General features: G+C 38.2%; 1 protein-coding gene across 2 annotated transcripts; it reads right to left on the reverse strand.

Moving 5' to 3' along the window:
• Positions 1-15,225: 15,225 nt before the first annotated feature.
• On the reverse strand, positions 15,226-44,747 carry ZMAT3 (zinc finger matrin-type 3). 2 transcript variants are annotated; one of them, XM_054580713.1, is made up of 6 exons: positions 44,543-44,747; positions 40,749-41,072; positions 27,299-27,418; positions 24,872-25,038; positions 24,650-24,750; positions 15,226-22,609 (listed from the first exon to the last, which is right to left on the reverse strand). In XM_054580713.1, exons 2-6 carry the CDS (start codon positions 41,016-41,018, stop codon positions 22,401-22,403), a joined length of 867 nt encoding a protein of 288 aa, XP_054436688.1. In that variant the 5' UTR covers positions 41,019-41,072; positions 44,543-44,747; the 3' UTR covers positions 15,226-22,400. The 2 variants fall into 2 exon arrangements, with proteins under 2 accessions (XP_054436688.1, XP_054436687.1); XM_054580712.1 differs by having other exon boundaries at positions 15,226-22,612.
• Between the last annotated feature and the right edge of the window lie 16,201 nt (positions 44,748-60,948).

Raw genomic sequence — 60,948 nt, forward strand, 5'->3', positions numbered from 1 at the left:
ACTGGACAGTTAGTATCAGAACTGAATTAAACTGTAGGACAGCCAGTTGGTGTTTGCAGAGAATTGGAGAGACTCACACATTTGGTGTCAGAATTGTTGGTAGCAAAAACAGATAACAGCAGAAACACTTAGGCATTTCTACACAAAGCCACAGCATGTCACCTGCCAGGGGGGGAAAAAAAGATTCCTCTATCAGGTAACATGCATACTTTCTTTCACTTGGAAGTATCAATTCCTTTTTGAAAATGCTGGCTGAACATAGACTCTGTCCTCTCCCATAATCTGGTCTTCTGATAAATGCTAACAATATCAACTTACAAAACGTAACTTCCTTCTCTCACCATACCCTTAGCCCTATCTTCTAGGACCCCTAGAAAGAGAACCATGGGGCCCATTGTTATCAATCAGTTCTCTATGAAATACACTACATTACACACACAGAGTGTGAGGGTACATTTACACCATCCCGACCTTGGACTTGCTGGTAAGCTTCATGGACGGAGATGGAACAGATAAGAGATTCACTAAATTCATAGCAGTCAGTCAAATAGTCCAAGGGTAATCCCAGACACCTGAATTCAGACATTTTACTCAAAACAACAAATTCAAAATCACCTCAGCAAAGTGAAAGAGTAGGCAGAAATAACTGCAGACATTTTTCAAACTAGAGAGGTGAAAGGTATGTGTGATTACAAAGGGGCTTCGTTGCCAGGAATGCTTTTCAGCCCAGCAGGGCCGTCATAAGTAACAGACTGCATCAGTAACCCTGTGGCACCTGGAACCTTCTCGGCGTCAGCTCTGGGTACACTGCTGTGGTCTAGAAGGAGGCTCATTATACTAAGTGGGATTTAGGAAACATCTGAAAAAAGCACTTCAAAACAGAATGCAGTTAATACACTGGTTACCACGGTTTACACGGAGAAATGTAAAATCTGAAGATTTTGGGAACACATACGATCTTCTAAAAACAGAGAGCTAATTAAGTGACATAAGATCAGCGATTTTCAGAAAATGTTTTAGAGATATAGACCTTTATTTTGTTCAACAAGTTCTTGTGGCCTTAGACTGAACATGTCCAGTACCCAGAAAGTAAAGGACAGTTTTACATTTTTAAATGTTAATTTAAAAGAATTTTTTTTTCTTTTAATACTGGGCTGAAATCTGTCACCATATAACCCACCTTTACTGACCATGGGTCTTCTGGACAGGCCTTGAAAAATGAAGACGGTCATCAGTTGCTCTTCACACCTGCTCTTCTCCAAACCAAACACAGTTGACCTTTGAAGAACACAGGTTTGAATTGTATAAGTCCACTTATAAGCAGATTTTTTTCAATGACAACGGTAAGCTATTCCTTATCTGTGGGTTTCCCATTAGGCAGAGTCAACCAACCTTGGGCTAAAAACAGTATTTTCTCACTGAAACCACAGTTTCTCAACTGTGGATACCCAACCCCACATTGAAAATACCACTTTCCATCCCATGTTGGTTGAATCCACTGAGATGAAGGATCAACTATAGTTAAGTTTTGGGGAAGTCAAAACTTATAGGAGGATTTCTGACTGTGGGACGGGTCCCCTGTCCCTTGAGTTGTTGGGGCGTCAACTGTAATCACAGCTCCCTTTGAAACTCATGGCTGGGTTTCTAGATCTGTCGTCTAGACAGCCCCTGGGGGCTGTGTTTTGGCATCAAACTTCAGTATGCCTAGGAACCACCCGGAATGTTTGATAAAGATGAAGACGGCCAGCCCCGCCCCCACCCCTGCACTCTGATGTAGTCAGAATAGCCGGGATGGGCCCTGAATCAGAGTGTAGAGGTCTCTCTTTGTAGGGGGAAGAAAAACCAAAAACCAGAAAGCCCGATGCTATTAACCAGCTCTGCTCTCGCTTCTGTAAATTTGCTTAACCGCCGCCAGCTGCGCTAAGCCCGCAGCCAAAGGGCTGACCGTTCCAATCTACTTCCACGCTCCCTCCCAGCCCGGGGCGTTCCGATCCTTTTCCCACCTGACACTAAGGCTTATACACCCCGCCCAACCCCAGTTCGGGGCTCAGAATTTGGAGACTGCCTCTTCTGAGCCCGCGCGCGCGCGTGAATAAAAGCTTACTCTGTTCCCTGAATCGTGTCTGAGTCTGTTTTCCCGCAACACCTTCGTGAAGCAGGTAGCCTAAGACCATTCTTGATAAATTGTATGAGTATATTCTTGCTGCATTAAAGTGTGATGTTACTAACTGGACACAGCTCTCCAGATTCCCTCCTACTAGTTCAGGGTCCAATGAGACTATTACCTTCTCTGATTTGGACACACGTGCCTCTTCCAAAACCTCATCTCTTTTGAATAAAATACTTGGTCACATCTGTCCTTTAGGAATATAACTATAAGGCACAGTAACTTTGATGTCTAACTGAGCATGTTTTATGTATGATCCATATCAAAACTGTGAAAGTTGTATTTGGATTATTACGATGAGAGAAAATACAACTCAAAAATGACATTTCAAGTGCTGACCCTGGGCCTGCCTGACAGAAAAGGTCCTAAAGTCCTAGGAATATTCTTACAAGCTGGCCTCTTTTTAGTTGAAACTTTACTATTTACTAATTTCATTGAAACATTACTATTTACTATTTTACAATTTACTATTTACTATTAAAATTATTTACTATTATAAAAGTTAATCATTTTATATGCCCACTCTTACTTTTGATCAGAGACCACCCTGCCCGGATTCATCATAACTCGCCAATGCCACCGGTTCTGTAAACAATTACAAGATCCCCAAAGAACAGAACAGATCCCATTTTCACAGTGTCTTACTCAGCAGAACACTGAAGATCAGGAAACTCCAGGTTCCGGTATGAGTCAGGAACAAGGCATAAGGTACTGTTCTGGCCAGGTATCTGATGTGCCCAATAGGAGTGAGGTGCCCCATGAGCAAGGACAAGTGTCCGTGTCAGAGTCAGGTAGACAAGTGTCCAAAGACAGTTGAAAGAAAGAACCCTCAACCCAGGATCTTATACCCAGCAAAAAATAACCTTAAGGAAGGATGAGAAAAGTCAAGACATTCCCAGATGAAGGAAAATGAAGTGAATTTGTCACCAGCAGATCTACCCTGAAAGAGTAAAGGGTGTTCTTTAAATGAAAAGGAAATAATAAAAGTAGGAACCTTGGGACATCAGAAGGGAAGAAAAAACACAAACAAAAATATAGGTAAGTGCAATAGAATCCTTTGCTCTTCAGTTTGTTTGTTTGTTTTTCAATGAGGATTACAGCACAAATCATAACACTGCCTGATGTGATTCTAAATGTATGTGGAGGAAATAGTTAAGACAATCATAAATGGTGAGGGAGGGGGTAAAAGACTGTAAGGTGGGTAAAGTTGCTACACTTCACTTGAACTAGTAAAAGGGCAACAATAGTAAACTGTGATAAGTTCGGTATATATAATGCAATACGTAAAACAATTACTAAAAATGTTATACAAAGAGATACCACCAAAACACTATAGAGAAATCAAAATGAAATCTAAACAATGTTCCAATAACCCAGAGCGGGGGGGGGTAGGGAAAGGAAAACAGAGAAACCAAAAACAGAGAAAACAAACAGAAAACAAAAATATAAATACATAAAACAGCAGATTCAAACCCTAACATATAAATAATTACATAAAATGGAAATGGTCTAAATTAAACAATTAAAAGACATAGATTAGCCCTAGCCAGGTAGCTCAGTTGATTAGAGTATCGTCCCAATATGCCAAGGTTGCGAGTTCAATCACTAATCCAGGCACATAAATGAATCAATCAGTAGAACAACAGATTGATCCTCCCAATAAAAAAAATCAATAAATAAAAGACAGAGATAGGCCAACTAGATTCAAAATCATGACCTGACTATAAGTTGTTGAAAAGAAACCCATTTTAAATATAGCCACAAAGACAAAAAGAGACAGATCACCAATATCGAGGATAAAATGGGGATATCACTATAGATCCTGCCAACAGAAGTATAATAAGGATACATAAAACTAAAAAGTTTCAGCACAGCAAAGGGAAACATCAACAAAATGAAAAGACAACCCACTAAATGGAAGAATATGTTCACTGACACATCTGAAAAGGGATTAATATCCAAAACTTATAAAAAACTCAAAACTCAACACCAAAAAAGAAAACAATCCACTTAAAAAATGGGTTAAGGACCTGAAAAGACACTTCTCCAAAGAGGACATACAGATGGCCAATAGTCATATGAAAAGATGCTCAATATCATTAATTATCAGAGAAATGCAAATTAAAACCACAACGAGATATCACCTCACACCTGTCAGAATGGTTATCATCAATAAATAAGCAAACAACAAGCACTGGAGAGAAAGTGGAGAAAGGGGAACACTTTTGCACTGTTGGTGGGAATGCAGACTGGTGCAACCACTGTGGAAAGCAGTGTGGAGACACCTCGAAAAATTTAAAATAGATCTGCCTTGTGACTCAGCAATTCTACCCCTGGGAATTTATCCTAAGAAACCCAAAGCACTAATTTGAAAGAATATAAGCACCCCTATGTCACTGCAGTGTTATTTACAATCACCAAGATTTGGAAGCAGCCAAGTGTCCATCAGTAGATGAGTGGGTAAAGTAGCTATGGTACATTTACACAGTGGAACACTGCTTGGCCATAAAAAAAGAAGAAAATTTTACCCATTGCAACCACATGGATGGACCTGGAAAACATTGTGCTAAGTGAAATAAGCCAGTCAGAGAAAGACAAGCAGCATATGATTTCACTCATATGTGGAATCTAATGAACAAACTGAACTAAAAAGCAAAATAGAGACAGACTCATAGGTAGAGAGCAGACTGACAGCTAGGTGGGGTGGGGTGTGGAGGGATGGAGCAAAAAAGAGAGGGAGAGAAAAAGAACTCATGAACACAGACAACAATGTGGTGATTGTGGTGGAGAGAGGGGTGAGTGGAGGTGGAAGAGGGTATGGGGGATGAATGGTGATAGAAAAAAATAGAGTTAAATTAAAAAAAAAATAAGGAATACTATGACTAACTCCACACACACACATAACATTGACAACGTAGACAAACAGAACCATTTCCTCAAAAAACACCAACTACCACAACTCACCCAAATTATCAAGATTTTACCAGGCTACTCATTTTAAGAGTCCCCACAATAGATTAATTGAAGCATTAAAAAAAATACCTTCTTTTCATTTTATCTTTGAAAATGAAATGTAAACAGTCCCTCTAAACCAATGCAGACCCCCCTTATCCACTTTACGTGAGGTACTTGTTCAAATGAAAGATTCTGGACTCAAGCCCAGCTTTACTTAATCTGAACCAGTGAGGGTGGGGCTAAGCAAAGAGCATCTTGGGTCTTGCACTGCTCACTGAAGCTTGAGATCTACAGTCTCCATCTCAAGAAGCCGTGAAGCCTAAAGAGCCCTCTGTTTTCAGAATGTTACCTTTTATTCATCCTTATTCTATCTTTTGTTACCATCACCTGAGGGGAAGGTAATCGTCACAGCTGAATGGCTTTTAGGTCCAAAAGGCAAGAATGATACAAAACAATGTAAAGAAGTTTTTCACAAAATATGGAAAAAACCAGCCATTGTAGGAAAATAGGAAAATGCAATCTCCCTTTCCCACGGTTTTTTTCCCCATTATGTTACCCACATATGTATCCACACTTTTAGTTGGTGTTTGCTTCCATTTAGGTTCCTACTTACATTTGTTACATGTGATAAGCTTGAGTATTACATCCTTGAATCAGGCACATTATCCTTCCATTGCTCCAAGCAGCTTTATCTTTGCCCACATTGTGATAAATCAGTTGTGTGTGTGCCCACAGGATGGTTATGAGATGATGCAAAGACAAGCATATAGTTTCTTTCACGGAAGAGGAAAACTTCGAAGGTGTGTAAAGCAGGCAGTGACACAAACAGAAGCAAAACCTCCCGATTTCCCCCAACATTGCACAGAGAGGTGCACTGCTGTGGGTAAACCACCCTCCCAGAGATGCCAATTCACTGGGCATGAGACGCCTTTTCCATTCTTAATGGAGATCTGATGCCTGTCTGTTCTGGAAACCGCCAAGGTTATACCTGACTACAAAACACCCCAAATCCTCCCCAGACTGAGGTTTCTACAGTCCGAGGGCCATTCAGGTAACTGTCATTTCCTAAACATGTCAGAGCCTCGGGCCCTGTAGTTTCTGGAAATGCCACAAGGAACGATGCCATTTGGCAACAGCAGAAGTTTAGTTGCCAAGTACTTAACAATGTGCTAAGGGAGGAGCACAGTGTTTCTGATATTTTAGGAGCTTTTGAAAATCAAGGCCAAGACCAATTTACTCTCACTGCTTCTTTTTCTCACTCCCTACTCGAGTTCAAACAGGGCCACTGTCTCCTACAATCACACTGTCTGGCCTTGCCTCTTGCTTCACTGGGAAAATTTAGGCCAATGGACATAAAGCCTCTCAGCTTTTTTTCCATGTATGTGTTATGTTTCCTACCTTAGTTTCCCTTAAAAAGTAATAAGACAGAGTGGCCAAGAGCATGAGCTCTAAAACCAGACTACCTGACTGCCTACCAGCTGTGTGATCCTGGGCAGTTACCTAACCTCTCTGTGCCTCAATTTTCTAATCTGTAAAATGGGGATAATAATAATAATATGTATCCAAAAGAGTCCTTGTAAAAAGGAAAGGCTAACATTTACTAAATATTTTGAAAGCATTCAGAACAGTGCTTGGCATGTAAATAGGTATATATCAGCATTTGCTATCATTATTCTAATTTCAGAGAATAAAAACTCCTCCTTTAAAGGGAAGCTCCCGCGCCTGAGCCCATGATCCCATTCTCATCATCTCCAACAGGAGTTGGCCCCACCGGCGTATTCTCCCTCCATCGGCAACCTCTCTCTCTTCCCTAGTTCCCTCCCCTTAGCCTTGAAAGAAGCGCGAGTGTGGAGGATAAGGGAAGGCTCCACAGAGGAAGCTAAACTGAAGCTGTCCTTGAAGACAGTTGGAATGTGCTCAACAGCAGGAGGGCAGCATGGAAGCAGTGGGAAGATGCTGGGGGGTGAGGGTTCAAGCAAAGGAAACTGCCGTTGCAAAGAGCTTTGCTGCTTGAGGAGTTGCCCAGGCGGTCATGGTGCTGAAAGCCTAGAGTGCATTCCCACAGGTGAATCTCTAAGGCAGGTCACAACCTCCAATGCCTGGGGAACCAGGTAGGTAAACTGAATGAGTCAAGTAAACTGGTTAAGAAAATCAGGGACAGAGCCCTGGCTGGTGTGGCTCGGTGGATTGCGTGCCAGCCTGAGAACCAACGGGTCACTGGTTCAATTCCCAGTCAGGCCACATGCCTGGGTTGCAGGCCAGGTCCCCAGTAGGGGGCGCGCGATAGGCAACCACACATTGATGTTTCTCTTCTCTTTCTCCTTCCTTTCCCCTCTTTCTAAAACTAAATACATAAAATCTTGAAGAGAAAAAAAAAAAAGAAAGAAAATCAGGAATGGAGAAGGTCTTAGCCTTAATTCCCAACTAAAAGCAGACCTTGTAACAGGGGCTCAAGCACAGGCGGTTTGTTCCCAAGGAGTGTGGGTGGGGGACTGGAAAGAGTAAAAAACCAGGAGAGAAAGCCAATCCAAGGGTCACCGCTGTGGAAAACGGCAGCTCTTTTCCACCCGGGCATATTTATCTAAGCGTTCTTGATCCTCATTTCTCAGGGCTCCCCCTGTAGGGTAGGAACAATTTCACACTTAGATTTGCACCTGTAACAGTGGATTACTTCCTGCATCTCACACTGCAGAGAGGCTGTGGGGCAGAAAGCAAGGCTCACACGGTGACAGTAGCCTCTGGGGGTACAATACAGGGAGATTGCTGCAAAGTGGGGAGCGCCCGGGCCCCGTCCAAAAAGGGCAGCCACACTCATGTCACATAACTTATACAGAAATGCTGGCCAACGTGGCCAGAAATCCAAAATTGTATGTCAAATCGCTCAACCTTGTTCTCTTAGTAATTGATTCTGTTTTTCCTAAAACACTGTGGGGCCAGATAAAACACATCTGCCAGACAAATGCAGTCCTAGGCTTGTAGCCTCACCGTTCAGCAGCCTTTGATTTAATTCTATGACAATAGAATTTAAATTTTTGGCAATGGGAAACCAGTAAAGGCTTTTAAACAAAAGAATGTTATGGCCAGATTTGACTTGGAAATATGCCCCTTCTGCAAATGTTTGGCTTTTCCCCTTCCGTCCATCAGCCCATGAATTCCGAAGTGGCAACCACCTGTGACAGGGCAATTACGAGGCAGCATATGTATCTCTTGAAATCCAGCACAGGCCACAGTTTTTGTAACCAGTGGTGACTTTGCAAAGTCCTTGAGCCCAGAGATGAATGCCTGTTTTCCTTGCCAGCTACCAAGTGATAAAGTGGTGATCACATGCAAAGAAACATGAAGCTGCTCATTCTCTCTCCTCGGTCCACTAACAAACACCTGGCAGGAGGGCATGTTGATGAAATGTGTAAGAGCATTAGGCAACAGCCATCCTGAGGGTGCCCATCTGCAGAACACAGTGAACATTTCCTGAGGCCCTTGCTGATAACACAAACCCATTGGCTGGGTACTGTCCTGCCAACAACCAGAGAGAATTCCTAGGGAGCAAAACTGATCAGTCCCCCTACATGTAAGTGGAAGAAAGGAACAGGGAAGAATAGCATCACATTCAGCGAATGACAATCCCCTGGTCCTGGACTCTGCGAGCTACTGGCACCAAAGGGAGTTCTGATGAAAAACTGAGGCACAGTCTCCTCCCTAGGAAAGACTTTGTCCTTCCAGTTTTTTTTTTTTCTTTTTTTTTTCTTTTTATTTTTTTTTAAATGAATTTATTTACTTTTTAAATACATTTGTCTCTGCCTTCCCCCCACCTCTTTCCCTTGCCCCCTCCCACCTTCCCTCCCTCAGCTCTTCCCCTTTGGTTTTGTCCATGAGTCCTTGCTATATGTTCCTTGACTTTCCCCTTCCCTTCCCTTTCCCTGCCCCCCCGCCTTCCCTCTTGTCTCTGTTGATTTCTTTTCCTTTCAGTGTTGCTGGTCATATTTTCCTTGCTTCTTTGCATTGTTGGTTAGGTTCCGCTTATAGGTGAGATCATATGGTATTTGTCTTTCGCCCCCTGGCTTATTTCGCTTAGCATGATGCTCTCCAGTTCCATCCATGCTGTCGCAAAGTTTAGCAGCAGAAAGAAAAAAAGAAGTACTAAACTTTGTGTCCTTCCAGTTTTATCTGTCTGAAACAGGACATAAAAAAAGGCATCACTGCCTGCCTTTTAAAAAAATAATTCTGACAGAGCAGTGAACACTACAACTTCGGTCATTTATTTTAATTCTCTAGAGTGATTTTTTAAGCTGTATCCTGGGTGAAGTAATTCATAGTTAAGGTAACAAAAGAAGGAGTTGGGCAAATCTGGGAGAGAGATGAGGAAGTAGTTAAATAAGAAACACTATAATAGACATTAAAAGTACATGGTGGAGAAATTCTTCGCCAGAAAAGCATAAAAACAACATTTACAAATATATAGGAAAAGGTTTGGAAGGATACACATAACGCTAATAATACCATCTACCTCCTGGGAAGGGAAGAATGGGATTAGGGAAATGGGGAGGTTAAGTATTTCCCCATCTAATTTTATTTTTTTAAGATTTTATTCATTTATTTTTAGGGGGGGGGAAAGAAGAGAGGGAGAGAAACATCAAAGTGCAGTTGCCTCTCACATGCCCCCAACAGGGGACCCGGCCTGCAACCCAGGCATGTGCCCTGACTGGGGATCGAACCGGTGACATTTCATTCGAAGGCTGACACTCAAACCACTGAGCCACATCAGCCAAGGTTTATTTCCTTATTTTAAAAGTGTTTGAATATTTGACAGTGAAAATGTATGTAGGTCTAGTTATGTGACTGAACATAAATATAAGCAATGAAAAAATTCCTCTCTTTGAGGAAGTCCCTTGAGGTCACATAAATGTACTTTGAAATAGCTGATCCAGTTGTGATTTAAGTGCTCTGTTCCACAATTTACTTGCAAAAACACATAGTAACTGGATATAAGAATAATTTGTCCTGAGATGCCACTGGAAGATTAAGGATTTTCCCAGTTTTAACCACAATGACACTGTAGCATTGGGCAGAAAGGGCCACTTCACTAAATAAATGCAGTCCTGAGTTCTCTTCCTTGGGGAAGCAGTAGCTCTGTGCATGCACAGGCCATCCTTGCTGGGAGAGTGGCGGAGGGGAGGGCAGGAGCTTCGGCCAGGGAGAGTCCCAGACAGACGGCCACCGGCCACTGACGGTGGAGCTGCTGGGCCTGGCAGAGCACAGAGCAGGAACCTCACCATCCGACATCTCCTGTTCTTTCTTATTACCACGGATTCTTCCTTCTGATAAACTTGTTTCACTCAAAATCTCAAAGCTTTCTTAAGTGGAAAGTAAACTTTCCAACAAATAATATAATCAAGTGCTTTTTAAGAAGATTATCTGATATACACAGGGTTGGCAGAAGTTAACGCCTGCTTGAGTGTGGTTGGTAGGGTAATAATATGGGTGTAGTAATTTAGTTTTAATTTGAACATTTCACCTAAGATGTCATATGGTGTGCTTGAGTGTGATATTGTTATGTTACAGAATCACATTATGATTTTGTAATGAAATAGGGGCCTTTGTTGTGCCTGACCCTGTAGTTAGTGCCTTACGAGTATTTGTTTAGTAAATTAAACTCTATGGATGAAGAACTAGTTGTACTTAAAATAGGACAAAGTATTTGCTGAGGTGTTTGATAATTTACTGAATTAGGGGTTTCCACCCACAGTAGCTACCTGCGTGCTATAGCCCTTTGTGGGTTATATCTCTTCCAGAGACGCATCCCAGCAAAAGCCATACACAAGACACACAATGAAGCAACGACTGGGTCCCAGCAATCCTTCTAAATCTTAGCTATATATTAGAATCACCTAAGGAGCACAACCTAGAGCAATTAAATCAAAATCTCTGGGGCATGACCCAGGTGAAAGTTTGTTGTTGTTTTTAACTTCCCAGGTGCTACTAAGTTTGAGAACAGCTGCTCAAACTTTCATATGCTATGACTCACCCGGGGATCTGACATAAACACAGGTTCGGATTCAGTGGGTCTGCAGGAGAGCCTGGGATGCTGCATTTGTAATAAACTAGAAGGTGATGTAGCAAGCATCTAGCCTGGAGAGCCTGTGGAGGTATGTTTTAAAAATTCATTGGGGTACTGTTTTTAATAAGAAAATATTGAAAAACCACCTAAATGTCCATCAACAAAAGGATGAATTGTGCTACATTCAGACAGTGGAACACTATACAGTATTTAAAATGAATAAAATGTATCATCATACGTCTCAAGAACAATGTCGAGAAAAAATAGAAATATTTTTATATTACATGAGACATTCATGTTAATTTTGCAAGCATAAACAATACTGTTTATAGACACATATAGCATTAGTAATATACATGGTTATAATAAATACCAAATTTAAGATTGTCAGTTTATCTGTCAAGGGCTTAGATTGGAACTAGGGAGGGGTACACAGTGGGTTTCAGCTGAATTGATAATGTTTTATTTTCCTCTAAGACTATCAGAATAATATACAGCAAAATGTTAGGACTAGATAGTGCTGGGGAACTCAATGATTACACGTACATCTGTTTAATTATCCTCTATACTTTACATGTATTAAATATTTCATAATTTTTAGTTTTTTTACACCCACGTTCAGCATTTTTCACAATACCCCCCCCCACAGAGGTATTCGATAGGTAGATAAATAAAATGTAATATTCATCAATAGGTGGATAAATAAAATGCAATATATACATACAATGGAATATTAGCCTAAAATGAAATTCTGAAACATGGTACAAGATGTATGAAACTTGAGGACATTATTCTAAATGAAATAAGGCAGGCACAAAAGACAAGCACTGTTAATAAGATTCTACTTACGTGAGGTACCTAGAGTAGTAAGATTCAGAAATAGAAAGTAGAATGGTGGTTGCCAGGGGCTGGGAGGTAGGGAGGAATGGGGTATCATTGTTTAATGAGTTACAGGGTTTCTGTTTGGGAGGATGAATAGAGTTCTGGAAATGGAGGGTGGTCCTTGTTGCGCAATGTGAATGTACTTAGTACCACTGAAGTGTAGACCTAAAAATGGTAAAAATGATCAACTTTATGTATATATTTTACCACAATATTTTCAAGTTTTTAAAAGATTTTATTTTTTAGAGAGAGGGGAAGAGAGGTAGAAGAGAGGTAAAGAAACAGCGATATGCGAGAGAAACATCAGTTGGTTGTCTCTTGCACACGCCCAACCAGGGATGTAGCTCACAAGCCAGGCACGTGCCCCGACTAGCAACAAACCAGTGACATTTCAGTTCACAGGCCAGTGCTCAGTACACTGAGCCACATCAGCCAGGGCTTAAGTTTTTATTTTTAAAAGGTCACTATAATATATATATATATATATATATATATATATATATATATATATATATATTATATTATATAACTATATATAATGTGTGTGTGTGTGTGTATGTATGTGAAATCAATGGAGGACCAATGAAAGATATTTTGAATATCATACAAGGGGATACCACACAGTCAAAAAGAATGAGATAGATTCACATGTCCTGGAATAATTGCCAAGGCACAGTGCCCACCAAGTAAAAGGTTTCTAAGGAACGTCCCATTCACATTGCATAGAATATCTCTGGGAAACCACTAAGCAACTGGTAACTGCTCACCTTGAGGGAGGAAAATGGGATATGAGTTCAGGAGTGAACTCAGAACTTACTCATTCAAAAAGATTCAACCAATTTTTTAAAAAGACCAATTGTCTAAATTGTCCATACTACTGAAAGTGATAAAAAGAATAACTGGAATTCATACCTAATAAAATCCCAATTCTAAGTAACTGAATATCAGAGAGGTTAAGTGACATGCTCAGAGGTGACAGAACTGGGACCACTTATGATAGTATATACTTCTTCCATGTATTTGAAATATTTAATAAAATACTTAAAAATGCCTCATGTACTTCCAGCTTATTGAAGCAGAAATCATGTTCTTCCCTCAAATAAATCATGTCTGGGAAAACAATACTATTTTGTAGTTTAGTTTTTATATTATCAGCATGATTTGCACATGGCTGGTAACATTTGCCCCTGTATATAATATTATATATATATATATTTTTAAATGTTCAACAATCTTCTATGATGAAAGATCTTTTTGTTTGGGGCTTCCACTGACCATTATTTTATTTTAGTTTCTATGTTTGTTGTTCACATACCCAAACATGTGTGGGTAACAGATTTTTTTAAAGCTTTAAAACAGATGTTTTAAAGTTTTAAAACATCACCAAAAATCCTACACACACGCATTATATATATAGACACATATATATATACACACACACATATATACACACATACACACACATACATATGCCTCCTGATTCCCAAACCACCACTTTTCTCACTCTGTATACTTCAGCTGCTGAAACTGTAAACGAATAAACTCCTTAATACCCCCTAAAGACACATCTGCCCTTGCTTTATTTAAGAATGAAAACTCCTCTCCTCCACAAAGGTGGTTTTTAGCCAAAGATCCGCCTTTAAAGGTAGTGTACGGACCACATTCAAATTGCTATCTGTAAGATTTCGAGAGTCCACAGGGTGGCACTAGATACCTTCGGTCAAAGTCTGTAACCTAACTGGCTATTTGTAGAAAACGGGGATAAAGAAGAGCCTCTGGCATAAGCAAAGATTAAAAATTGAAGTTAGTATTAAAGACATCTTGTTCCTTTGTGGAGGGCGGCTGCCAGCCAAAACACATTTGAAGCTCTAATTACACTGAAAAACATCCAAAACCCCGAGCAGGACTTACAGCCAGCCTAGGGAGGCGCATATCCCCTCCCTCCAGTGGCAAATCGCTCCTTCGGACACGCTTCATCCCAAGTATTTGACATCTTAAACACGTTTACATATACTCCCTCCTAATACACCCACCTCAATCTATCTCATCTTCCTCTCACACACACATACACACACAGAATGTACTTTCAGGTGATTTTGTCGGGGGCGGGGGCGGGTAAGGATTCAGAATTACATCTAAGTCAGGTCTCAACTCAGATTATAAAAATCTTAAAACTCATCACAAAAAGATCTATTTCTGATCTCTCTACAATCTTACATCAATTTATAATAGATTGGGAAAGTTCATTGCTGGTCTTTTACAGAGAGGCAATTTTAAAGTATAATATCCAGTGCTTGACCGTGAATAGATTTTCGGCAAATGGACAAGCCTCAGAAATGTCTTGGGGGGGAAAAAAAAAAACGCTGAAAAGCTGTACTGGTTTAAGACTTTTACTTTGCGATGCCCATTATTACGGCTTTCTTTTAAGCTAAAAATCTCTCGGAGATGATAAAATAAAATGTACTAACTCCTTGCCTGTTTTTTTAGAACACACAATGTGATCTATTCAGTTCATTCAAAAACATTTTTTGTGTGTGCAGACAAGAATTTTTCCCACGACAGTAAGTGTATGTGTCTTGCATCCCGATTAAACAAACCGTAACAGCACCTTCCAGGTCTATAATCTACTCTTTAAAATGAGCATTTAAATTCAAAAGCACACTGCATATGGTAAACCAGAGTGCTTAATGACAATACCCCGACAATGTATATTTTAAACTAAGAATATTTTATATGTGAAATACCCAAAAGATTAATGAGTATATGCCTGTTAATGTTTATTTCTAAAAGCAGCAGTTATGATCATGCTATGCTCAACTTTTCTCAGAATTTGAAGAGAAGATAAATTTTAAAATTAAAAAAATTTTAAAATATATCAATAAAATTAAGAACTCACTGCAGTTCCGGGCTAACTCCAGTGATGTGGGGAGGGGGTAAGGTGGTGTGGGCAACTAGGTCACTTCTACTGCAAACCCAAGACCTGACAGTACTCCACATGTGCTCAAGAAGCCTGTGACAGATTATGTACAGAATGATGAACGGTGAACCCGCAGCCATTAGGCATCAGCATCAAAGTTAACTCCTCCGTGCTGACCAGGTTATGATCTCCAACTCATAACCGAACGATCTGCAGACAAGACTCAGAAACTGTTTTATTAAATTGAACACAAAATGCCCGTTATAACAATGTCAAGCTTTTATCAGAAATCAGTACATAGTGAGGATACACAGCCAAAATGAGCCATCAACATAAGCAGTATAAATTTTAAATAACTTTTTGATTTCTCTATTCAATATACAGAAGAAAATAAAACCAAAGGAGCAATTTCAATTTCACAATTCACAGTTGATTGGTTTAAATCCCACGACATTTTTTTGTCATTTCTGTAGCCCCAAAACAGAAAAATTTCCAAAGTAGTGACTGGCACGTAGCCCCAACAGCGTACACGGATGTCAAGCCCCTATAGGATATTTGGAAATAATCTTAGGAAACAACTCCAATTTCACACAGTTTTGGCTGGCATTTTTTACCTATATCCTTTACCAGAGACACTGTTCTAGTGAAATAGCAAAAAACTGTTTTAAAAGCTTGCCATGCCATTAAATGAAGGATTCTAAAGTCTCCATTGGTTTTCCATGGTTTTATTGTCTAATTTTAAAATAATAACCACTAAAATGCAGCCTTAACAGTGAAAGCAAAGTCATTTTTGCTTCTGGATCTAAGAGCATACATCCAAGAGAGGCAACTTATTGTCCTAGCAGATACATGGAATGCTTTAGAGCAGAGTCTGACATACTCTAGTAAGGCATTTCAAAGCAGACACACCATACCCAAATTAAATTACTGGAGGCAGCCAAGTAATACCACAAGGATACCACAAGGTGAACACCGATTAACACAGAATCAACACGAAATTCTTGTAAGATGACTCACAAATTTACAGAACCACAGAAAGGCTCAAGTAGCAAAAGAAGGCAAACAATGACCAACCACTCTGAAAGAGTTTTGTTCCTGTAAATGCCAGATTTGCAGAGTAGTTGCCCGATTTGCAGAGTAGAAATAAACTTTATATGTTCTTTGCCCTAGGATAGTAATCATTCATTCTGACACATGGGGTTACTTTTCCTTTAAAAAATAGATAATGTAGAGAATATACATATAATCAGTGATAGAGAACATTTATTTTCACTAGTGAGGGGGTCACTTAAGCACTTACATAGAAAGAGTTATGAATGAATCATGAAAGTCATTGAAATGCAAAAATAAATCTGATAAAACTTGCATTAGTTAGTATTCAACAGCGAAGTGTATTTTTAGCAATTTCATTGGCTTAATGAGGAAATATGACCATCAAAAGATCTTTAAGTTCAAAAAGTCATGGAATGCCTAAATATAAAGTCTAATTAGTAAAAATACATATTTTCATCTTAAGGGCCACAAAGGAAGTGTTATTTAGAAGCCATGAATCTTATCAAACTAGCACAAGAATATGAATCAAGAATATTGAAGTTTCAATTCCAACATATCCATTCCACCTTTATGCCCTAGAGCAAGTCACCTAAATTCTTTATCCACAAAAAATTGGCATAATAAAGGCATATGTCAAAAAAATTGTTTTCCAGGCAGTACTAGAGTAAAGCTAAAGATGGTTACTAAGGCTCACAATTTCAACAGCTCATTGTACAGTACAATCATTTTTGATCCTGCTAATTATGGCTAGAGGAAGCATGGGCAATTCCATTCTCAGGGAACTCAAAGGCTTTATATGAAATTCACGGTTTTAACTTTCTAAACTACTTAATCTGCTCTTCTAGAGTTTTTAAAACAGCTAATCGCCTATGGTTTTGATTCTATACTTTCTGGTAGAATGGGTGAAGGCAGTGAAGGAAACATGATACATGACAAAAGCAGCAGCAGACTGAAGTGAGGTATAATCTGATTTCATGAATCCCAATCAGTAACTCACAATTTTTTAAAGCTGCATAGTTCAGCAAAAATACATCATAACAATAGGGACAGGGAGAAATTCTTATCATGAAACTTTAAAATATATGACAACTAAGCATTTAAAATGTCCAGCACAAGAAAACCAGTTTGAAAAGAGTTGTCTTCCGTCATTCTAAGCACATACAAAAACAGAAACTGGAAGGCGGCGAAAGTCCACAGGAGAAAAAGTGTATGTTCATTGGCTCAGGTTATCAACTTCATGAGTTCAACAAACGTGTGATCTAAATTTATTACTGAGACACTGCTTTTAAAAAGATACTGATATTTACACAAATATAAAACTCGAGTCAATGACACCTATGCAAAAGTGTTTAAGGAGAATGTATTGTCTAAAATCTACATTGAAACATGTATTTAAAATAAACTGTGGATTTATTATATTGTGAAATATATATTAAAATAAACTGTGGATGGATGAATAGAGGGATGGACAGGTACGTAGCCATACAAGTACAGTAAAATGTTGACTACAGAATCCAGTGGAGTGTTACTGTAAAATTTTTTCACCTCTGATATGTTTGAAAATTTTCATAGTAAAATGTTAAATTTCTACAATTAATTTAGTAGTGTGTTTTAAAGTCTCAAAATACTCAGCAACTTGGAATTTTTTAAATTATTTGAAAAAGGGAAAATTTTGTTTTAAAAGGCTTCAGACCTGATTTATGAAGATGCTTTTTTTAATGTAGAGACAAAGTAAAACAATTAACATTTATTGTGCATGACAATCTCTTCCCACTTCATTTGCAATACATAATTCTCTCCTCTTTACAGAAGACACAGTTTGAAAAAGAACACTGGAAAGAAGTTTTTCCAAACATCAGTGTCAAGCTCTTCCCTATCCACCACACTACCATTCACTAAATGTAAGTGTAACACAGATAAAGATGAAAAATACTCTATGACTGTTGTCAGCCTAGGACAACTGAATTCATTTTCAGGTTGTACAGTTCCTGATCAATATGAGTAACAGTTTTACTCAATATCAAATTAAGCCTGCATTAAGGAAAAGAAAAATGTAGAACACAGAATTCACACAGACCTCTGCTATTCCAAGTTCCTGTGTTTAATGAACTATGAATAATGGCAATAATTCTATCATCTCTTCTCTCTGTGAAATGCTAAAACTTGCTAAAGGCACTCATATTCTGGGCTTAATAGAGACAGGGTCACATGGGACCATAAGCCAGTACTTTTTTTTTTTTGGTAGCTACCCAGAAAGGGAGTTTACAAATGATCTTCCCATTCCTAATGGGAAGAGAAAGTCGAAAGAGCTATCAGAGAAATGGGAAGCTATTTACACAACTATTTGTCCATCCAGTTAGACTGATAGTAATAAGTCACAATAGCAGGGATCCACTGCCAAAAAAAAAAAAAAATAACTAAGTAAAACCAACAACAAAACACTACTATATATGAAACTTCTGAATAGTGATTTGGCTGGGGGAAAAAAAAAAGGTTAAGGTAAAATACTTTTAAACACCTCTTCAATAGCCTGTATTAAACTTTTGCCTAAATCAACAAAACATCTCTCTCTTTATAAAGCAGCTCTATTGTCCTTACATGCCTCACCAAGTTCTTTACAGAGGACTTCAGCCTAAGTTCTGACATTGAGGAAACAAAATAGACTGGGTTCCAAATCCACCATTCCTGAGCCACTCTGCAGAGGATACCAAGAGGGATGATTACATGTCTCCCCTGGCATAAGCAAACTCATTTTACAGAGGTCACAGGACAGTCCTCAAACTGTCACTGCTCATCGTTCCAGCCAATTCAAGAGTGAAGGAATCATAAACCCCACAGTTAATCCTTAAAATCTGTCTACAGAGGAAGATTACATACACACACACACATACATACATATATTTTATCCTTGTTCAAAGTGTAGCTAGGTAGCTATAGCAAGTATTACCAGTGTCACAGAACAGCCCTGCAAAATAAATAGAAGATCTCATGCTTCCTTTAGGGGTCCAAGTCAGAGGGACATAAGGATAATCTCAGGCACGCCTCTCCACTCAACCTCAGGGTTTCTAAAACCTAAACAGTTTTCTAAGTGTACTAACACATTAAAAGGGAAAAGAGCAAGGAGTTGAAGAAGGAACTTTTTCAAAATGGATGGTATTTTAAAAAGTATTCACTTACAGAATTCAGTGCAGTTAAGAGACAGGCAGACAAATGTAGTAAACAACATGCACATATTTACAAGTTGCAGCACATGGTATACAAAGACCAACAAAGTATTTTCTGTTCGATGTGGAGTCAAAAGGATTACATGGCACACTCAGTTTTGCAGCTTAACTTTTTTTTGGGGGGAGAAAAACACTTCAAAGGCATATGCAATCCAGTCTTTTAATTGGAACATGGAATTTCTCCTTTACAACTTCTTGCCCTCAATATCTTAGTAGAGTTTCTAACTGTCATCTTCTAACATTGGCTTTGAAGGACACCTTACACAAAGATATTCACAGAGAAAAGAGACTTTGATGCCATAAGGTCTTCTTGCAGATGGTTACTGAAATCGGCTTAATTTAATTGACTACAGGTTTCCATTGTTTAGGCCTCGGTCCGTCCTTATATACAGCCTACAAAAGATCCTAACATGATTCTTGGGGAGCACAGTGTGCAAATTCTAAAGCACATTACAGAGCAGGACTGGACTTCACAAAATGAAATCAATGGAGATCACATATCACTGACTGCAGTAGTAGCAACAACCTTCTTTGACAGGGAAAAAACACTGTCTGTAAGGAATGCATGACTATAAGATACTGTAGCATGCAGAGATGTATTTTTAGGCATTTCCTTTCTGACAGCTTCTGTCACCCTTTGTTTCACCTGTGGAACAGAGAATATTACAAGGCAACAAGCCCAGAGCACAACCACTGTCACAGAGATCTGTAGGGACTTTTTAGGGGGGATGTGTATGTCACCTCCATAAATGATCACAGAAGTTATTCATCAACTTCCTAGAGTTTAGAAATTAAGGAGTAAACTGAATAGGCAATATGGTATCTAAAGTGTCATATAAAACAAACACTTAGCTCTTCTTTAGTGCAAAGAAATATAGCAAGTAAGAAATAACACTATAAATCTTTTTCCTTTAAAAGAAAATGCGTTTATGCATTCATAACATCCATTAAGGGCACTGGGAGACTGGAAACCTGAATACACAAGGCCAGGGAAAAACACCAAGGCCTTAAATCCACCCTCTTTGTATATATAATGAAATAAAGTGAGGAGAATGAAGGAACCCCTTCCTTTAATTTTATTTGCCATGGAAAAATTGAAAATGGATGAATATCACTTTTACAAAATGCAAATTCTTATCCACAATCATTTACTGTTATCTGAAATAAGAATTCAAAGAAATCTTCTCTATGATATCACATAAAAGCGTTTATCTATAGTTTTATATATATGAGTGTGTATGTATATAAATGCACATACAAAGAGAAGATGGGATTTTTAAATAATCACAAAACCAAGTGGCCAGCACTGTAATATTAAAATTTACCAAAAAATTACTTAGCAGCAAAATGAATAATCTTCTTACCAATAAAATAAGCTCTAAATTGCCCTAATCAACTCTATTTTATAGATAGCTGCACAAAGCATTATTATACTAAGAGTCATGGGTCTAGATAGAATCTCAAACAAAAGTTATTTCATTCTTCTGTTTCCGGAAGGAAAAAAATATTGAAAAATTTTACTTTTCAAAAGCCATCACTTCAACAGAAGAGTGACTTGATATTATACCAGGGGTTAATCATAAAACTGAACTTCAGATACAGGTCTAGATTGTTCAGAAACTGTTTAGAAGTATTAAAGGAAAGGAATGACGATTGTAATTTTCCTTCTCCCCATTTCGCTGCATAAAGAATTCTCAAGAAAAAAACAGGAGTTTGGTGTTTTTTTTTTAAATTGGTAATATAAGCAATCAAGTGTGAACTGACCATAGTGCAAAGATACTTCTCAATATAAACTTCTATGTAGCCTTTCAAAAGAAGTATGGATGAGCACCGGTCTTATCCATGTAAATATAAGTAGATAAAATACAGTTAATGAAAGTTCATCGAGGACTCCATTAGTTAATCTAGACATACACTAGAGCTTTATTTTAAAAACAAAATAAAAAACTAATAATACTGTTGTAATTATCAGATATCAAGTAATCTATAACATATTTCTGTATTTCTATTATCCTTAAGGAAGCTGAATTAAAAAGAATGAAATCAAAGTTCATGTACTTTTCTACTAGAAATGATACTGAAATTTGATTAACCTTTTAAAAATTCCTCTCTATCTATGAAACAGTAAGGTAGTGGTATTTTTCAGAACAGCCAGCAAACTAATAAGACAGAGATGAATGTGAGTTAAATGTAAGGATTGGTTTATCTACAAAGTCTGCCTAACTAAATATGTAGAGATCTAAACTTATGATTGAGACCATCATGTAAGTTATAAGTCATTATTATCAATGAAGTAACTCTAAATTGAAAAATTAAACACATCTTTACATTTTCTAAAACTAGCTGAAAAATATTTTTTTAAAAAATATCATATCTATCTTAAATTCATTGGATATTCAAATGTGAGGCTTGGAAATTCGCACAACATAGCTGGGGCATGAAAATGAGCATATTAGACAAACTAATTCATTTTTGGGGGTGGGGGGGAGGTGGTGTGGAGAGGGAAGAAGGTGGCTTTTAAATATGTGAAATCCATAACTGGAAATTAAGTTTCACTGTTTGGAAGTCCCCAAGTACATCAGAAGTGTCTGAGTCCAAGAAAATCTTCACCTCAATAATGGGAAGACATGATCAAGAGAAAAGCATCCTGGAAAAGACCCTAATGCAGCCTATAATAGGATACCTCGCCACCAAGACACTGAGCTGAGGTGGTGGTTCCAGACAAGCCTTGGGAAACTGCAATCTCCCCTTACTTGTTTTTACTGTGATCTGAAGAACTCGTAAAACCAATCACTTAAGAGCACACAAAACTAAAATTGCAAAAGAAGATGAGATTATTAAATAGTTAAAGCTCTACGTGGTCAGGTACGAACTGACCATAACAATCAAGACAAAAAATTACTTCTCATGGGGTAGAGTGGTCACATGGTCTAAGTAACTCAACACAACTGACCTGAAAATTATTATGACCTAAGAAGCACATTCTTGTCCTTCCCCAGTTTTAACATCTCACAGTACCACTGCAGGTTACATATATTAACATTAAGCAGAGGAATGTACTCATATCAAAAGGACCACAAAGCAGGGCATGTTGACAGAAGGCAAACAACAGGCAGGATGAGCTGTTCTATCTGAATACAACAATCACTATACATAGCCCAGATTCTCCATCTCATTCCTGTACCGCTGTTCAGACACCTTGCTTTTATGTTGCTTGCTCTCTAAATGATGTCGGAATTCCACCTCTTCGCCAGCCCCAACATTACACATTGAGCAGTAAAACTGGCCACTCGGAGTGACGCACATGGCCAGATCCCGCGGAATTCTCTGCCGAGAGCGACGATTGAAGTACGGACCTGCTAAAGCAAGACACAAAGGTAATGTGTTCACTTTGAAATATTCACTAAATGAATGACAACACTGATTAATTATAACTGTAATTTTGTTCCTAAGTTAAAATTATAAAATTCACAGATTCCTAGCTTTAAATGAATGTGAAGTTAATGTACTTTTTAAATTACAATTTTATACAGATTCAATCTAAAAGCTAGTATGATTCTTCCAACTATTGGCACAAAGATTACTGTAGAGCCAAACCCAAACTCTAAATGATAATGTCTCTAAAATGTAAATACTGTTTTAAAAATGATTTAATTTCCCGGCATTAAATGAAGTTTTACAATTATCCTAACTATCTAATCCAAAAATTCTATTTCTAAGAATTATCCTAAGAAAAATATTAAGAATATTTGCATGAAGATTTATCAACAAGGACATTTATTTCATCAATATTTATAAAGAGCTGGGGGTGGGGGGAGTACTAGGGAAAGGAGAGTTCCAAAAGTACACTTTGAAAAAATATGCTAAGGACTGCAATGGAAAACCATGCAGTCACTAAAAATAATAAAAACACTTTAATTACATGAAAATGTGATTATAATATGCTATTAAGTGAAACAAGAATATCACAAAATATAATCACAATTCTGTTTTAAAGAAGCAATATGAAGAGTGGAATGATATATATGAAAATGTTGGTGGAATTATTGATAATTTTATTTTCTTCTTTTTATATAATTGACTTCTTAAGTTAGACCATTAGCTTATTAATTTATGCTTTTCTACAATAAATGTTTCAGACTTTTCTGAAAATATTATTTTTACTACATCCTTCAAATTTACTATATTTTGATTACTGTTTGCTTCTAAGGGTTTTTAATATCCCATATAATTTCTTTGACCCATGAGTTATTTAGAAATCTTTTAAAATTTCCAAACAGCTTAAAATTTTGTGGGGTTTTTTTATATTTTTTAATTAATTTATTTTTCCAAATACATTTGTCTCTGCCTTCCCCCCACCACTTTGCCCTGTTTTTTTTATATTTTTTGTTATTGACATCTCATTTAATTGTTCTCTGGTCAGAAAACATAGCCTAGACAGCCTTCTGACCTAAAGTTTATTTTCTCTAATATTAATACAGCTATCTCAGCTTATTTTTTAATCTATTCTTAAAACCTCTGTCTTTTAATTGGGAATTCAGTAAATGTATATTTATTGTAATTACTGTAATTATATATGATCAGGCTTTTATTATATTTACATTATTGTTTCTATATGTCCCTATTTTTTATGCTTATCTTTCCAATTAACTTTTTTTCGTTTTTTGTTTGTTTTATTGTTCACATGAATGACTTGTTCACATGAATGACTTGTTCACATGAATGACTTGTGTTGGTATATGTATGCACTGGGGGCTGGAATAGAAGAATGAGGGACTACTCAGTCCTATGTTTCCTTCTGAAGATAATCAGGAAAGGCAGAAAACATCCCTATAAACTAGCTGTTCTGACCTGAAGGTATATTATCAGAATTACCAAGGAAGCATTTTCAAAACACATGCATGTCTGAGTTATACTCCAAATTTACTGACTGAAAATCTCTAAGTCCTGGTTCAGGTATGTGTATTTTATAAAAACTCCCCAGGTAATTCTAATTCACTGCCCTGGTTAAACACCACTGCTATGATGTTATTTTTTTCTCCAATAAAAAAGTATTTAGCATGGTGCAACTTCAAACCAAATAGCGCATTTTTATAATAAATTTCACATTTCTCAGCTGGCAAATACCAAAAGATATATAAAGGAACTGTGATAAAAGATCTTAAAATATAAAAACTCTAGTTCAAAACCAAAATAAATCATATACCAAATAGATAAATAAATAAATAAATGAGACCTGAAATAAACACCTGCTTAAAAAGCCTCTAGACCAATTCAAACAAAACAGTAGCTTACCCGGAATTCTCAGGGTTACTTACTATTACAATTAAAAGAAATAAAAATAAAGGAAACCATTTGTAGAATATAGCCACAGTACATGGAAATCCAGTGGGTACCTGAATTATTCTGTACTGTATACATATTTCTCCTATTAGGCATCATTTTATATTCGTTCCCTTCTTTCCGGGTCCGCCGTTGACCCACCTCTGAGGATTCCCTGGAGAAAAGAAATTTTAAAAGAGTGAGACTTCTAAACTAGGATCTATTTCAACTCTTTCTCTCTACAGTCAGTCAGCCTCACACAACACTTTGGCCTCAGAGAAAATGGCAATACCTACGAGAATGAGTTACTCTGAGCTTCCGCCAGCCGCAGCCTCTTGGCATGATTCTTCCCTTGATAGTGGGCCTGAGCCACTGCCGGAGAGCTGAAGGAGGCATCACAGAGCTTACAGTAATCATTCTCCGTGGCCAGGATCACTCTGCCTCCCGGCTTAAAGGAGCCCATCTGACATCAAAGACATAAGAAACAAGGTTTAAAAAAACAAATCTGGAGCTTATTCCCTTCTTTTCCTCAAAGTTCCTTTTAAGGCTAAGAGACGCTTAATCATGGTTTGGAGGACAATAACCAATGCACCAAAATAATGAATGCTTCATTGCTATCTCCAATGAAGAAATTTTTTTTTAATACACTTAAAAACCCAGCATGGGAGATACAGGGCAGGATAGGTAAGGCCTAAAATCACACTGTCAGAAAAAGTAAAGCCAGCCCAGAATCCATCAACAAGCATTTACAAGCATTTACTGAACACCTACTGTTTATAAGGCTTACAATCTAATGCAGAAGCTATATATAGACATATATTTTAAAAATGAGCCCCTGCTCAGAGTCCACAAACTAGCTACAGATATAATTGGGGGAAAATAACCAGCAGATCCAGACAATTGTATTCAGGTTAGGAAACAATGAGTTAAGGGAAACCTAACATTGTGCCTAAAAGATGGTATCCACTCAAATGTTTATTGGGTTAACAAAAAACAACAAACTAGATCTTGTCTGGAGGAGAATAAAATATACAAGAGTCAGGAAAGCATATCATATCAGGACCAGCTGAAAGAAATAGCACTGTTTCTTTCACCTGGAAGGGAAGGTTTTCTGGAGACAGGATAGCTATCTTCAAAAATCACAAAGGGCTCCGCTATGAAAGAAGGCTAAGGCTGTTTGCCCAGAAGGGTGGAGCTGGCTGAAAACAGTCCCCAACAGGGAGCAGCCACCCAGTTCCAGGGCAGCCTTTGGGAATTAGTACTGTGACAACTACACCGCCTGAAGATCGTCCCAGTAATTTTCCTGTCCTCTCATTCTGTGTTTAACAAATCTCACTTACCCCCATGAATTCTTGAGGACAGACCAATAGCTGGTTTTGCTATCCATACTTTAAGTACTGGAAACTGACATTTAGAAAAGTAAAATTTATACCACAGTGCTTATGAGTCAAGGTCTAAGATCAAAAAATTTCTTGCTCCACCACATGTAATGCCATGGACAAGTTACTGTATTTAGCTTACCTGAGCTTCTAATAAACTTCCGGGTGAGACTGATGTTGCTGGCCCACGGACTGCACTTTGAGTAATAAGGCCAATACTTCTAAGCTATTGCAAGCATTACAAGAAGTCAGGGCCCAGGTCTAGAATGAGGTAAGGCAAGCACTTGCCATGAACGTAAAATTTAAGGGAGCATCAAAAAAACCCAGCAGTCAAGAGAAATAATATTTTGATAAAATAGTTTTACAAATCAAACCTAATATAAAAAAAAATCAACGAGGAACAAAATATCAAAATTTTAAATAAAGACAGGATCAGTAACTGTACCACACCAAGCCATACTGCAGCCTGAGGCAAAGGGAAAATAATACTTATCCTGTCTTTAAGTTTTTGACCTTTTGTTGACCATTGAATTGTTTACATTAATTTTGAATATTTTAAATATTTACCTTGACTGAGATTTTTTTTCTTCCCCCTTAAATTGTGTGCCCAAGTAGAGTGCACCCCTCTCCTGACCCTCCGCCCAGCCCTGAATGAAATAATGGGTGAAAAGTGCCCAGCAGAGTACCTGGCATAGTAAGGACTCAGTTAAGAGTTATTATTTATGACCACTGCACTGCTGTAAGGACAAATAATACTTCAAAGGCAGGTTAAGGAGCAGAATCGATATGCCAAGGGCTATTAAAGTATAGGAAAATCTTACTTGAAATGCCTGCTCTATCTTTCAAAGAATGAAAGGAACTCTGCTTTCAACCAGGGTTTATACAGGTTCTCTGCACAGGAGTTAGAAAAAGAGGGAGAGGGGCTAGCAATCTCAAGAAACTGATCTTAATGGAAGACAAAATGTAAAATAAATGGAATTAACTGCAATAAAGAGATAAATGTTTAAAAATCTCTTGTTCTATTCAGGGTTAGTTGGGTTTTATTCTAGCTTAGCCTAGACACTGAGGGTTGTTTAAGTCAGAGTTTTGAGAAATGCATAGAGACTCATGAAGCAGTATTTTTTTCATCATTTCATGCATCACAAGCAAAACCAATGAGAAATCTCAAGATTTGTGGATTTTGGCATACATCAAATCCAGCCCTACAGTTCAAGGAGTTAAAAGCACCAAGTGGGGACCTTTTGGGCATATCTGCCTAACTGTACCTTGATGGACACATGGGTAACAAATTACATCCATAGCCATTTGTGCATCGGACAGCTTCCATACTGACACACATCTCACCTGCGGAGGGACTGGAACAGCTGGAGTGGCCACAGGTTCTACCGTGTTGCTCATTCTGGCAGGAGGAGGACAGCTGTTCGCTGCATAGTAATTTCTGAGTTTTTTACCATGATTTTTACCCTAGAAGTAAAATGAAATGGGTAATCACCATGGGAAAAATCTGTCAAGTTGAGTTAATATATTCACTTAAAAAAATAGAAAAAAAAAAGGAGAAAAAACACAAGCAACACGAACTCCATTTTGTCTTTTAGATATATGCAACATTGGGATAAACAGACCACTAGCTAGATTTGATTACTTGATCCTTTGGTTCTAAGAGGATGATTAAATTTATGTGGGAAAGATAAGAGAACAAAGCCAAAAGAAATTAATTTCCTATATATTTCTAGAAAAGTATCACATTTTCCAGCAATCTCTGTCCTCCCTAAAACTGCTGCCATTCATACCCCAATGCCTAAATATGAATTTCATGACACTATGATCTAATCTACTTTATAAGTCTGTAATAAAATGGATAATCCAATTATTTTTTACAAAGATAACTCTTACAGAGCTATTTTATTTTGTGCTTTAACACATTTGCTGCTCACAAAAATCCTGAAGGTGAATTTGTTAATATTACCCACAGATGACAGCTGAAAACTGGCAATGCAGAGCATGCGGGGCTTGCCACCCACACGTGCAGCAGGGCCAAGCAGTGGGGCCAGAGGTGGAGGCAGGCCTCCCCCACGGAATGTTCTCATCGCTCCCACCGCCACTAGCCATCCACATGGCAGTAAATGACACCCAGCTACTCAAGAAAAGCCAAGGAGTCCTTTTCTTGATTCCATCCCTCCTTAAAACCAACACATCTAATCCATCAGGTGGCCCTAGCAGCCTACCTTGAAACTATATCCTAAGTCATTCCACTTCTTTTTATGGACACTATAAATACCACGGTGAGCCAAGCTGCCAACACTTTCCACTTGCAGCAACAACTCCTACCTGGCCTCTGCTCTTGCTCTGTCCTTCTCCAGTTCCCCTCATATCCTCCAGAGTGATAATTCTAGATATAAATCAGATCTGTCACTCTCTCATGTAAAATCTCCACACGGTTTCCCACTACACCAAAAATCGACAAATCTTACCGATAAGGCCCTACATGATCCAACGCTGTCCATGGATCAGATTTTATTTATACAGCACCCCTTTCTACAGCTCACTATGTGCTTAACTCACTGGCCTTCTTTCTGTTCCTTACACATGACAAACTCATTCTAGCGCCAGGGCCTTTGTACTTGCTGTTGCTTCTGCCTAGGATGTTCTTCTTTCAGAATGCTGCATGGCTGGCACCTGCTCATCTTTCAGGTCTCAACTCAAACAGCACCTCACTCAATCTGAAGTCCTGCCCATCCCCACCTTCTCTTCCCCTCCCCCACATACTCTCCACTCCATTACCACAGTATCTGTCTAAAATGATCTTGTTTGTTTCATTCTTTTCTCTCTTTCCAACCCTCTGGACTGCAGACTCCTTAGAAAATAACAACCCTGTCTGATTTACTGTTCTAGCCTCAATGTCTAGAACAGTTTCTAGCATGTAGCAAGCAATATTTGTTGGATAAATGAATCAAGAAGCATAACGTGGTTAACAAACTGCTAGAACATAGAGAAGGAATTTCTTACTTTTGCCTCAAGGTGTCAGGTGTGACTTCCCGAGAAGAGGTCGTGTATATCACCTTTTAAAAAAATGTTGACCAGGTCCTGGCTGGTGTGGCTCAGTGTACTGTGAGTGCCCGCCTGCAAACTAAAAGGTGTCCCATTTGATTCCCAGTTAGAGCACGGGCCTGGGTTGCAGGCCAGGTCCTCAGTTCAGAGTGCACAAGGGGCAACCACACACTGACGTTTCTCTCCCTCTCTTTTTCCCTCCCTTCCCCTGTCTAAAAATAAAAATAAATTAAAAATCTTAATTAAAGAAAAGATGAGGGGAAAGAAAATCGTGAACAGAGGGAATAGCCTGAGCAAAGGCCCAGCCAGCTGGAGGTATGGTCTTCAAGATCCTTTAGAGAAGATGTAGGAGTAGAGATACACATGGGGATCAAACAACTTTAGAGGAAACAAGGGACCTCTAAAGAACTTTAAGCAAAGTAGTAAAGTGATTGGATTTCACCTGATAAAGATTATCCTGGGATCAGCATGGAGGATAATTTACAGTAATTCGAAGCTAGAAGCTGGGAATATAGAGAAGAGGGCCAAAGACAAATCCCCAGGACACTAAAACAGAGTATAGTAGAGAATGAGGATCCAGAAAATGAGATAAGACTGTTTGGCCTAAGAAGTAAGATGAAAATCAAACAAATGCAGTATCATGGAAACCTATAACAAGGTGATTCAAAAGAAGAGTCTAGTTTAATAAATTATAACCCAGGAACTCTACTTCTAGGTATTTATCGAACAGAAACATCTGAGGAGATTTTTATAAGAATGCTTCTAGAGGACTGTTTGTAACAACTGAAAAGTGGAAATAACTTAAGTGTCCATCTACCACATAATGGATAAACTGCAGTCTACTGATAAAATAGAACACTACATGCACAGTGAAAATAAACATCCTAGGGTCACAGATGACAACATGAATGATTTTCATAACAAAATGTTAAATAAAAAGAATAAGTTGCAGAAAAAAATATTTAAGAATAATTTTTCCACTATGCAGGTCAAAAACATGAAAAAAATCACTGCATATTATATAGGAAAACACATATGCAGCAAAGTACAAAACAAGTGTGGTACAAGAAATACCAATTTGGTGTAGTGGCTACATCTGGGAGCTTAGGAAAGGAGAAAATTGGGAATGGATTTAGTGGGCGGGGAGGCTCCAAGTGATGATAATTGTCACTCTTTACATTAGCTTGCAAATACACATCTGCATAATATTATTTTAGTACTTTTTTTAATGTCTGAAGGACCTAATCATTTAAAACAATAACCAAAGAGGGAATGGTTCACCGGGTCAAATGCTACCGTGGTGTCAAGACACAGAAATTAATGCTTGGATTTGAAAAGATAGCGGTCAAGAGTAACTTTGGTAAGAACCACTTCAGTAGAGTAGTGGGGGAATAAAAATTATGTAAGTAGCTTCAGGAGACAATGGGAGATGTGAAAATGGAGACAATCAGTATAGGCAACTTTTTAGAAGAGTTCAACTATGACAGGGAAGAGAGAAATAGGGGAAATAGGGTATAAAGTTAGAGGGGGAAATGGATCAGTGAAAGATATTTTTAAAGATGGGCTTTATTTAACCTACTTTGCATGACAACAAGAGGAAGCCAGAAACAAAAAACAGCAGAGATGATGCAGAAGCTAGAACAGGAGCACAGGCCAATGAAAAGGCGGAAGAAGATGAGGTACACAGTACTAAGGGAGTGGTCAACTTTAGATACTATCCGGTATTTTATTTTCAAAGCAGTACCCACAGTACTATTCAGGCCAATGCTGCATCCACAACATAATGATAAGAATGGCAACTAAAATTTTCTGAGCACTTACGTGACTGATACTGTTCTAAACAATTCATAAATATTACCTCATTTAACCTCCACGAAGTTTCTGTCAACTATGTATTCCCATATTTCTGTCAATTATTATTCCCATTTCACATATGAAGAAACTAAGCTCAGAGTTAAAAACTTGACCAAGAGCTTCACAATAGTTGGGTAGCCACTACCTAGATTTCCATCTCCACACATATCCTCTACAAACACAGAACGAAAAGAAAAATAAAACTACACATAACTCATGCCCTCCATGTAACCAGACACCACAGAACATCCACACTTCAAAATAACTGTAGGTAAAAAAAAAGAACATCAAATCTCAGTGAACAATCACTCATGCACCTGCCACAAGCCTTCACAGCAAGCAAGAACACGCTAACAGAAACTGCAAAAGAGGGAGCTAGCAAAAACACCTAAAATTGCTTTATAACTACCACTGGGAAATGTAAGGCCTCTAAGTTTGTAAACTCTAAAGTATGACCCAGTCACTGACTGCTGGGAAGCAGCTTGAATGCACAAATGACCCAAAGTGGCTATCATCAAAGTGGCTTCTGGAGGAGAAAAAGGCAGAAAGGAAAGTCCCCCTTTTGCAAATGGGAGGTGAAGGGGGAGAAAAAACAAAACAGGAAAAGCCAGCATCCTGCAAGACAAAAAGAACAAAACCAAAACTGGAGGACATACAAACCCTCCCCTGAACACCAAAAAAAAAGAAAAAGAAAAATTATGAAAGAATGGACTTTGCTGCAGTGATAAAAGAGGCTTCCAATGAATTAACGATCTCATAAGCCACCCAAAATTCACAAAATGAAGAGATGAAAACTAATCAAATCTATACAAAATTACTACCAAAAAAATCAACACACCTCAGCAAATGGACACCTCCCCCCCAAAAAAAGCCAACCTGGAGAAAACCATTAAGAAAACACTCCAAATTGACTTAAACAAGAATTTGGGGATATTAAAAATTAACTGTGAATCAGGAATTCAAAATGTACAGAGAAAAATGGGCAAAACATAGTGAGAAATAAAAAGTAGAGTAATTATACTCAGGGAAACAAAAGAGAATTATGTCAAAAATAAGGAGTAAATACAAGTACCAAAGAAGAACAGACACAAATGAAAATGTACAATAATAAGAGGCACAGATTTTTTTTAAAGTTTTCTGAAAATCATTTTTATTTATCAAGAAAACAAAAATAATATAAAGAAAAATTTTAAAGGGTCAGAGAAAGAGCAATGGAAATAGAAAAAGGAATGACTTACAAAAAACTGGAGTTCCTGAAGACATAAAACAATCAAGCAGACCTAATATTTGAGACTATAATTGTCTAAAATTGTCTTAAATTGTCCAAAAGTTAATACTGAAAAGGCAAACCAGGTATCTGGTTAGTAGGCTTGTTTTTCACAGAGATACTGAAGAGTAATGAGAGAGAATGGGAGGGAGGGAGAGAGGGTGAGTGAGAGTGTTTTGTGGATAAACTCGGGTTTCTCACTATCAGCGAACATAGTTAAAAATTAAGAAAAGATGAAAGGTTAGAATGAACACTGTCTTGACCTAAAGACAGTGAAAGTATCAGCCTGAATTCACTTTTTAATGTATGTACAGATAACTATAAGTGTGTTTATATATACACATATATATTACTAGCTCTGACACTGAGAGGATCTAGAAACAATAAAACCCCAGTACCAAAAAGCATGCCTTGCACTGAGGTTTTGTTTTCTAAATACCATTCTCCAGTAAAGAAAATCTGGCTCCTTGAAGAAATGGCTGGCATAAGGGAAGTACAACAAAATTCTGGACTATTTTATATTGCCAAAAAGTAAAGAAGTATGCAAAAAATTACAGGGACATGTCAAAGGGACACAGGCACTAGCTTGAAAGAACTCATACTGGTCAACTCTGGGACAATTTAAATATCAAAATAGCCCTGGCTGGTGTGACTCAGTGGACTGAGCACCAGCCTGTGAACCAAAGGCTCGAAGGTTCAATTCCTGATCAGGGCACATGCCTAGATTGCTGGCCAGGTCCCCAGTAGGGGGCGCGCGAGAGACAACCCACATTGATGCTTCTCTCCCTCCCTTTCCTTTTGTCTAAAATATTTAAAAATAAATAAATAAATATCAAAGTAAATAACAATAGTAAGAGATTATACCCACAGAATAAAATAAGAGTCCATAAATCCACAGTGATATAAACAAATGATTAGAAAGATATCTAGATAGGAGAAAGGAAAAAAAGAAAAGAAAAATTCCTTAAAAGAAAATTCCAACTAATAAATGTAGAAAGAATGATTAAAACAAGGAAGAAAATAATCACCATTTGGCAAACACCACAGTAGTAATTCCTGCAGAAAAAAATCATCAATGAATGCTAAAAGCTTTGAGTGTAATATGATGAGAAATAAAATATCCAAAGTCTCAAAGTATCTCCCCACATGATATTTATTAAGCACAAGACAAAAAAATGGTACCTTTACAAAGGAGAATCTTGACAGGCACCCCCTTATCCAATTATCAAAGTCAACAGCACCAGTGATATAAAATATGCACATATGTCCCTCCCAATATGATGCATTGGAAAGGACATAGTATCATATCTCTGGTATTCTTGCCAAAAAAATCAAAATGAAACAAAATAAAACTGCAACATGAATTAAATCACAAGGAAACCCAAATTGGAACATTCTACAGAAAAGCTCTTCAAAAATTACAGGAGTATAAAAAGCAAAGAAAAATACATTCACACAAGGGAATACTACTTGGCCATGTAAAAAAAAAAAAAAAGGAAATTTCACCCTTTGCAACAGCATGGACCTGGAGAACATTATGCTAAGTGAAATAAGCCAGTCAGAGAAAGACAAATACCATATTATTTCACTCATGTGGAATCTAGTGAACAAAATGAACTAACAAGCAAAAATAGAGACAGACTCAGAGACAGCAAGCCGACGGCTGGGAGGGGGAGATTGGTGGAGGGATTAAGCAAAAGAGAAAAAAGAGGGTAAACTCATTGACGTGGACAAGAGAGTTAGAGGAGGATATAGAGGGGATGGATGGTGATGGGCAGAGACTTGACTTGGGGTGGCGAACACACAATACAGTGTACAGATGATGTGTTGTAGAATTGTGCACCTGACACCTGTATAATTTTGTTAACCAGTGTCATCCCAATAAATTCAATAAAAGGGGGGGATGGGGGGGGTGTTGGGGAGGGGAGGGGAGGAGAGGGGCAGCCTCCCAGCAGGACATACTTGATAACATCTCCTTCATAAAAACTGAGAGAAGAGAAACTCCATTTCTGAGATACAGAAGAGGTGCTATTTCTCATTAGCCCCACAGTACAGCACACAAGATTGAACATAGGAGAGAAGGAAATCAGATATTGTGTTTTAGAGAGAAATGCAAAAGGTAGGGCCCTGAAACACACACCACTGAGATGAAAGGTTATCATCACTTTACTTCTTATGAAGATCTGATCTCTTCTACTTCTCTAAATTTTCCAAATTTTCTAGGTATAACGTACTCGCATTTTATAGTGTAAAGACAAACAATAACTACTGAAAAGGCATTCTACTTAAGAAGGAACCTTCCTTGTAGGCCACACACTCAGAAATGGACTCACTGTATCAGCTGAGAACTAACAGAGGTAGAAAGGAGAATAGAGAAGAAACGTAGGGGATGGGTGAAAAGGGAACAACACATGATTATAGCTTTTTATTATAAGTGCTTTTATCTAAGACATTATTTTGAGTGAAATATCTTTTAAGTATTTCTAAGGAGGCCAATTATCAGTGGCAAATGCTACAAAGAGGTCCAGTGAAAAAATGCTAGGTTTGGCTACAAGATCAGAGGTGACTGTGGAAAGGACCATTTCAGCAGAACACTGGAATGAAAACGAGAGTGCAGTAGGCTGGGGAATGAATGGGAAATGAAGACCCAAAGAGGATAATTATACCCAGCAAAACTCTAAGAACAGGTGAGATGAAGAGAAAAGATGCTAACAAAAGGGATTAAAAGGAAAGGGAAGGTTGTTGTTGCTACTTTTACATGTACGGGAAAAAAAATGCTGAAGGATGATTTTAATTTGATCGAGGCAAAAAGGTGATGACAGGTGATGAAATCCAGAGTACAGGATGAAGAATAAGCCTTGCACAGAAGAGATATCTATTATTTAGAAATAAGAAAACAGGTAGCGGTGGACCTGGATGGGGGGAGGCAGGAAGCTGGTGAGATCCAGCTAACAGCAGGTTCATGGAAAGTGAATTTTGACTATCTCAGGCCACTGCAAATTCATTTGGAAAACAATGAGATGGGAGAATTCTGAAAACATAAAAACTAGCTGAGATTAAAGTTGCTGATCATGCCACCCAAATCTGAGTGATCAATGTTAAAATGTGCCTAAATCAGCACTTTAAATTTGGGGATAACACTCAATTACACTCTCTGAACTATGAATTATGATCACAGCATTCAGCATCATAATGCTAAAACTACTTTTTTAACTGTGTCCTCTCTTTTTAATTAACCTAATATGATAGGTCATTTGGCAACTAAATATTACAAAAAGAAACTGATGTTGATGACAAAGTTTAGAAGTGTACTTTGAGTAACTATTACTTTTTCAAATGAATGTACAAATTAGAAGATAAATTGGTTGACCTTCTTTTAAACTGTGGTTGCCTTAGCAAAATTTACCCATGCTTTTTGCTTTTTAAAATTTCTATTAAATACCTTCCATTCTAAAGTGGTTCTTCTTCTAGGCATTTATGCTGCTGAAACAGTATTGCATTTACTCCATGAGAGGCTTGCCCTAAGTAACCTGAAGCCTGCAGATTTTAATATAATGAAGACATGTTTTTTCCTCCAAAGGTTTTTTTTTAAGATTTTATATATTTACTTATTTTCAGTGAGAGGGGAAGGGAGGGAGAAAAAGAGGGAAAGAAACATAGATGTGGGAGAGGAACATCAGTTGGTTGACTCTCACACGCCCCCAAATGGGGACCTGGCCTGCAACCCAGACATGTGACATGACAGGGAATCGAACCAGCAACTTTTCGATTCACAAGCCAGGCAATCCACTGAGCCACTCCAGCCAGGCTCAAAGGTTTTACTTTAAACTAAGGTATAATTAAAGCCATAATTTTGAGACTGCAAAAACATGTAACCTCATTAAAAATAAAACAACTAGAAGGATTTTAAAGGAGACTGACCAGTTTAAAAGGTTCTGGAAATAAAACTAAATCTGTGGTGGCAACAGACACACATGGTATTGCTAAGGCAGCCTCAGCTTGGGAACATCAGGATGTCAGGGAAAGATGGTAGTGATCTTAAAGGGAAGTATTTATTGATCAGTTTTCATTGTGCGTCCTGGATTACTGGAACATGATACAGTCAGACTTCAGTGTAACATTGTTCGAACCAGACTGAGGATTGTTTACAATACCCTGGGCAATTTGAAACTTTGTGATTTCAACAGTGGCATCAACTAACTAGAACATTTTGAGTAATGTAATCACAATGACTTGTCACTTCACAATGTGTTTCTAGCTTATAAACAAACTACCACTGACCCCTTTCCGCTCACACATAACTGAAATAAATAATTGCAGTCTTGGTATCACTCTATATTAAAAATTATAAAGCAGGTTTTTAGAGTTTAAATAAAAATTTACTTTCATCATCTCTCAACCACTTTGTTTTATTAGTCTACAACCCCTGCCATTCTGCCCATTCCTAATTCTGGTAAGCCTCACTCATTGGTCTTTCCCTTGCCTTTAGTAGCCTCTTTTAATCACTGCCTGTCTTTTTTTCAGTTGATTTTTTTTATTTTTTTATTTTTAAATTATAGTTGACATTTGATACTGTATTAGTTTCAGATGTACAACATAGTGATTAAACATTTATATACCTTACAAAGTGATCCCCAGATAAGTCTTGCATCTACCTGACATCATTTATACTTATTATAATATTACTGATTATCTTCCCTAAGCTGCAGTTAACATCCCCATGACTACGGCGTAACTGACAGTTTGTACTTCTTAATCCCTTCACGTTTTTCACCCAGTTTCCCAAGCGCCCCCTACTCCCTCAATCTGGTAACCATCAGTTTGTTCTCTGTATCTGTCAGTTTGGTTTGTCTTTTTTTTTTTTTCTTTAAGACTCTACATGTAAGTGAAATCATAGAGTATTTATCTTCCTCTGTCTGACTTATTTCCCTTAGCATATACCCTCTAAGTCCATCCACATTGTCACGAACAGTAAGACTTATTCTTTTTTGTGGCTGAGTAATAATACTCCATACACCATATCTTCTTTATCCAGTCATCTTTTGAGTGGACCAATTAATCCATTTACATTTAAAGAAATTATGGATTGGTATGTAGTTACTATCATTTTATTGTTCTGATTGTTTTGTAGTTCTTCACAGTTCTTTCTCACTCTTTTACTCTCCTCTTTTGTATGTTGATGACTTTCTGTGGTATTGTGTTTGGATTCCTTCCTCTTTATTTCTTGTGTATTTCTTGTAGATTTTTGGTTTGTGGTCACCATATGATTCATGTATACCAAGCTATGTTTACTGCCATCTATTTTAAGTTGATGGTTGCTTAAGATCGAACACATTCTATAATCACTACCATTTTTACTTACCCCCTCCACATTTATGTTTTTGTCATTTTTTCCTTCTTTAGTGTTTATGTTTCTGTGTACCCCTTAATTTACTGTTGTTTTACACAAATCTCCCTACATGTTTTGCCTTTTAACCTTTGTACTAGCTTTAGTGTAGACTGATCAAGTGTTTTTATTATGTGTTTGCCTTTGTCAGTGATTTTTTTTTAATTTGTGATACTGTTTTAATATTTTTTTATTTTTTTTCTTCTTTGTAAAAGAACCAGTCAGGAATGAAGACTGAAATGAAGAATACACTATTTGGAATCAACAGCAGGTAAGAAGATACAGAGGATGAAACCAACAATTTGGAAGTAAGGTAGTAGAAAACACCCAACTAGAACAAAAGAAAAAAGAATTTTAAAAATGAGGACAGTTTAAGTGACCTCTGGCAACAACATTCAAATCATAGCGGTATCAGGAGAAGGAGAGAGCAAGGGATTGAAAACCTATTTGAAGAAATAATGACTGAAAACTTCCCTAACCTTGTGAAGGAAAGAGTCCTACAAGTCCAAGAAAATCAGAGAGTCCCAAACAACATGAACTCAAAGAGGCCCACACTTAGACACATCATAATTAAAATGTCAAAGGGTAAAGACAAAGAGAGAATATTGAAAGCTGCAAAAGCAATTAGTTACCTACAAGGGAGCCCCCCCATATGACTGTTAGCTGATTTCTCAACAGGAACTTTACAGTACAGAAGGGATTGGCATGAAACATTCAAAGTGATGAGAAGCAAGGACCTACAACCAAGATTACTCTTCCCAGTAAAGCTACCATTTAGAATCAAAGGACAGATAAAGAGCTGAAAAAGAAAAAGCTGCAGGAGTTCATCACCACCAAACCAGTATTACAAATGTTAAAGAAACCTTTCAGAATCACTGCTTGTTTACATACCCTTTGTTTAGTCTTTGCCGCATCTTTCAGGCTAACATGTCTATGCTTTCCTTCTATATTGATTTCACCCACCTAGGTTAGGTTCATGCTTTCCTTATTTATTATTCTGATTCCCTTTGATCTACATTCTCTCATTTTGAGCATTTTTGTCTTGTTGAAATCCAGATCTCACTTCTAAGATTAGCTTTCTTTTCTGCTCTCCTAATGAAACTGCTCGCCCTCTCCTCCTCTTTAAAAATTACCAATAGCATTGGTTTCATTCAAATATTTGCTTCTAAGCTCTTAGAATTATGCTAGTATTACAGCCACACTTTACATTTTCTATTAGGCTCCACTTTCTTAATACCCACTTGCTACTTCTTTACTCTGTTTACCCTAGATTTTGGCTGCCTACATTGTCCCCTACAACAGACTGTCCCTTCTCTTCCAATTTTTCCACTTAATAATTCTGATTATTGAGAAACTTACCCAAGTTTTATTGCCCTTTTCTTACATTTTCTAATTTATGCATTCACTGTATGACTGATAGAGCTGCAATTAACAAGTTCAGAGCACGCTCACAAATGTAAAATTTTTTTTTTAAAAACTAAGTAAATGCTGACTCTGTTTCCTATCAACTTTAAGCCTTATACTTCAATGACCCTGTTCAAACTGAATTCTCTCTATGCATAACTAAAAGCATCCACTGATTTCTACAGGGACACAAAGTGGTATCAGGAGGGAAAAAAAGCAGAAGGTATCAGTATAATCCATGCACACATACTAAATTACACATTGCCCAAGAGTTTTACCTCCTAAAAGTAGACCGTTCTTCTTTAAAGAGCACACAAGTGGGTTTGCGTCCAAGTTAATGATTTATTAGGGACTTGATACAGCTAAAAATCAAAAGTTTAAAACACAGGTTTGATTTTTCAAAGTCTTAGGCTACAAAACTGAACATTTCCACAGGAATGAATGGAGAGGAAAACAAACACTGCTGTTTTGGGTTTTAGATGGATCATCCTAACAGACCTGTTTTATCATTCATCCACCTGAATGATAAAACAGGTAAAGGGAGACCCTGCATCAAACCATTGTGGTGGAAAGTGGTACCCAGAGGGAATGAGAGCAGGGATTGGGGAAAGGGGGAAATTTGTCATTATAGAACCAGAAGATGCCTTTATGAACCAAGGATGACATGTGCCAAGATCTGAGAGATCTGATTAAGTCAACCCTTTGCACCTGAGGGAAAAACAAACCCCAACAAAGGGAACTTCAGGGAAGCAACACATTATATCTTCCCCTAAATCCCAGAGAAAACAACACACCATCAAAATACTGATGTACAATCACAAAGTCTTGAGGATCAAAATAAAAAAGACTTACACATAGAGTAAATAAAAACCTGAAGTCAGTAGAAGTTACAGTGGCATAATAAAAAGCACTACCTGTGTAAGTCATCTTTCTACCATACTGACTTATTAGTGCAGATATTCATGGAGAGGATAAATAATCAAATCAATGATGACCCAGAAGACACACTTTCACTCAATGGCATTTGGCCTCACTTGCTTCTCAGGTCTCTTTTCTCCAAAAAAAAAAAAAAAAAAAAAAAAAAAAAAGGAGATGATGTGATTTTAAACAGACAACAATCTAGAATAAAAAGAAATACTGTACCTTTCTAGCCAAAATTTAATTTTGTATTTGTCCTTTAAAACTGTCTTTTCCACTAGCTATTCTACATGGAAGAGAAAGCTTTAAACCTTAAAAAACAATTACCAGTTCACAAAGACAGACTAAAAGAAATCAGAGTGTGCTGCTTATAAATGAAGGGTAAGGCTCAATACTCAAATGTCGTTTTATTCTCACTACAGAAGATACCTGTGTTGTCCTTAGCCATGATAGGACATAAAAGAAGAGTCAGAAATTAAAAGCAAAGATTCATAGACAGACATTACCTTGAACCAATGCAAACTGTATTAGAGGGAAGACTATTTATAAGACTAATTCTTCCAAGCAATTTTGACACTGAATTGAGTTTGTACATTATGTGTCAAATACCTGTTCTTCTGGGGACCAAAGGTCTGTCAGGTTTGTTCACCAACACAGATGGCATACATTTGCTTACAACGACAGACAAGCTATCAAACATCATACAGCCAAGTATAGGAGGTTAAGACCCCATTTTGTAATAAATGATGTTTTCTTTCAATGTAGAAAACATTATGCTTTTAGTCAAACAAACTAATACTGAGTTGTTCACTAAGCTACCTTGATTACTCCAGGCACATCAGGAGAGACTATTCTGAAATGTGTAAAGCCTTAAAATGTTCTCCCACTAAATGCCTGATTTTCCTTTTTCCCCTTACCTGATAATGAGCCTGGGCTTGCTGCGCTGAGTTCAAGGTGACATTGCAGAGTTTGCAGTATAGGGGCTTACAGAGCTCCTCCAGGGCAGAGTCTTGCTCCCCTCCCTTAGGTAACTCTTCTTCCCCTGCCAGAGGTAAGGAAGCCTCCTGCCCAAAAGGCTTCTGCGGCGAATGCTGCAAGGTTCCTGTAGACCTGGCGGCCACTGACATAGGAGGAGAGGATGAGGGCCGCTTAGGCAGAGGTAACCCGGCGTGTTGCAAGAGGATCATTGGGTAGAAAAGCCTTGGGCATAATCCAATGTATGAGAAGTCGGGTCTTCAAATCTGAATCAAAAGCAGAAACACAGTTAAAAATGTGACCTGAGCGATATGAAATGTAAATGACCACACCACCTCACCCATTTTCCCACTTCTTCAACCCATTTTTGGGACTTCTGCCTCACCTCGCAGACTTCCCATCTGTTAATACACATTGACATGATGCTCCTCCACTGAAAAGGGGTTTATAGATTCGGCTTTGTTTTGGTTGGCACAGCTCCAGCTGTGGTCTCTCTGGCCCATGAACATTAATAGCATTGCATCCATGACTAATTAAATCTAAAAATCACATGGCTGAAATGGACATCAGAGGTCACCTAGTCCAGACCCCTTCCATCAAGTACACTTACACTTAAACACTCTTGATAATGATGCGTACACAATATTCCACCAGCTAAGAACCTTAGCAAATGTCTACTTTCCATCCAAACCAGTCTTTCATCCAAATTATATGAAAGAAAAAAAAAAAAGAATGAAATAAAAGAGTGTTACTTCTCATAATCCTTAAGGCACTTCCAGAACTAGCTAAAATATCAAGGAAGTCTAATAACTCAGAGTTACCTTTTGACAAAAATAAATAAATGTGTACCTTCTAGGGGGGAAAAAAAGTATACATTCTGATCAACTACTAATACTTAAGGAGCTGAGCCAATGATTCCTCCCAGCAGAGGTTGCAGATTGTCCATGGGTCACGCAGCCATTGACATGTTCTGTTTGCAATATAGTGTTTCGTTTTGCATTTAAAAATCAAGAGACTCGTGGCTTTTCTTGATAAAAAAGACAATTTGATAACATTTGGTACCCAGCCCTACATGGGCAACAAGAGCTAATTAGTGCTAAAAGGCACTCTCCCCAGCAGTGAAGCCTGCCTTCTGCAGGCCACCTCAGTCCCCACTCAGCCTGCTACCTGTGTTCATGTTTCTTGCCCACTCCCTGTAGGCCCCTGAGTTTAGGACGTCACTTCATACAGCCCTAGGCTACATTCACAAGTCCCCTATAAAATGAGAATATTTTCTCTCCCTCTATAGGTAAATTACCTGAATAAAACAATGTATCAAGTCAATGTGCAATGAGGTAATGGATCACACTACAACAAGCCACAATATAAATCCACTCCCTCAGTCTTTCAGCTATTTTTTCCCCATATTAAATAACCGATAGTCTTTATTCTGTTCCCCTCAGAAAAGGTGCAATATGTTCCAATCCCTCTTCAATTTATCCATGATTCCTCTTGCCTCCCACCCAGATGGCATCTTCTAACCCTGAGTATCTCAAAATAAATCACAGTGCACACTTTCAGTTCCCATGATTCTAATTAACCCAAATTAAAACCTTTACTTCAAAATTCACTATTCCTTCCACTCTCTCAATATTATTAAAACCTCTTTTCTTGGTCAATAAAATATGGCTATTTTAAGTCGCTGAAGTTTGCCATCTACAATAGAAATGTGCACATTTTATGACAACAAGAGATTTAATAAAATCAAGCAAGTCAATTTTGATAAGTTAAAAGTCTCTTTTACCAATTTAATAAGTACAAACATATAGAAATCACAATCAAGTAACAACCTTTGTACTAAATTCAGTGTCTTGGGGCAGCAGAGAATATCAGTGCAATGGAGAAATAATGTGCTAAAAAGTACATAAATTATTAGTCACAGTATTTAACAACACTTCTTTCTCATTAACCATAATATCTATAAAAACAACAATATTATTTTATTCTTAGGCAGAAATATGATGTCCACATCTCTGAGAACATAAAGAAAAGCAATACAGGTTTAGAACACTTAAAAAGTCAGGCTCTCTATAATCACATTATTCCTCTCAATTTAATCAAGCAAAGACATTCAGAAAGCAGAGACAGATACATGGGCATTTTTAAAAGAAAAACCAAAAAGACAAAAGACCTCTTTTTCGAAAACGTTTACCTGATTATAATACATAATATTAAAAGACTACACATACTACCTATACAGAGACATATTAATACCAAATTGTCATAAACAAGCTACCAGTTCAGAAGAGAAATGGTGGAGGAGGGTGTCAAAACACCTGGATTAAAAAAAAAAAATTCACTATAAACAGAAAATCAAATGCTACCAATTGTTTAGACATGTCTGGACTTGCTTTATGAATGCTCACTCTCACTCGAGGAAATTGCAGCATGTGTCACCCATAGTGTTGCCTACAGACTTCCATCAGAGGCCCTTCTCAAAGCACAGAGGTACAGGAGGCCCAAAGGTGATAAAATCTACTGAATTAAAAGAAAGTATGCTCACCAAGTACAGACTTACCTATTATTGCATTTTATCTTTACAATTTTTAAAGACTAGCTCAATAATCCAATATTATTTTTGTAATATTCAACAATCAAAATAATGTGAACTTCCAAAAACAATGTATGATTACATCAAGTATTACTTACATTTGCAAATAAAAATTAGCATAAAATATAAATCTAAAGAAATAAATCCAAGCCCTAACTGAGAGCATGAATGATGGTATAAAGGCCAAAGCATATGTGACTCACATCTATTCAACTACTGCCATTAGATTAAAAGAAACTAACTTAAGGGCTGATGTAAATAAATATTCCTCAGATCATAAAAGCCATTCGCTTGAAGTGGCATAAATTAAAGATTTATGGTGGTTAATGTCCCAGTTTGGAAGGGGCTGAGGGGACAATAAAGAAAATCAAAGCTTCACGGTGTACCCTGTTTAAAGAAAGGGAATGATCATAACACAGTTTTCATGATTGGACTGGGGCCTACTTTTCAGATGCTGTTTTAAAGCTAATCACTTTCTCATTTGGAGAAAGCTACAGAAGAAAGAGAACAGTATAAAGGGACAGGTTACTGGCATCTCAGCAGAGTAGCAAAGTCTGTAATTGGGAATTCTAGAAATGAAAGACAGTGAGCGTTATTCAGAGGTCATCACGAATAACGCCAGAAGGACTGAGAGAAAAATAGAAAAATAATCAGCTGAGGCAAGATATATCATATAAGGAAGACTCAAAAGAACGCAGGAATCTGGGGGGAGAAGAGGCCTTGGTGATTTGGCGAATGTTTTCCAGTCTCAGCTATGACGGCGCCTAATCATAGGGCACCATTTACATATCTGAATCAAAGCTACATATATTTCAGCATCGCCCACGTATAATTACCTTACATTCCTAAAATGTGCATGCATACAAGCGAGCACGCACACACGCACCTCAAACCCTTAAGGATGCCATCACGAAAAATGGAATCCCCGGTCTCCCAGGAGGCGGGGGGCCAGCGCCAAAGCCAAGGCAGCTGCACGCCCAGATATCCAAAGAGAACACGTGAAATGCTTAAAAACAAACAAATAAAAGCAGCACAAGCCTGTCACGTGCAGCACAGGTGGAAAGACCGCAGCCAAAAGGACCGCTAGTCCCCGCGGCTCCTGGGCTCGTCCTCAACGCCCCGAGGCTCCCGGTCGCCTGCACTTACCGGAACCGCCGGGACGCGCCGGGTGTGTGACCGACGCGTTCGCCCGGGAATGCCCGCCTGCTTCTTCCCAGGGCGCCTGGCTCAGCCCGGTTCAACCCCGCCTCCCTCAGCGCAACTTTCTCAGCTGGTCCCCGCCGAGCCCTCTCCACAGCTGAAGGCTGACTCCAAAGTCAGTGCACCCGGACCCACAGGGAAACAGCTGCAGGAAGTGACTGCGGAACCGGGAGGCGGCGGAGGAGGAGACTGAGGGCGCCGGCCGGGCGTCGCCAGTGCGCATGTGCCTGGCGGAACGGGCTCCGCGGCGCGTCGGCGTCTCCAGCAACCCGGGCGCGCAGGGTTCTCTGCACAGGTGCGCACTCTGCGAGCTCAGGGGCGCTCGGCCATAATGGCAACAAAGGCAGGTGTCAGAGGAAAGATGCACTACCTTCCATCCCAGCGCATCTTGTTCCTCTTGTACCCTGGAAAATTGATTCAGAGAAGAAGCCTGGACAGAGCTTTTGCAACTTTCATCTTCTGTCATTGTTCCGTTCCAGCTGCGCCCTTAGTCTTTTGGCTGCCGGCTAAGGAGGCTGAGTAGAGCTGCCAAAAATCCAGGACCCTTCAAACTGCAGCAACAGAACCTTTAAACAGCACATCTCCCCAGGATGGAGGAAGAAGAGTTTGACTGCCTACTCAGTGGTCTCCAATCACACAAGAGCGCAACACACACACACACACACACACACACACACACACACACACGCTTGCCTTATCCCGCTACACTAAAATGGGCAAGAGAAAGGAAGACTGTCTCCTGAATCTTAGGGCCTCGTCTGCAAGACAGGAAAGACCAGGAAGAGATTGGCCAATGGCTAGAGTGTCACATCCTCTCATTGTCAACTTTGACACTTTTAGGGTTGATACTGCGAGATTGGCTGAGGACATTCCAGCTCTAAAATTCTTTTAATTTCTGAATTCTCCCATAGGGAAATGTGCTGGAGGGGGGCGGTTATTATGGTAAAATACATACCAGTTGACCGTTTTCATCATTTTAAGTGTATAGTTCAGTGTCATTAAGTATATTTACATTGCTGTGTGCTTATTTTTTAATCATTAATTAAAATGTCAAGGAGACCTAAGTATAGTAAGATGTGCCCTAGTAGTAGGCAAACTACTGCAGGAAATTAATGCTCTTTCTTTGACTGAAACACACCATCCAGAACCATCACCAACAAACCAGGCTGATTTTTCCAGAAATGACTTTATACAGAGATTGTTTAGCAACCATACACACAGAGCTAGTGTACACAGACCATTTGGGGAGAGTAATCCATCATACCTAGATAGAAAACAAAATTTTCCTGAGTAGCTCCTCCAACCATTTATGTATCAAAATTGTAAACTTTGACTTCCAGCTAAGATGGAGGTGTACGTAAATACACTTCTCCTCCTCACACAACCAAAAGAAAGACAACAACAAATTTTTCTTTTTAAATTACCAGCACTGCCAGAAAATCAAAGTATATGGAAATCCGACAACCAAGAAGTTAAAGACGAAACATTCATCCAGACTGGTAGGGCGGGTGGATACAGGCAGCTGGGGAAGAGAGGACACTCAGCAAGATGGCAGCTGGAGGACAGGGTGGGCAAGATGGCAGGTGGCGGTCTGGGTGCTCTCACACTGGCATCCAGATAAACCGGGAGGAACATCTGAGGAGTGAGAGAGAGCAAGCAATCTAGGGTTCCAGTTCAGGAAAAGAAAGCCTCAAAACCTCTGGCTACAAAAACCTGTGGGGGATATGGTGGTGGGAGAAAATCCCAGCCTCACAGGAGAATGTGTTGGAGAGACCCATAGGGTACACAAACCCACCCACCTGGGAATGAGCACCAGAAGGCCCAATTTGCTTGTGGCTAGCAGGGGAAGTGACTAAAAGGCTGCTGAGAGCTGAGCAAGCAGCATAGTTCCCTCTCTGATCCCTCCCCCACATACAGCACCACAACGCAGCGACCTGGGTTACCCCACCCTGGTGAATACTTAAGGCTCCTCCCCTTCCAACATAACAGATGTCCCAAGACAAAGAAATACTGTCCAAATGAAAGAGCATATCAAAGCTCCAAAAACAGAACTAAGCAATGAACAGATAGCCAACCTAACAGATGCAGAGTTCAAAACACTGGTAATCAGCATGCTCACAGAAAGGATCGACTGTGGTCACAAAATGGAAGAAAAAATGAAGGTTATGCAAAGTGAAATAAAGAAAAATATAAGGGGAACCAGCAGTAAAGGGAAGGAAACTAGACTCAAATCAATGATTTGGAGCAGAAGGAAGAAATAAACATTTAACCAGAACAGAATGAAGAAACAAGAATTTTAAAAAATAAGGAGAGTCTTAGGAACCTCTGGGACAACTTTAAACGTTCCAACATCCAAATCATAGGGGTGCTAGAAGGAGAAGACGAAGAGCAAGAAATTGAAAACTTATTTGAAAAAAATAATGAAGAACTTCCCCAATCTGGCCGAGGAAACAGACTTCCAGGAGATCCAGGAAGCTCAGAGTCCCAAAGAAGCTGGACCCAAGGAAGCACACACCAAGACACATCATAATTAAGTTACCCAAGATTAAAAATAAGGAGAAAAATCTTAAAAGCAGCAAAAGAAAAGGAGACAGTTACCTACAAAGGAGTTTCCATAAGACTATCTGCTGGTTTCTCAAAAGAAACCTTGCAGGCAAGAAGGGGCTGGCAAGAAGTATTCAAAGTCATGAAAGACAAGAGCCTACATCCAAGATTACTCTATCCAGCAAAGCTATCATTTAGACTGGAAGGGCAGATAAAGTGCCTCCCAGATAAGGTCAAGTTAAAGGAGTTCATCATCACCAAGCCCTTATTATATGAAATATTAAATGGACTTTTCTAAGAAAAAGAAGATCAAAACTATGAACAGTAAAATGACAACAAACCCACAACTATCAACAACTGAATCTAAAAAAAAACAAAAACATAAACTAAGCAAAGAACTAGAACAGGAACAGAACCACAGAAATGGAGACCAGAGGGGAGGAGGAAGAGGTGAATGGAGGAAAAGGTACAGGAAATAAGAGGCATAAATAGTCGGTACAAAATAGACAGGGGGTGTTAGGAATAGTATAGGAAATGGTGAAGCCAAAGAACTTACATGAATGACCCATGGACATGAACTGGGGTGGGGAGCGAGGGGGTGTTGTGCTGGTGGGGGAGGTGCGGGGTGCAGGGGAATAAAGGGAAGAAAAAAATGGGACTAGCGTAAGAGCATAATCAATAAAATATATGTTAAAAAATTATAAATTTTCACATGGTTACTTTATGTGTCAAAATTGTAAATGGCAGTCCCATTTTTGTTTGTTTTCTTTTTTTGAGAAAATTCCATACTGCTTTCCACAGTGGCTGCACCAGTCTGCATTCCCACCAACAGACTGGTGTAGCCATTGTGGAAAACAGTATGGAATTTCCTCAAAAAACTAATAATGGATCTGCCTTTCAACCTGGCAGTTCCAATGTTGGGATTATACCGTAAGAATCCTGAAACACCAAATCAAAAGAACCTATGCACCCCAATGTTCATAGCAGCATTGTTTACAATAGCCAAGTGCTGAAAACAGCCTAAGTGCCCATCAGTAAATAAGGGAATCAAAAAAATTGTGGTACATTTACACAATGGAATACTATACAGCAGAAAGAAAGAATGAGCTCCTACCCTTCATGACAGCATGGAAGGAACTGAAGAGTATTATACTAAGTGAAATAAGCCAGGTATTTTGAAAGACAAATACCACATGATCTCACCTATAAGTGGAACCTAATCAACAATACAAATAAGCAAGCAAAATAGAACCAGAGACACAGAAATAAAGAACAAACTGACAGTGACCAGAAGGGAGGGGCAAGAATGATAACACGGGAGAAAAGGGGAAAGGTTGTCAAGGAACATGTATAAAGGTCACAGGACAAAGACAACAGGGGAGGGAGGAGGATTGAATGTGGGAGATGAGGGTGCATAGGGCACAGGAGAGTAAAAGGGGAAAAATGGGGACAACTGTAATTGAACAACAATAAAAAATTAATTTAAAAATTATAAAAATTATAAATGGCCACATTGTTTTTAAAATAATAAATGCTGCTGAAGTCCACTCTCTTGCCCTTTTTCTGCATGGTCTTTAGCCACATCACTGTCCTCGCTGCTTAGCTTGGAGCACAGCTGGGCCCTGGCTTACCTTTCTAAGCTGGCCTCCCATCAGTCTCTTAAACATTGAACAAAAGAGAATCAATCACATTTACTTACTAGGTCCCATCCATGCCACTCACTCATCTGCCTTTGTGACTTAGATTGATGTGCAGCTTAAGTACAAAAGGCTTTTCCCCCCACCCCTGCATCGTCAAATCCTACCTATCCTTCTAAATGATAACTCAGTTGCTCTATGAACTCCTTGACTATAAGAAGAATATATGTGTTGGAGTTTTCAAATTTTATGTTTCATTGTTTTATGCCATTTTGTATGTCAGGATAAAAATCTGAAATATTCACTGAGGTACCCCACCCTATGGCTCTGCACACACATAACCTGTCCATGTCCTTTACCTCTTGTCTTATAGTCCCCCCAGCTTGGGCATGTCCTTCCCTGCCTCAGGGAGAAAGAAAAGGAAATTCTCAGAGGTTTAATAAACATCTGGAACTCATGGCAGTGACAGTAGTTTCATAAATCAGATGATTTGGCTTGGAATAGTTCATGAGTTTTAGCTCCTAAAGAGCCAAAAGAAAAGAGAAATTAGACCACAAAAAATGTATTAGTTTTGCTGTAAAAGCAAGCAACTCCAAATTCTCAATGGTTTCTGGCGACAAAGTATTGCTTCTTGCTTGGATTACATGTTATGGGGCGGCTCCATTGGTCTTCTTATTCTAGGTTCAGGCTGAAGAAGCAGTCCCTATGTGTAACTTGACAATTCTCATAGCAGATGGGAAGAGCCAGAGATCTGTGGGAAATATATGACGCCTCTTAAAACTGTTTCTTCAATGTGTCATGCCATGTCCACTCAAATCCCATTAACCAAAGCTTTTCATATGATCAAACCCCAAAAGAGAAAGAAATCTACTTGTGTAGGAAAATCGCATTGATAATAATTTTTCTTGCAGGGTGATGATCGGCTGGCGGGAGGTGGGTGTTAATTGTAAATGATGATGTAATCTGCTACAAAATGCAGGGGAACTGATTTTCTCACCCTAGAGGTGTTCGTGTGTATTCCCAAGCAGCTGCCCACCCCAACTCAGTCCCTGGGACTACCTTCTTTTGAAAGAAGCTATGTAGACAGAAATTTTAGAGCCCCAGGTATGTTCTAAGATCCAAAGACAGGTCTAAACTCTAGTCCAGGGAGTGAAAAAGGGGAGGCTCAGAAAAACAACCAAAGTCCTAAGCTTTCTCTCTAAGCTAACAGAGTAAAATGTTTGCATGAAGTATTTGGGCATGAAGAGCCAGAGAAAAATGCCCAAACCTGTTCATGAGTTAGTATTTATGGCATTAAAGACCATTCAAAGGGGTGAGAGAAGACAGTAGAGGTCAGAATAAGGAAGGACAGAGCTGAGTACACAAAACAGTGACCAAAAGCAAAACAAAAACAACTCCCAAACACTCCCAAACAAAAAACACTCCCAAAGCCAAAGCCAATGGTGTTTGCATCTGAGAAGCAGATATTTCCTCCTGCCACCTGCCTCCCCACCCCACTATCCTCACCCCAAAGAATTTAGAAGCTACCCTCAGAAGGACAGGAGGAGTCACATCATGATGACGTGATTACATTTAAGCCAGAAATGATTTGGGGACAGATCTGTGGGTAACAGAAGTGTAGGTGGAATTGGCTAAATTAAATTTTCTGTCCTTAGGAAGAACAAGATCTCAACATTGGCACTTATTTCAATTATTTTTTAAAGACTTTGTTTGTACTTTTAATTTTTGTGACCTGATACAGCATACATAACTAGTATATTTGTACCATCATATTTTTATGAAATAAATGGATGAATAAATAAATGAATGAGTAAGGTGTTTCTGTTTCCTCCTCTTTATAATAGGGATCATAATACTTGACCATTGTAGTTCATAGAAATATTATCTGGTTTAATTATTATGTGGGAAACTATGAATTTATCATTAACAAAGATAATTATTTTTTATTATGCTAAATCCCACTGTGAGAAAATCCACATTTTGTATCAGTTTATTTACAATGACATTTTTGATGTCATGGCTTGAACCTTTGGGTAATATAGACCAGACATCTTTACGCTGTCCCCAACATCAGAAAAAGAAGCACACTCATCCCTCCCCATGGATTGATGCTAGTTGTTAGGTTAGATCCCCTCTGCAATGTAAGTTTCCACCATCCTTTGAGACTCTGCTTTCTTTACTCTATGCCCTGATAGATTGTGACTTGCAGATCTAGTGCTTTCTTTAAATCATCATTGTAGAGTGGCTGGAAAGAAAATACTGTAAAAATTTAATACTGTAGAATTTTATAGAAATCTCCAAAATTCTTTGTCTCTCACAGTAACTCTGCTCTTCAACACAATTCTTCTTTTACAATCAAAGCAATACAAAAATCTCAAATCAAGCAAAATAATTTCTCAGGCATTTAATAACATTTTAACACTTTTTAACTTAAAAATAGAACAGGAATAGCGGAAAGTTGCCAACATCAGTGGCTTTGTTTTTAAAATTCCTTGAGTCCCCTCATTAAAAAAGTAGACAAAGTGGCAAACCAAAACTCTATATACAGTTACTACAATGAAGTATCCCCACACCCCAAAATATACATGATGATACAGACAATCCACCAAAAGCTACAAAAGCTGCGTGGAATCAGCAAGAGAAAGCAGAGAAAAACAACAGGGCAATGGACAGATGGAGAATACCCAACCAGCGGACAGGGACTCACTGGAAGGCTCAGTGGGCCAATCTGAGAACAGAAGATAAGGCTGAGAGGAGCTTTGCACATTCCAAGAACAGATGCAAGCATGGGTATGTGGTGAGTTCTGAAGGGACTAGAACAGTTAAGGGTCCACAAACTCTCAGAACTATCTCATCCAAACTCCATTTCCAAACTGAGGAGAGAAAATGCCAGAAGTAGAATTTACTTGGTACGAGCTAGAGAAATAAAAAACGGAAGACTCAGAATGGAAGAGGGCAAGGGACCAGATCTCAGAAAGTAAACCAGCACCTAGTGAACACTACACGAGTATAAGACAAGACTGCGCTCTAGAGTCTGAAGGTAGAAAAGTGTCCTAAACCACCCCTGGAAAGAAATAAGGAGGCAGAAAAACATGTTAAACTACACTATGGGGATGCACTCCACAAAATCCATGCTAGAGGACGAGTTAACTGATTTCTCCAACAATTAAATTATACAGCAAAAGCGATCAGGCAGTAAAGGGGGAAATTTCTTCTTAAGTCTTTAATATACAGATTAACATTTCTCTCCAAGAGAAAGAATCTCTGGAGAACCAAGAGCACCAAAGGCTCAACTGGTCAGGTAGACAGAGAGCAAATTCTCCCTTCCTCCGCATTTTTGGTCTCTTCAGTTCTCAAGAGATTGGATGAGCCTCATCCACAGTGGGGAAGGCAGTCTGCTCTTACTTTACTAACAATCAAATACTACTCTTTTCCACAAACACCCTCACAGACACTTGATACAATGTTTAACCAGATATGTGAGCATCTTGTGATCCAGTCAAGTTGATATATAAAATTAAAATCACACTATGTAAGATAATGAAGGCTGTTTTAAGCTACTAAATTTTGGGTAAACTGCTCTACAAAATTAACTAATATAAGCTTCCTCGTTTTTAAAATTCTTTCAAAAATACACACACAAGTATGGAAAGATATATCTGTAGAGAGAAAGAGAGATTACTTTGATAAAAATATAAATATATCTCTTTACTTTTTTTTAAAGTTCTTGCCTCTTTGCTGTTTATACTTCCTGATTAATTCTAGAATCACACTGTCAAATTCCCCAAGAAAAACTCCCATTGGGATTTTAATCTGAATTTTACCAAACCTATAAACTAATTTGGGGAAAAGTTAAAAAGTTCTACAATATTCTCTTTCCAGACACTATAATGATTCAAGACTTTCATGTCCTACTGAAATTTCATTATTTTCTTCATCATAGGCATAATATTTGATATATTATTAAAATAGGTAAAATATACTTTTTTGTTTTAGTGAATGAAATTTATTTCCTTTTAAATAATTATTGCTGGTATTTTAGACTATTTTGTAAATACCAGCAATAATTATAGTCTTATATTATACTCCAGCAATTAAAATAACTTTTATTATCTGCTTGTACTATTACTAAAATGGTACACTCTTCCTTGTGTGCAGATTTACCACCATACAAGAGAAATGAATATTTTTAAAATAATAGCAATCATGTATATTCTGTTTCTGTAACCTGTGGTTGCCAGATTATCCAGTTTAGTGCCCAACATCTGCAAGCAGTGGAATTAGCTGTTTTCCTAAAAACTCCATATGCTTTTCCTGACCTAACATCCTTTTTCCTCTTAAAACCTGCATAACTTTTCTCCCAGTTCTAAAAAAAAAATTACTGGTTTGGGGTGTTGTTTTAATAATATGTCTCCCTTATGCAGACCAGTTAACTTCTTTTTCTTTTCCTTTAGCATCGCTAACATGAATTCAGTTTTGCACACCCATTTTACAAAAGAAAGCCAAACCATACTTCTTCCTGACCCTTCACCCCTGCAACCACTATTCTATTTGGGAGAAATACCTATTCATTATGCATCTGTACATTCTTATCTGTACCATTTGTGCATGTGCTTATCAGTGCTATCCAATAATGACAAGAATGACACCTTTATTTAATATTGTGAAGGAAGTGCACTAACCTGCATTGAGAGCCTACTGTGTCAGGCATTGCACCCATGGCTTTCATACCCTGAGATAATCCTCACAACAATTCCAATGAGGTGTGTATTATTCACTTTATAGATGAGGAAAATAATTCTGAAATGTTAGATTATAGTTAAAGATATTCAGTTTAGGTCTCTCCAGCCCCATGGACTTGGTTTTCACTCAATTAGAGCATCTCAGACTCTGTGTGCACAGATGATGTGGGTATCTTGTTAAAATGTAGAAAATTTCTCCATAGGTCTGAAATCAGGACTGAGAATCTGCATTTCTAATAAATTCCCAGGTGATGCCAGCACTGCTAGTCTCTATACCACGCTTTGCTTAACAAAACAGATCACATGAAATTTAAGACAACAGGAGTTGTTGAAAGGAATACAGGCTTTGAAATTTGACCTAAATTCAAATTTGAATGCAGGTACTAACTAGCCTTCTAAGCTAACATGGATTCTTTCTGCACCTCAGTTCCATACTCTGAAATATGTAGAAAATAAGACCAGCTTTATAGAATTGTTAAGATAAAAAATAATATATGTCCAGTGCCTGACACATGGTAGAGGCTCAGTATTGATTTGTCTCTCCTTAGGAACTTAGAATATTGCTACGAACCTTATTGTCCATTCACTATGTGTATTTCATGGTGACAATAACAGGAAAACAACTAAAACTGACTTGAGCAGAAGGCATGGGAGCATCTCAGAGATTGCCTAAGTAGCCCAACTTTGAGAGTGGCAGCTGGGCTCCTGGGACGAAGGATTCAGATGCTACTCAAAAGGAATCTCTCTCTCTCTCCCTCTCTATATCTTTATTTGCATCTCTATTTCTCTCAGATCTCTTTATCTCCTCAGGCAAATGGACTTCATTCTGTTTCATTGCAGTCTTGTTTCTCACAAATAGGGAGACTTGGGTGCCAATAATTCCTAAGCCCTACATCTTAAGATTTCCACCATCATAAAAGATGGAATTTCAGGCTCTATCTTTCTGTACCAAATTTTAAAGCCCTTGAGACAGAACTTACTTGGACAAGAGAGGCCAGATGTCCACCACTGGATTCATCAACTCTGGTCAGAGAGGTACAGACTCAGAGAAGGGGGTATTACTCTGAAGTACCAGGTACTCCAGTGGGTCGATTGGTGACTACTACAATGAAAAATGTATTTAAATGCCAAAGGGAAGAAGAACTGGACTATAAGTCAGGAAACTTAGATAGTTGTCCTGATTGTGACACTCATTTCCCAAGTGACTGCGGATAAGGAACTTAATAGCTTGGGCCACGATCTTTTTTATTTTCATAATAAGCACTTTAGGGGACATCCGAGGTCATATCCAAATAAAAATTTTATGAGCCTATAAATATATGATTAAAATGTAGACTTTTTTAAACTTTAAATGTTAGCTTTTCAAAAAGTTTATCAGAGGAAACCATCCTCTCTTCGTATTTTTCAGCTATTGAAGGGTGGACCATTCTAGGGTTAGTGTTCTTTAGCCTCAGTCAGCGTGGCTTGTCAGTTGCATTTGAAAGGAGAGTGCCCTTGAAGCTGATGAAATTATTTATGATTTGTTATAACCTCTCCCTAGGCTTTAATGTAAAATTAAAATTTTATTTTTAAACAAGATAATTCTACCCTTCATCTGCTTTAAAAAAAAACACACGCACATGGGCTTGGAAAACAATAACCACAACTAATAAAAATATATCCTTGGTTGTCAAGTTTCAGTTAAAAAAGTGTAAATAGCAAAAGTCTTACTGACTAGCTACCAAAAAGTCACTGTTACTTTAGGAGAATCTATCACCTCATTCATGGATTCATTCATTTGACAAATATCAGTTGAGGTCTGGTATATTTCAAACATTCTTCTACATTCTGGGGATACAGTAGAGAACAAGACAAAGTGTATCTCTGAGTCTTGGGTACTTATATGCTAATTAAGAAGATAAGTAACACATGCCCAATAAAGACATGGATAAAAATTCCGACATGCCCAATCTTTTTCTTCCTCTACTATCAGCTATGGCAATTCAAGCATTTCAGCTTCATTCAGCATGAGCCATTGTCTTCTTCAAGCCTCTAAAAGTCACACTAGCAATGAGCTTACACCATTGGTCCTTGTCAGGATGTTAAATCTCAGATCCCAGCAAAGTAACCTAAAGTCAGTAACTTCTTTCTTATCAAGTCTTAAATTAGCCACATTGATCAAGAACTTTCCCTGGCTCCTGCTAGTACATGCTGACTAATTTTGCAGCTCCTTTGGGGTATGGCCTCTTTCTTCTCATGTCAAGTCCAGCATGTCCTTGATGGGTTGTACCATAACTTTGCCTTAGTTATTGGCCTGGAAGCCAGGAGAGAAAGCAAGGGCAGATCCTGAGGGAACCTCTGATGTCTTTCAGAGGAGAGACCTCTCATGCTAGTGCTTTCGTCTACAGGGAATAAGAGAATAGGAGGTGGGTGTGCTGGTTCTGATAGGGAGCACCACTTCTGCAGGCTCTGAGGATGCAAAAGAGTCTGGGGATTCAAAAACTTTGGGATCATCATTACAAATGTCCTCATCCTATGTGTCAGAGATCGAAGTTTCCCACAGCCCTGACCTTGGCATAGCAGTCCTGCCTTAGTTGAACAGTCAATTGTCTTTGAAGCTCTGTGACACAAACTATTAAGTCCTGAGTATGATTTTCAACAATTCCTGCTCTCTCAATGCAGAAAATAAAGACCTTTTGTAGTTATCAAAGAGGCCTTATGACCTTCACACTTGGTTTTCAAGTGTTTGTTAAATGCCCTCAACATTTCATCATTCCTCTCTAGGGCACCAGCGCAACTTAATACCACCTTGTCGATTTGATGTCCTTGTATGAATTGTCTGCCCACTCCTACCTTGGAATTTTTCAAAAGCCTGAATTATTGTACTAGCCAAGATATTCTTTTCTGCCAGAACATTTTCACCACTGGAGAGTTAGTGGCTTGGCTTCCATCTTGTTCTAGAAACTACCTTCGCCACACTTGCCACCTGGGACAAGGCTGTCACTGCCAGACAAATGGTGAATGGCCCAGTTCCCAATCTTTACTGCTGGTGACTTACTGTGTCACTCCAGGCCTTTGAGTCAGCAGACACTCGGGTGGCATCAGGAGTGCAAGAGGTTCATTGGGGGTGATGTTTATGAAAGTCAAAGGAAATGAAGCAAAACTGGGCAGAAGAAGCCTTCAGACAACAATGCAGTTCTGACTGTCTTGGCCAATCTGGTGGGGAGCTCCATAATAAAAACTACCCATTAAAACTCTTGCATCCTACTTGCTGTTTGTTTGAATATAGAAACAGTGTTTTAAATCAGTTACTGCCAGGGAAAAATGAGTAAAGGTATGTCTTGTGGTAAATGGACAAAAATGCTACAGCAGTGAATATATCAGTTTTGAAAAATGGTACTTAGACTGGTTTCTATCAAAGATGTTTTCAATTTGTTGTCAATTTTTTCTACTCTCTTGATGTAACAATATTTTGGAGATCCCAGAATTCCATAAAGGTGTGGATAGAGATGACAAGAGGTTTTTTGTATGTCTGTTGATGTGTTTTTATTACATTGAAAGCTATGATGAGAAATCATCAAGAGCAGACAGTCAGAATGCAGCTACAGACAATAGGGTGCAACCAGATATTTGAGGCTCATGTCAGACATTCTGTGAGAACAAACCCACTAATGAAATAAAACTGGCTAATGGAGTCCTTCACCCAGGGTCAGTATATTTTACAATTTTGGGATTACTTTTCAAAAGACATTTCAATGAAGAAATGAGATTTTACCAAAAAAGCTATAATTTTTTATCACATGAAATTTAAGAGTCAAATGATTCACAATCTTTGAGTTCTTCACATACCCTTACAATTTATGTTTCATTGAAACAATGTTATTATTTTCATTAAAAAAAATCCACAATTTATCATTTTCACCATTCTCTTAAACATACAAATTAAAGAGGCAACTTTTTCCAGATAAAATGTTCTCAGTAAAGAATGCAGTATTCGCTAACAAAGCAAGATGGGCACCCCCACAGCTTCGTATGTTAGACTCCATCCTTTTATTAATTTTTTCAGTTGCTATTCTGTTCACTAAAAATTCACACATCTTATTGAAAATATTTTGGTGAGTACTTTGCCAATGAATATGACTTTATAAATATTCTCAATGTAAACAATAGTAAGCAAAAATAAATGGAAAGCTAGATTAATATTTGTCTTCAATATAATATTTTGTATTTGTTTGGGTACATGTTTTGAGAAGCATCACTCCACTTTCCCTAGAGCATATCTTGTATTAAACTGGGTGGTTTAAATAACAGAAATTTACTTCTCACAGTTCTGGAGGCTGGAAAATCCAAGATCAAGTTGCCAGCAGATTTAGAGTCTAGGGAAGGCCCTCCTCCTAGTTGAGAGATGGCCTTCGTGTGTCCTCACATGACTAAGAGAGAGAGAATGAAGCTTTCTGGTCTCTTATAAAGGCACAATTTCCAGCATGTGTACCCCACCCTCATGACCTCATCTAAACCTAATAACCTCAAAAAGCCCCTACCTCCTAATATCACTGTATGCGAATTGGGGGAAGACACAGCCATTCAGTTCATAACAACGAGTAACATAGAAAACATTGATATATAACTTACACTAGAGTTCTTTTGGCTCCAGTGACATATGGATAAGACTTTCAAAAGTGGCCAATAAGCCAGAAGTACCTCTGGACATATTCAAGTTCCATATAATACATTGTTATATAATACTAAGGAAAAATGTGAGGTGAAGGAGGAGAAGCAGAAAAAGAGAAGGCAAATAAGAAGGAAAAAACAAAATAAGAGGAAGTAAAAGGAGAAGAAGAGGAAAACATATGGGGAACACTGTGTCAGGCACTGTTTTAAGCAACTTATCTCATTAAATCTTTAAAACAACCCTAGAGTAGATACTATTAATATTCGCATTTTACAAAATAGGTTCTTAAAATTTGAGAAACTTACTCAAAGTCACAGACAGTAGTTTATGTGGTCTACAGTGATCCCACTGACATTTATTTGGCTTTGTTGGAAAACTGTCAGACTAATCAACACTCAATCTACTTGTTCTATTTACAAACAATATGTAGGTTTTTTTAAATGCAGCCTTATAACTTCTTGGTTTACCTATCATATAGCTTTAAAAAAAGGAAAATTCAAGAAAACAGTGTAGAATCACCACTGAGTATTTTTAACTTACACTCCATTAGAAATCTTTGCCAAAGATAGTACGAATCAAGGAATTTGAGTGCTGATGATAGCTGATAAAATTGTGAACATAATAAACAAAAAACCTCTAGAATATATTCATAAATCTCTTCCTCTTATATTTACTCTTTTCCCACTATCTCATTTTCCTTGATTCCTGTAGCAGACATTTGTTGTTTGTTTGTCTCCCCTCCTACCACCTCACCCCAGAATCTGTATCCCCTTCCATATCTTTGGCTTTTTGTCAACTATCCTGGAAGGAAGGGAGGGAGGAAAGGAATGGAAGGAAGGAGGGAAAAAGAAAAAGGAAGAAAGGAAGAAAGGAAGGAAGGAATGAAGGAAGGAAGGAAAGAAGGGAAAAAGGAAAGGGGAGGGAGAGAGGAAAAGAGGGGAAGAGGGAAAGGGAGAGGGAAGGAGGAAAAAACTCAGGGGAATTAGAGACAATGAAGTGAGAAAAATAAACAAATAAAGATTATGAATACACTGTGAAATTACAGAAGATAGAACATTTATGAAATAATAATAGGATGCTATAAAAAGGAACATATCTCACAATCAGCATGAGATATGTTAGTCATCTATTGCTGCATGACAAATTACCCCAAAACTTAGCAACTTACAAGAAACATTTACTATATCACTGTTTCTGTGGGTCAAGAATATGGGAGCAACTTAGCTGGATGGTTCAGTCTCAAGAGCTCTCGAGATTTCTGTCAAGCTGTCAACTGGGATGCAGTTTTCTGAAGACTTGACAAGAACTGAAGGACCTCTTTAAGATGGCTTATTACATAGCTGTTGGCAGGAGACCTCGGTTTCTCACTACATAGAACTCTTCAAATCACCATTGCATGCTCTTACAGCATGGCAACTGGCTTCCCCCGGAGTAAACAATCCAGAGAAAGAGAAATAAAAAAGTCATAGTGTCCTTTATGACCTGGTATCCAAAATTTACATACTATCACTTGCATTTTTAAAAAATTCATTTTAAGCAGGTCACTAAATCCAGCCCTCAAAGAGAGGGCTGTTAAGACTACATGTCTTGATGGCAGCATCAAAGAATTTATAGACATACTTTAAATCACCACATAAGAAAATAGCCGTAGGAAATTATACATATATGATCAAAGCATGACCATCAAAATAAAAATTCAATAGAAGCATTAAAAGGTAAAATTAAGAAAAGTTAACAAAAAGTCAGAGATAGTTACTATAAGATGAATAATTAAAAAATAGAGCCTTAACCAAAAAGTTCAAATTCCTAGCTAATTGGAATTTCAGGAAAAAAAAACAAATAGAAAAGGGGAAATAACTAAAGGAAAAATTTTCCCAGAATCAAAGGACATAAATCACCAACATTATAAAGAGTTCTATTGCCTAGTATAACATGTGAAAAAGACCCAAATCAAAGCTTAATAACACTAGAAATAATGTTATAAAGAGGAGATTCCGAAAGCTTCCAAAGTGAAAAATTATTTCTTTAATTATAAATTTCCAAGAACCACCCATCTGGTGTTCAGAGTTAATGTATTTGCACGGGTAGGGGACTAAATTTTTGTAATGTCTATTAAGTTCCCCAGGTGTTTTTAAAGATTAGTCAGGTTTGGAAACCTTTGCTATAAAGAGTTCTGAGAGGAGAGTGAGATAAACATCTTTATATTTAAGCACCACCTTTAAAAAGTCATTGGACATATTTTCCAAATATTCTGCTATAAATAAATCCACATTTCCCCCCCCCCCAAATGGGTGACAGAATTATCCTCATTTTAGATTCATGGTGAAGAAAGGCAAAAAGAATTTCTAAAGCACATGTGACATTTCTCCAAGATTTATGCACAAGGAATAATAGTAACCTGCTCTCTAATACCACTGAAGAAAGAATAAAAGGAAATGACTTAAACCACAGCAAAATAGCCTTAGGGTAAGGAAGTTTCCTGACATTGAGATTTGTTACATACTAACATGGATTTCTAGGGATGCCAGAAATCTTGGAGAGTTTTTAAAAGATATTTCATGTCTATCTGAGTTTAGAGGACAAGCCCGAGGGAGAAAAGATGGTTGGGAAGACTGAATACACTTTCATTTAGTACATTCTTGATGAGCTACTGCTAAGTGCCTGGCACGGTAATATGTTTCAGGAATTTTAAGGTAACAGTTTCAAATTTATTTGATCATGGAATACTTCTCAAATGAAAGTGTGTGGATAAATCTCCATCAAGAGGAACTGCTAACA

Source organism: Pteronotus mesoamericanus, unplaced genomic scaffold (genome assembly GCF_021234165.1).
Source record: "Pteronotus mesoamericanus isolate MK-2021 breed Mesoamerican mustached bat unplaced genomic scaffold, CSHL_Meso_final contig_116, whole genome shotgun sequence".
Classification (NCBI taxonomy): Eukaryota; Metazoa; Chordata; class Mammalia; order Chiroptera; family Mormoopidae; genus Pteronotus; species Pteronotus mesoamericanus.

Excerpts from the sequence above, each read along its gene's own strand:
- ZMAT3 (XM_054580712.1), bottom strand. The coding sequence starts at position 41,018 with ATGATCCTCTTGCAACACGCCGGGTTACCTCTGCCTAAGCGGCCCTCA. Across the intron at positions 25,039-27,298 it reads CTGTTCCAGTCCCTCCGCAG|ATGGGCTCCTTTAAGCCGGG; the intron begins GTGAGATGTGTG and ends CTTTGATGTCAG. Across the intron at positions 22,613-24,649 it reads TACAGTACAGAATAATTCAG|CAGGTCCGTACTTCAATCGT; the intron begins GTACCCACTGGA and ends GTCTTGCTTTAG.